The sequence below is a fragment of the Delphinus delphis genome, chromosome 12 (genome assembly GCF_949987515.2).
Source record: "Delphinus delphis chromosome 12, mDelDel1.2, whole genome shotgun sequence".
NCBI classification, from domain to species: domain Eukaryota; kingdom Metazoa; phylum Chordata; class Mammalia; order Artiodactyla; family Delphinidae; genus Delphinus; species Delphinus delphis.
In genome coordinates this window covers 34,104,027-34,176,115 of record NC_082694.2, presented here as the reverse complement: position 1 = coordinate 34,176,115, position 72,089 = coordinate 34,104,027, and the positions used below count along the sequence as shown (strand labels likewise).

General features: G+C 39.6%; 1 long non-coding RNA gene across 2 annotated transcripts; it reads left to right on the top strand.

Moving 5' to 3' along the window:
• The first annotated feature begins 39,773 nt into the window (after window positions 1–39,773).
• Window positions 39,774–71,738, top strand: LOC132435411 (uncharacterized). Of its 2 annotated transcripts, XR_009521532.1 has the most exons (7): window positions 39,774–39,878; window positions 51,771–51,823; window positions 57,319–57,571; window positions 57,674–57,735; window positions 63,544–63,629; window positions 68,305–68,463; window positions 71,488–71,738. It is a non-coding gene; the product is annotated as an uncharacterized lncRNA (long non-coding RNA). The 2 variants fall into 2 exon arrangements; XR_009521531.1 differs by lacking the exon at window positions 63,544–63,629.
• Window positions 71,739–72,089: the final 351 nt, after the last annotated feature.

The window sequence follows — 72,089 nt, the reverse complement described above, 5'->3', positions numbered from 1 at the left end:
TGCTTTCTTTGTATTTAATTTTTGACAGTTTGATTAATATGTGTCTTGGCCTATTTCTCCTTGGATTTATCCTGTATGGGACTCTCTGTGCTTCCTGGACTTGATTAACTATTTCCTTTCCCATATTAGGGAAGTTTTCAACTGTAATCTCTTCAAATATTTTCTCAGTCCCTTTCTTTTTCTCTTCTTCTTCTGGAACCCCTATAATTCGAATGTTGGTGCGTTTAATGTTGTCCCAGAGGTCTCTGAGACTGTCCTCAGTTCTTTTCATTCCCTTTTCTTTATTCTGCTCTGCATTAGTTATTTCCACTATTTTATCTTCCCGGTCACTTATCCGTTCTTCTGCCTCAGTTATTCTGCTATTGATCCCATCTAGAGTATTTTTCATTTCATTTATTGTGTTGTTCATCACTGTTTGTTTCATCTTTAGTTCTTCTAGGTCCTTGTTAAGTGTTTCTTGCATTTTGTCTATTCTATTTCCAAGTTTTTGGATCATCTTTACTATCATTATTCTGAATTCTTTTTCAGGTAGACTGCCTATTTCCTCTTCATTTGTTAGGTCTGGTGGGTTTTTATCTTGCTCCTTCATCTGCTGTGTATTTTTCTGTGTTTTCATTTTGCTTATCTTACTGTGTTTGGGGTCTCCTTTTTGCAGGCTGAAGGTTCGTAGTTCCTGTTGTTTTTAGTGTCTGTCTCCAGTGGCTAAGGTTGGTTCAGTGGGTTGTGTAGGCTTCCTGGTGGAGGGTACTAGTGCCTGTGTTCTGGTGGATGAGGCTGGATCTTGTCTTTCTGGTGGGCAGGTCCACGTCTGGTGGTGTGTTTTGGGGTGTCTGTAGACTTATTATGATTTTGGGCAGACTCTCTGCTAATGGGTGGGGTTGTGTTCCTGTCTTGCTGGTTGTTTGGCATAGGATGTCCAGCACAGTAGCTTGCTGCTCGTTGAGTGAAGCTGGGTGCTGGCGTTGAGATGGAGATCTCTGGGAGATCTCCAGTGCAGCTGGGAGGCCTCTTGTGGACCAGTGTCCTGAAGTTGGCTCTCCCACCTCAGAGGCACAGCACTGACTCCTGGCTGCAGCACCAAGATCCTTTCATCCACACGGCTCCTTAATTTGGGATGATTCGTTGTCTATTCATGTATTCCACAGATGCAGGGTACATCAAGTTGATTGTGGAGCTTTAATCCGCTGCTTCTGAGGCTACTGGGAGAGATTTCCCTTTCTCTTCTTTGTTCTCACAGCTCCCAGGGGCTCAGCTTTGGATTTGGCCCCGCCTGTGCGTGTAGGTCGCCGGACGGCGTCTGTTCTTTGCTCAAGCAGAACGGGGTTTAAAGGGGCCGCTGATTCGGAGGCTCTGGCTCACTCAGGCCGGGGGTGGGAGGGGCACGGAGTGCGGGGCGGGCCTGCGGCGGCAGAGGCCGGCGTGACGTTGCACCAGCCTGAGGCGCGCCGTGCGTTCTCCCGGAGGAGTTGACCCTGGCTCCAGTGACCCTGGCAGTGGCGGGCTGCACAGGCTCCCCGGAAGGTGGGTGTGCATAGTGACCTGTGCTCGCACACAGGCTTCTGGGTGGCGGCAGCAGCAGCCTTAGCGTCTCATGCCCGTCTCTGGGGTCCGCGCTTTTAGCCGCGGCTCGCGTCCGTCTCTGGAGCGCCTTTAAGCAGCGTTCTTAATCCCCTCTCCGCGCGCACCAGGAAGTAAAGAGGGAAGAAAAAGTCTCTTGCCTCTTCGGCAGGTCCAGACTTTTTCCCTGGACTCCCTCCCGGCTAGCCGTGGCGCACTAACCCCCCGCAGTCTGTGTTCACGCCGCCAACCCCGGTCCTCTCCCGCGCTCCGACTGAAGCCGGAGCGTCAGCTCCCAGCCCTGCCCGCCCCGGCAGGTGAGCAGACAAGCCTCTTGGCCTGGTGAGTGCCAGTCGGCCCTGATCCTCTGTGGTTGAATCTCTCCGCTTTGCCCTCCGCACGCCTGTTGCTGTGCTCTCCTCCGCGGCCCCGAAGCTCCCCCACTCCGCCACCCGCAGTCTCCGCCCGCGAAGGGGCTTCCTAGTGTGTGGACACTTTTTCTCCTTCACAGCTCCCTCCCGCTGGTGCAGGACCCGTCCCTATCCTTTTGTCTCTGTTTATTTTTTTTCTTTTGCCCTATCCAGGTACGTGGGGGGTTTCTTGCCTTTTGGGAGGTCAGAGGTCTTCTGCCAAAGTTCAGTAGGTGTTCTGTAGGAGTTGTTCCATGTGTAGATGTATTTCTGGTGTATCTGTGGGGAGGAAGGTGATCTCCGCGTCTTACTCTTCCGCCATCTTCCCCAGTCCCGTTACTTTAACATTACATCTTTTTTTTTTTTTTTACATCTTATTTTTGAACAAAGATACATCCCCAACTTGAACATCTACCTTACTCATTATATGTTATCTCCAGTTACTTTGGGAATGTCTCCAAAAATAAGCCAACCACCAAAGAATAACAAAGTGCCTTCCAAAAGTATAAAAACAAACAAAATACAGGAACAATAACAACAAAAGACCTATCACAGACTGGGAAATTTTTCAAAGTATGAAATCCAACCTCCTTTAAGCACTGATAGCATTGAAATTTGGCAGGAATAAATATTCATGGATATTTGGGAGTCTGTAAAAGACTGATTTTAAAGAATATATATATGTATATTTAAAATATGTATATGTGTATATTAAATATATATGTACACATATGTATACATACATGCATATGTATATTACCTACCCCCTCAAAATATACATATATTTTGACATATATATATAAAATCTACCCCCCAAAATTATATTTAGCTTGGAAATATGATTAATAACAAATCAGGTCAAAATAAAAGCAAAAGTCAGTCATCCTGATTTACTGAAGCATGAAGCAATGATACTGAGGATGAGTCTTGTATTTACCACCTTTGTGATGTATTATAGAAACTGTGCATTAAAGCAAACCAGCCAAATTTGTAATTTAGAGCTCTGGAGGTATTCAATTTTTGTGATTACATAGAGACATACTTTACCAAATGTATGGTACCCATATGCTTCCCTCTATCGAAGCCTGGACCCCACTGGAATTAAGTGCTGAGTCCAGCTCTCTGGCAGAGGTAGAAATTTTTGTTTAGGAAGAAAGTTATAAGCCACTAATATCAAAGAAGCTTTGAGACACTAACTTTTTGTTTGAGATTGATATAACCTATCCTCACAAACAACTCCACGTTTACATCATGATTCTTCAAAGAATTTTCAAAGGGTTTTCCAATTTAACCTTAAGACATTGAAGTCAAAGTCTTAAAGTACCAATAATAAGAGCACTTGTTTAATATATTCCAGGATAGCAGTAATATCCACCTTTCAAATAAGAAATACTCAGTTGTGAGGGAATGAAATGTCTTACTATACAGCAGTTGGAAAACTACAACCCAGGGGCCAAATCATGCAAACCAGCTACTTTTGTAAGAAAAGCATGATTGGAACACAGCCACGCCCATTTGTTTATGTTCTGTCTAGGGCTGCTACAAAGGCAGCGGGGAGTAGTTGCAACTGAGATCCTATGACCAGCAAAACCTGAAATATTTACCATCTGGCTCTTTCCAAAAATTTGCCAATGCCTGGACTAGAACATTAATTTTGTTTTCTGATAAAATAGTTCCTGTTGTCACTGTTCAATAACAGTGAATTCACAAATATTTTCCCATTCCATTGGCTAGAAAACTAAGTTAGACCCAATGGTGCAAGAAAAGCATTAATGACATCATGTTTCCCAACATAAAGACATTTGAGGCTGGTGATTTATCATCTCAGGCTAGCACTACACCTGCTTGGTCTGGATCCACGCATCTGTATCAGGAACACAGTATGCAATCCACATTTTCTGCCGTTATTATAAGAACGAAGTTTCAGTGTAAAGACTTAATCACATATAGTATTTCTAACGATATATCAGAATCATCAAGTGAATTACAAATAAGACATGATGAACTGGGGATTAGAATGGGAAGGACATTTCTCACCAGGTGCTAATAATTTGAGGTAGATTTGACTGCAGGCTTACATAAGTTGATAAAGCACTCCCTTAATCAAAGGATAGTTAAAAAGAATATGAAATGAGCTGACACATTTTGACATGATTGCCGATTGCAGAGCAGATACACGTGCACCGCACATTGGAAATGTATTGGAAAGAGTTTCATTCCCTTAAGTTATGGATTTTAAATCAGTTCCTGAGATGAACATTTCAAACATACACACTTACAGTTCTGAAACACTCACCCAAACCTGGAAAATGTGCATGAAAGTCTTTCCCATTCCTTCATATCCCCAATTTGAATTACAATATAAACTATAAAAGAACCAGAAGAAAATATAACTTTTGGTGTGTAGGGTAGGGAAGAATATCTTAACATAAAAGCAAAGGAAGAAACCATAAAGGAAAGTAGATAGATTTGACACAGAAAACTTTAAAATATCTGTATATCCAAAAGAGTTGTAAAAATGACAAGAGAAAAGAAAAATATATATACTACTAAAGGCTGTATCCTTAATATATTTCAAGTCTTTAACATTTATGAAAAATAAAAAAACAATATTCATTAAATTAACCATTTAACAAACTTTGAGTGAACTGCTGCCCTAATACTGCTTGGGCTCCAGTGGGTGACCTCACTGTTCCAGGACTGACATGTGGCCGGAGACTTGGGACTTGCAGTGCTGAAACCAAGATAGTTCAGGCACATTTGGAGTCAGATAGACTGGACTCAAGTTCTTCTTCCACCATTGAATGACCTTCAACATCGTACTCCACCTTCACAAGTCTGTTTCTTCATTTTAAAATGGGTGCTAACAAGGGTACTTAACTCTTAGACTTGCAAGTGAAGATTAAACAAGATGAAATGTACAAAGCTCACTGACCTGGCTTATAGCACATGCAGTAAATTTTATGATTATCACCATATTATCATCACTGTTTGTCAGTTGTGCAGGTCTGCTAGTTTTTTCTCAATACCTATTCTCTTTTTATTTAAATTGAAGTATAGTTACTTTACAGTGTTGTGTTAGTTTCAAGTGTACAGCAAGGTGATTCAGCATATATGTATATTCTTTTTCAGATTCTTTCCATTATAGGCTGTTACAAGATATTGAATATAGTTCCCTGTGCTATACAGCAGGTCCTTGTTTACCTATTTTATATATAGTAGTGTGTATATGTTAATCTCAAACTCCTAATTTATCCCTCGCCCCCTTTCCTCTTTAGTAACCATAAATTTGTTTTCTATGTCTGTGAGTCTATTTCTGTTTTGTAAATAAGTTCATTTGTATCATTTTTTTAGATTCTGCATATACGTGATATCATATGATATTTGTCTTTCTATTCTCTTATTCCTGTCTACAGAACCCCAGATTGGGGGAACATTAAACAAATACTGCTGAATTCCTTGATAGAAGTGATCATCTGACCTAGCTCTGGCCACTGGAAAAAAAAAAAAAAAGAGGAAGTTTTTGGTTGAGACTTCCAAGAAGGCTCCTTAAAATATGTGGATGTGTGAGCAGGGGGTGAGAACAGTCCTAACTGGTAAATACATTTTATCCTTTGCGTTTTCACTCCTTCCTGCCTCAAACAGAGATGCTGGAAGCAAAGCAGCCATCCTGGGACCCCAAGGGTGACAAGAACATGCTAAAGATGATTGGGTGGAAAGAGACAAGGAAGCCATTTCTCCACTGGCATCATGGAGCCACTGTACCCATCCTGGATTTCTGACGTCTGGACTCTTATTGGGTAAGTCTGTGACAAAACTTATTACATCATTATTATTATATAAATATAAACAAGACACCATGTTTAACTGTTATATTGATAATAAAGAGAATAATAGTTAAAACAGCATATTTAGCCATAAACAAAATGTAACAACTATTTTTTCTTTTCTTTTTTTTTTTTTTGGTTGCATTGGGTCTTCGTTGCTGTGCATGGGCTTTCTCTAGTTGCGGTGAGCCGGGGCTACTCTTCGTTGCGGTGCGTGGGCTTCTCATTGTGGTGGCTTCTTTTATTGCGGAGCACGGGCTCTAGAGCACAGGCTCAGTAGTTGTGGCTCACAGGCTCTAGAGCACAGGCTAAGTAGTTGTGGCTCACAGGCTCTAGAGCACAGGCTCAGTAGTTGTGGCTCACAGGCTCTAGAGCACAGGCTCAGTAGTTGTGGTGCATGGGCTTAGTTGCTCCACAGCATGTGGAATCATCCCGGACCAGGGCTCGAACCCGTGTCCCCTGCATTGGTAGGCGGACTCTCAACCACTGCGCCACCAGGGAAGCCCCCACATCATCATTTTTAATGGCTGCAAAGTATGCAATTGTTTTTATGTACTGTATGTTTCTCAGTAGCTTTTTACTGGTGTACATTTAGTTTGTTTCCATTTTTTTTTACATTTATAGATTATGCTGAAATCAACGCCCTGTACATCTCTTTCTTGTAAACTTGCCCAATTATTTCCTCAGGATAAACTTCTAAAGAAAGAGATAATATAAGCCTTTTAATTTATCTGTATTGCAAGATCAGATTCTTTGCCCAGGAATATAACAGTTTTTCATTAAAAATAGGATGAGGGTTTAGTTCAAGTGTGTACTCATAAAGGATGAACTAACGGGAGCAGAGAGGGCTATCAGAAATATGGTTTTTAAAATATTTGCAATTATTCACAAGACTAATATGCTTTTATAAAGGAGTAGTTATCAAAATGTTTTTTTTCAGTATGGAAACTGAGAGCTTCCCTCCTTAAAAAATAGAGTAAAAAAGCCAATTCCAAAAATGTTACTCTAATCAATCCCTGGTAGAGAATCAAAAAGCTTAGGAGGAACACTACCTTCTGAGTTTTAAGTGAACAAGAAGTACATTTTAAATTCAGGTGGGACTTCCCTGGTGGTCCAGTGCTAAAGAATCCGCCTCCCAATGCAGGGGACGCAGGTTCGATCCCTGTTCGGGGCACTAAAATCCCACATGCTGTGGGGCAACTAAGCCCGCACGCCTCAACTAGAGAGTCTGTGTGCCGCTAACTACAGAGCACACACACTCTGGAGACGGCGCACCACAACTACAGAGCCCACGTGCTCTGGAGCTCCCGGGCCACAGCTAGAGAGAAACCCATGCGCTGCAACAAAGAGCCAGTGCGCCACAACGGAAGAGCCCGCATGCTGCAACGAAGATCTCGAGTGTCGCAACTAAGACCCGACACAGCCAAAAAATAAAAATTAAATAAATAAATAAATAAATAAAATACCTTAAAATAAAATAAAATATACTTAAAAAAATAAATTCAGGCTAAGGTAGAGAAATAGATCCCTAGTGTTTCTATAAGTGATCTGCCTCTTCTTGTTAATTAAAACCTAAAATACTCTATCCGGTGTTTTATTAGAATTATGACTCCATGCTACCAAAGGTCCCATAAGATATTTCATTGAAGTTGACATAAACTGGGGTCTTATCCTGCTTAGAATAAAAATTTGGAAAGCAAATTTGGTCAGATTTTCTCTGAATATTGGAGTCTGCATTGAAGAAGCTTTTGAACAATTATATACAGGGCTGAGCAAAGGCTGTTGTTTGCTTATGTGGTAGACTGAGATCAAGAATGTTAATGTTATCTCCAAGAAGACTTTTAAATTTATATCAAAATTGTATAAACAGGGTCACCAGGGCTAAATGGGATGTCAATGACCTATGAAGATCAAAAGGTAAACAAAAGATCTTAAAATAAGCCTGTAACCTGAACACCTCGAGGGTTGTTGTATATTAAAAGGCGGTTGTTTACATAAAGAAAGGGAAAATTACTTAGTGCTAATTCTGTTTGTGACAAGCTCCTTCTTCCTCAATCCATCAGCAGAATGGTGGTGGATGAGGCTTTCACCCTGCCTGTTTTGAAGGGCTGTGAATAAAAACAACTTGAGCTGTCCACTCAGAAGCCTACCCATTTCCTTTATGGGGCTGGTTGCTTCAGGCTAAGTTCTTTCTTCAGGAGAGGTTTGTGGAGATAAGGGAGTAGCTGGGGGACCTGAGTAAGATGAAAGGAGTACAGTATGGTTGGCAGGAAGAGATGGGTAGATTCACTAAGGTACACGCTCAAGGATTTCTTTGAAGCCTAAACTTCCATCTTCAAAAGGAATTTCAGCCAGATGGGGAACAAACGGGAACATGTCTTTGGGTGGATAACCCACAGAGTTTGGGCTCAAGGGTGGAGGAATGATGAGTCCCCAAAAAATGTCATGAAAAAGTACAATGAATTAAGAAAAAGAAAGTCGATTTTTGTTATGGGTTAATAGACACATAATTAGGGATCTGAAAGGGAGGCAAAGTAAAAACTCACTGGAGTAAACAGTTTTCTTATAAGAAACAAAAGATGAATCAGCCCTCCAAGCCAACCAAGGTATGACTTCAGAGGCAGTAGAGTCTAGTGATTATGTACATGGCTCTGTGGTCACAATACCTAGAATTCGATCCAGGCTCTTCTAGTTACCTTGTGTGACCCAGGAGAAGTAATTTGACCTCTCTGTGCCGTTCCTTATCATTAACATGAGAGTAATAATGGGAACCCCCTGCCAGGTTTGTTGTGAAGGTTAAATGAGTTACTACATGCAAAGCATTCAAACAGTGCCTGACATGCTGTAAGCGCTCAGTGAACGTTAACCATAAATTATAATATTTGAAGATGCCCTAAGAAGGATAAGAATAGCCTAAAAGGTAATTATTCTGCTGCCTGCCATTCCACTTGAGAGCTTAATTTACGGGTTCTTAATGACTTTCTGACCTTTAAGAGTCACCTTTCAAAATGTAAATCATCCCCAGGGTCTTACCCAAAGCCATTCTCAATACTCGAGCAGGGATTCATTGACCGTGGATATTGCCCGGATAGGTCAACACTCCAGGAAAGAGGACGAGGAAGAGGTGCTGGGGCGGCGAGCAAACTTCTGAGACAAACTTAACTTGACTTTTATCATTCACACCAAACTTAACCCACCAATTACAATTTTGCCAATTGTGAGGAAATTTTTAAGCCTCCGGTGTTTCAGGACAAATCACTAGAGAAAGAATGTGCCCGTATTGTTCTGTGAGAAAACATAGATGGCTAGGATACATTTTCTCACTCCTTGCCTGGACCCTAGGAAGGAAAAAAAAGTGTCTCATTCAAAAGAAGTCATGGAAGGGGAGGGACTCAGGAAAGAATTGTTGAGGTGGTGACGAAGTCCAGGTGAAGGAATTCAGGAGCCTTTGCTTTGGATGAAGGCTCTGGAAGGTCAAGTTAGCCCATGGCTGAAGCTGGCTGGCTAAGCCTGTGCTTGAGGCATCGAAAGACAGGAGAGACAGGAAAGGAAGGACAGACAGACAGACAGACACACTCACACACACAATCGAAGGAGAGGCTAGTTTATAAACATACATCCTATTGAAACACCAAGTTATATTTTATGCCTTAGTTTTCTTTCCTAAGAGCCATCAATGTAATATATTCTGTTTCCACTAACTTAGTTAAATAGAACCATGTAATTAATCCTCTACAGATCCTCTAACCAAATACATTTAAATACTTACTATGTAGCCTAATGCATTTTTCTATTCCAACACAGTGGATTTCTCTTCTGATTAATGATACCCGGAGGATTCTGCACAAGTCTAGCTTTTTGAGCTTAGGCCAGTAAACATGGATCAAATGATCTCTAAGGTCCTTTTCAACTCTAAACCTCTTTGATTTAAAAAAAAAATTATACAAATTTTAAAGGTTACTTTCCATTTACACTTACTACAAAACATTGGCTCTATTCCACGTGTTGTACAGTACATCCATGAGCCTATCTTACACCTAATAGTTTGTACCTCCCACTCACCCCTCCCCATATTGCCCCCCCATTGGTAGCCATTAGTTTGTTCTCTATATCTGTGAGCCTGCTTCTTTTTGTTATATTCACTAGTTTGTTGTATTTTTTAGGTTCCACATATACATGATATCATAGAGTATCTCTGTCTGACTTACTTCATTTAGTGTAATGCCCTCCAAGTCCAAGTATTTTTGTTTCTGAAATACATATATCAGAGAAGGGCATTAGAATTTTCTCAGTGTTTGGTTTCTCCTGTGGTGTTGATCTGATCTGCACTGCAAGGTTTGTTCCGTGGACCAAGACATGCATCTTTCAAGTCGCACACTGCTTTTCAGAAGAGCAATGTCTTTATTTCAAAGAGAAAATGAAGATATACTTACTTGTACTCATATAAGAGAGACCAGGTCATTTTTCATTAACAAACTTCCCCCAATTTTTTAAAATAAATTTATTTATTTTATTTATTTATTTTTGGCTGTGTTGGGTCTTTGATGCTGCAGGTGGGCTTTCTCTAGTTGTGGCGAACGGGGGCTACTCTTTGTTGCAGTGCACGGGCTTCTCTTTGCAGTGGCTTCTCTAGTTGAGGAGCACAGGCTCTAGGCCTGCGGGCTTCAGTAGTTGTGGTGTGAGGGCTTCAGTAACTGTGGCACGCAGGCTCAGTAGTTGTGGCTCACGGGCTTAGTTGCTCCTCAGCATGTGAGATCTTCCTGGATCAGGGATTGAACCCATGTCCCCTGTATTGGCAGGCAGATTCTTAACCACTGCGCCACCAGGGAAGTCCAACAAACTTCCCAAATTTTAAAGGTTTATAATAATGAGTTTATTTTTTGCTCTTATGACATGGCCATCGTGGGCTGGCTGCGGGTTCCACTCCACCCGCAACTTCTCATGTCAGGATCTGGGCTGATGGAGTAGCCACGCTCTCAAACATTGCTGGGTTTCATGGCAGAAGGAAAGCGCTCTGGCAGATCTTGCACCAGCAATTAAATGTTCCAGCCTGGAAGCGACACAAGCCATTTTTGCTTACAATTCATTAGACAGAATCAATCATGCAGTGTCACCCAATCACAAGTGGTCCTGGTGTGTGTAATTCCTCCATGGGCTCCCAAGACAAGGAACTTCAACTATGCTATGCAGAGATTAATGGGTTAGATTACTATAAAAAATTCAAATAATAGAAAAGTATGTCACTCAGTAATATCCAAGAGATAACTACTATTAACAAGTTGTCGGTGTGTATTTTCTAGTGTCTTATAGAAATATACATACGTGCACACACATATGCACGTGATTTAATTTAGAAGTATCCCATTAGAAACACCATTTCTATAATCTGCTTCCCTTCCACCCTTAGCCATATAGCAAGGTCATATTTCTCCATGTCAAGACATTTAAGCCTACCTCATCTCTTTTAACTGATGCATACTATTCCACCTTACAGATGGACCATGTCTTGTTTAATTAACTCCCTATAATGAACGGTTAGGTTCTTTCTAATTTTTGATATTATTAAACGTTTTGCAATCAATATTCTTAAACCTACCTCTTAGCCAGAAATAAATGTTTGTGACTGAATGAAGTTGACAAAAAAATGGAGAAGGATAACCAATCACCAGTGATTTAAGATTCCAAACACATGGCGAGTGAAGAAGAAAATATTCAAATCCTTTTCACCTGATTCAGAATATTTCAATGGCAATAAAGGTGTAGGAATTCCTAACTATGTTAATGTAGCAGGTCATTCATATGAGCATCTCTAGAACTCCTTTAAACTCTTGGATTCCTGTTCAAGTAAAACATTTTCTTGATTATAAAATTTAACATCCCCACTCCGAGCCTTTGGAAATAAGGTATATCACAGTATTATTGCACTGAGAAGTCTGAATCTCCTGAAAAGTGAACATGATGGTACTATGACCCCTCATTTATTTTTATCTTCAGTTCCAATTCTTTCACCTTATATATAGAATGACTAGTGATTTAAGTGAGAAACCTGAATCTAAGATAGTCAGGGTTTTAGCAGTTTAAACCAGTCACGAGGACGTTAGCTTGAAAAGCTCTGTGACTCTGACCGTGGAGGTGTTTATAGTCTTAGGAGGAGACTGGCTTTGTCAGCTCTGAGTTTTGATGGGTTAAGTAGTTTGTTGTTGATTGTCCGGGTGTAGGGGGAGGTTACTGTGGAAGATAAATGAGTTCCTCAATGTCTGAACTTGCTCCCCGGGCTACTCAACTCATCTCAGCTCTTTCTGGGGTTCTCACCATGAGACAGTGAGCATCACAACTGGAGCCCTGCAGGAAAAATAAAAACCCGAACCAGCCAAAATATGGGGGAGGGCTTAAGTAGCTTTAGCAAATTCCAATCAGGGGAAAAAGTGGAGGGGGGAGTGTTAAAGATAGGCTGGTACATCCTTCTTCATATGAGCTTTAGAAGAACTCATGAAACACAACTGAAAGCAACCAGAAAAAATGTCTTCTTCTTCATGCTGATCTATTTCCTTTTCAATTCAAGCTGTATATAGTATGCATAGCATATTTTTAAAATCTACTTTATTTCAGCAATTTTATTTATGTAGTTGATTTCTTAGCTTCTGTGTGTGTGTTTGATATATATATATATATATAGAGAGAGAGAGAGAGAGAGAGAGAGATAGAATAAGGGGGAAGGTAAATGATATAATCAAGAATTATATCAAATTATTATTTCTGATTTTGGAGTATAGAGTAGGGGTGTATTAGCCCAGGATGCATAACAAAATACCATCGACTGGGTGGCTTAGACAATAGAAATTTATTTATCACAGCTCTGAAGGCTAGGAAGTCCAAGACCAAGGTGTCAGCAAGGTGAGTTTCATTCTAAGGCCTCTTCTCTTGGCTTGTAGGAGGCTGCCATCTTGCTCACATGACCTTTTTTTTTTGTAACAGAAAGAGAGAGAGAGGGCTCTCTCTAGTGTCACTTCTTGTAAGGCCACTAATCCCATCATGAAGACCCCACACTCATGACCTCATCTAACCCTAATAACCTCCCAAAGGTCCCATCTCCAGATACCAGCGCATTGGGGATTAGAGTGTCAACATAAGAATTTGGAAGGGACACAAACCTTCAGTTCATAATGAGGGGTGTTAAATTCTTCACTTGCTATTCAGTCCCCAAGAAGTTCCTAGAAAACTGAAGTTTTAAAAAAATGTCTATTTGGTTCATTTCTAATCTAAAAACCACCACTCTAAAAATGATGCACACGCAAACATTTATCACTGTCCCTTTTACCTCACACTGGGCAGAACTTCCTTGCCTCCATTCTTACCCTCATCCTTCACATAAAATCTTTGCAGATTTGTTGGGTTTTTTTCAATGCTGGATTCAGGTGAAGATTAAAGGAAGAAGTAATGAGAAGCAGTGAAAAGCACATTTGAGATGCTGTACCAACCCCTAGATACCCTTCTGTTTGTCAATTCCCCTACTACCTCTACTATCCAAATCTTTAGGTTGACTTCATTTTGTTATCTACCTGAAACCCCACAATTAAAGGACCATTTGGACTAATAAGAAGTAGCTTTTAAAATGCAAATATTTGTGTGTGTGTGTGTGTGTGTGTGTGTGTGTTTAGGAGAATGCCATGTTAACAGACTATTAATTATTCTGACGATGGCGGGGTACTGGTCAACCCAAGTCCTTTCCTTGCTGGCAGGCGGCTGAAGCTAACTCTACTGAGACCATACTTCTATGGTTTGTTTGAATGGGAGGAGATGGAACGTGGAGTAGTAGACGTGGGGAGAGGTCAGAATATGGTGCCAATGTGTTCTCGCCGGTACATGTGGCACCTTGAGAGGTGCTTGTTCCATTAATGGGCACTCTAAATATTTGTTGGATGAGTGACACGAAGAACGACTATTGAAGTATCCTTGTAGAGCCCACTAGAAGGTGGTTTTTGAGTCTTGTAAAAGTGTGCTGACATAGCATAACAACTTCCTCTCACCTTTGCCAAGATTTCCTGAGTAGGACTCCTTGTTTTTCTTCCTTTTCATCTTTGTCAGTCTTTGCTGGCCTTGATCTTGGAGGTTGTCTGATCTGTTGCTCTCACTGTAAGTAAACCGTTCACTCCCTGTAACTTGCACTTGCAAATGAAGAACGGCAGCCTCTTTCAGGAAAAGGATGGAATTTTAGGAATATAGGGAAGGCAACTACGGCTTGATTCCTGGAATCTTACATAGATCTCCATTCCTTAGCTCAAGGTTTCATCATATTTGGTAATACAGCAAAACAGCACTGGACACTTGGGCTCTAGCATTTGCTTTGTCCTAAATAACTAAGTGACATAGTGCCAAGTACTTCCTGTACCTTGCTTTTCTTAGAATTCTCCATTAGTCCCTTTAGAACTGAGCACAGTGCTTTCTGTACAAAGCAAATGTTCAGAACCTTGAATTATCTTTATGTAGAAAGGTTTCAAGTGATGTCATTCCACTAGATTTACTAGGAACATTAGTAACAATGTTATATTACTTATTTTGGAAGTAAGAGCTTCAAGGCAAATATGAGTAGCCTATTTCTACTGTGTCTCTCTTGAAGTTTGATGACCCATTTAATTAGAATGATTACAAGTATGCATGGAAAGGAAGTTAAGCTGCTGGAAGAACTAATGATTTTGGTCAAACAAGGAGTTGTTTGCAACCTTCCTCGAGAGACAGAAGCAGGATTGGGGAGTGTTCCATTCTTACCAGCAATGTCTCCACATTCTGATGATTTTGTGATGGAGAAAGTGATTCAACCTCTCAGGGTGCCAGTGTCCTCATCAGTAAATGACAGGTTTGGACTGGATGATCTCTAAAGCCAAATAGACAGTTAATCATTTTTTCTTTCCTTGAACTTATTCATTTATTCGGAAACAATTCATTGAGGCATACCATGTGCTCTGCATGTGGTACTGGGGATACGGCAGTGAGCAAAACGGACAAACATGCCTGCCCTGTGGAGTTTACATTCTAGATGGAGAAAGACACACAATAAACCAGTCAATTAATCAAAAATATAATTAAGTACACATATATGTATATTTCAGAGGGTGGGAAGTGCAGTAGAGGGAGAAATATGAAAAGAAGGGGAAAGGGAAATTCTAAGGCAGAGTGACCTTAAAATGATGTGGTCCAGAAAGCCATCTAGATGTGAATACTTCAGGGGGATGGAGTTGGACTTACCTAAGGAAATCCTGTGTAACTCTCTTGGAGACCATATTTTCCATGGAAAGTTTTTCTCAGCCAAACACATCTCTGACTTGATTTCATGTATCTATTTATCTTTCATGTACCATTTGAAAACTTGAATTATAATTTATCCACAATAAAAAATGCACAGCCTTAAAGGTCGGTTTGAGGAATACTGACAGTCACAGTTACCTGCATCATGACTAGAAAAAACAAGGTATAGAACATTCCTATCATTCCGAAAGTTCCATCATTCCTCCTTCCAGTCAACTACTCGCCCCCTCCCACCCACGTAAAGCAATTTCTGACATGTATAATCAAAGATAGTTTTGCCTGTCCTCAGACTTCATGTAAGTGGAAGCATAGAGTATATAGTTTTGCTTTCTCTCTTCTTTGTGTCTGCATGATTTTGAAGTTCACCCGTGATGCTTTGTGTAACAGTATTTTGTACCTTTTTATTGCTGAGTAGTATTCCATTGTGTAGATTTACTTGGTTTTTCAATAGGGGCTTTGCATGAATGAGAGCCTTTTTTCCGCAAATATGGATCAGAATCTGGCCACCGAAAGGGAAAATGTAAAACTAAAGGATGGAACGATCTGCATGGCAACCTCACAGCTGGATCACCCATCACATTTCTCCTGTTTTAACGATGTACCTTTAACTAGTGTCAGTGGGTTTCTCCCTCCCTCTGAGTGTCAACAGGAGGCTCCACCCTTGTCAGTGTCTTGGTCTTACCCTCCAGGCACCTGGCTATTTCAGGCTCTCACTCTTGGGGGCCAGACCCACCAGGTCTTTCCTATCACCGCCAATCCACTTTCTTAGACGTGTGATCCACCAGCCGCTTCCTTTGCCCAGGCACCTCTACATGCTGCAGGGTGGCGCTGCAGTCCCAGGTCCTTGGCCGTAGGTACCTGGCACCAAGGTACCAGAGAAGAGATTTCACCTGGGCGCCTCCTTTAGCTCATGGCTGTTTTCTCATCATCCCACTTGCTGCTTGGATTGTCAAGACAGGCAGAGTGGGATATCTGAGGCTAGCAGGGAGGGAAACTGCTCATCTTGGGGCTTGTCTTTGAGAAGCAGCTGATATTCCTTTTGATCAATTACTGAACACTGAACAGAGCAAGCCTGGGTGGCCTGAGGAAGTGTGTACCATGTGAAAAAGGCATGCTCTATGGGTGTCTGGAGGATACGTAACTTCAAATGCACAATTTTAACAAAGTGATAAAATAAAAGATTTTTCTAGAGAAACATACTGCATTCTGAAGGGTGACTTGGCATGGTCAAGTCCAGTTAGCTGCTGCATGGCCTCTTGCAGCTATTACTCTGCATTCCTGAGGCAGTGAAGAAGGCCATTACCGCCAGGGAGAGGCCTGGGATTAGCCAGGTGAACTTGGCTATCACCACCTGTCTTACGCTCCGTTCATTAGTTTCTTTAACAGTTTGCCTCAGCTATTTACACAGATAGGATTCCTGTCCAGCAGGGAGGAAAGTGTCAGGGTAAGCAAGCCATGGTCTGGAGCCGGAGGGTTAGTTTTATCCGACCATTCTTTTCTTCCCCATGATACAAAGGTTCTTTCTCCTCTTTTGAAAATCAGGCTTTCAATGGATGACTCCATTGTGGTACATTCCTATAGTAAAATAATATGTGACAATGAAAAGTGAGTAAACTAGAGCATGTATCAAAGTGAATATATCCCAAGAAGTATGCAGTTAAAAAAGCCCACAAATTATACATGTACAATAGGATACTACTTATGCAAAGTGTTAAATATGCAAAATGATCCTGTATATCGTCTAGGGAAATTTACATTTGTATAAGAGTATAAAAATATGCTCTAGGATGATAACCTCCAAATTCAGAAGCAGGGTTCCCTCTGGTGGGTGTTTGGACAGGAATGCATTTGGGAGGGGTACACAAGGAACTACAACTATGCTTGTACTAGTTAATTTTTTAAGCTCGGTGGTGACCCCCATATTCTATTAAACATAGAATAGAATTCAACATATTCTATATTGTTATTCATCCTTTTTTGTGTATTGAAACATTTTATAATAAATAAACAAAAATTAGTCATTACAATAAGATTATAATTAGTTTTTATTCTCTATATCATTAAACTTCTAATATTCATTCATTTTCACCAGTTGCCAAATTACAGATTTTGGCTGAGAAATGAAGTTTAGGGGGGTGTTTTTTGATTTCAAAACTTGTAAGTGTTGATGAATTTTTCTTAGAAAGCAGGTTTACTTTCTGAAACAAATACATGGTATTATGTCAACCTAATTAATGATGTGGAACACAGGATTTTGAATAAATGCCGCTATAACCCTTTTTTTCAAAAAATTCTATAATTTATATATTAATTGATGAAGTATTTATTAAGACTACCATGTTATTGCACTGGGGTAAGTATCATGGTGGGTGGAGATGGAAAAAAATTTACGTAACAAAATGTAGAACACAAAATGAAAAGTAGAAGAATTTTAGCCAGTTTCCAAAGAGGAAATGCATCAAAGTACGATGTGCGTAAACCCACTGGGAGCAGCTGTACTAGAATGAATGAATGTGGTTTGCTGAGCTATTTCAGCCCTGTCCCAGCCTGGAATGGGGTGGCAGGAGCTGGACTTGGGTCAGGGCCTTCAGTAGCTGAGATCAAACCTCTCAAACTCCATCCAGGCCCATGTGCATCCTTTCCTGGATTCCCAATGTTATGAATCCAGGATTCATAAGGATCCCCTCCCCCTCTCCCCAGCCTGTCCCAGAGCTGTGGGTAATGCTGACATCTGGCACGCATGAGAATGCAAGGGGCACCTTATGAAAATGGAGATGTAAAGCCAGAGGAAGAGAAATGATGCAATTTCTTTCCCAGCTAAGGAGAAGGATAGCAGGAATGAATGAGGTCTGGGAAGAAATTTATATTAGGGGATAAACAAATGAGTTTTGTGCCCACCCCTTTCAGTCTCCTCAATGCCATGTTCATTTCTCTTTTTTGATTACCAGGTAGTGCTGTCCTCAGTCTCTTGGGACATACTTCTTTCCGGATCTGGCACAAACTACCCCTCAGGGCTTAAAGACATGCAGATGACAGATGATCAAGGTATGCATGTCTTAATCAAGCTGCCGTATTCGCCCATCTAAAGAGCTGTTTAAAAAACACATCTAGCAGGTCTCAGCCTCCAATATTCACATCTTATTTACTACAACTTTCACTTTTGAAAAATCTAAAGACATTCTCATGCAGGCTGTGACCAAAGGAAAGGGCAAGCTAAAATTCCCTCTGCAAGGGAAGGACATTTCTTTATTTGAAATTTACTTGCTGATTTTATTAGCTGCTGTCCTGACCTTTCAGCCAACTTAAGGACTGCTTACATTAACACTGAAAATGTAAACTTGCATGGCCGGAGTGTTTTTCTAAATGATGCTCTTTAGATAGTTTTTCATTTGTTGGATGATAACGACTATTTTCTCTTTTGGCTTTAAAGCTGAAGGAAAGGACTATGGTACAGCTTCCTTCTCTGTTTACAGACCGAGCACCTGCCACATTGCCCAGCCCTGGGCTGGGTTCTTTCTACCCAATCCTATCCCTTTGCCCAGAGACCAAAGTCACATTTCAGAAATATTATTTCCACCTCGTACACTGTTGGTGGGAATGTAAATTGGTGCAGTCACTATGGAAAACCGTGTGAAGTTTTCTCAAAAAACTAAAAATAGAATTACCATATGACTCAGCAGCTCCATCCTGGGTATATATTTGAAAAAAAACAAAAACACTAATTCAAAAAGATACATGCACCCCAATTTTCCTAGAAGCATTATTTACAATTGCAAAGCTATGGAAGCAAACTATGTGTCCATCAATAGATGAATGGATAAAGATGATGTGATTGATATATATATATATATATATATATATATACACACACACACACACACACACACACACACAAAACGGAATACTACTCATAAAAAAGAATGAAAACTTGCCATTTGCAGCAACAGGGATGGACTTGGAGGGCATTATGCTAAGTGAAATAAGTCAGACAGAGAAAGACAAATACTGTATGATATGACTTAATGCAGAATCTAAAAAATACAACAAACTAGTGAATATAACAAAAAAGAAGCATACTCACAGATATAGAAAACAAACTAGTGGTTACCAGTGGGGAGGGGGGCAACATAGGGGTAGGGGAGTGGGAGTTACAAACTATTGGGTGTAAGATAGGCTATAAGGATGTATTGTACAACATGAGAAATATAGCCAATATTTTGTAATAACTGTAAACGAAGTTTAAATTTTAAAAGTTGTATAAAGATAAAAAAAAATTATTTCCACATGTCTACAGATAGAAGAGACCAGATATTAGAGAGTATCTCAGCACAAAACAAAGCAATTTTGACCCTGGTATTCTAGAAGATTCCACCTGTTTTACTTTTGCTGATATTCCTTCAGGAAAAGTAATTTCATAGTGAAATGCTACAGATATAGGATGGGACACCACAAGTAGAAGATGAACAAAAAGGCTTACCTAGTGAATTTCTAAGTAAGCCCCTCTAGAAGTGCTCTGGGTGGGGAACACTTCATGGAATTTCTCTGCCAAATTGACCCCCTCCCCTGGAAGTCACCGTGGGGGGTCCTTTCCCACGCTGGACTCCTGAGAAAAGCAAAGCAGCTGATCCTCTTAAACCAAAGTTTGGGAGCTCTCACTTAGAAAGAGGCACATGAAACAAAATGAAGTACGTATTTGACCATTACCTGCCGTTCTTTCCAGTTGGAAAATTCGGATCTTCCTTGAGCTATGATGAGATGCCATAGTAATAAGCCAGATTTCTACCTCACTTGGTGTTGTACATGATGTGCCTTATTAAATATTTCAAACTCACTAACACATGCACTGAACTATTCACTCAAGACCAGAGTGATCTGCTCAATGAAAAACCATTCATATCTTTGAAAAATAAAATGTACTGCTGTACTACAATTGATAATTCCCCTTTTCTGTGTACTTGATAAGTGTCAGGCCCTTCCAAGGTGTTTTTCATATATTATTCCTAATCATGATAAAAATCCAGAGAGGTGAGCATTATCATACCTATTTCATAGGCGAAGAAACTGAAGTTGAGAAACAGTAACTGACCTGCTCAAACTTATACAGACAGAAAGTGGCAGCACTGGGGTGGAAAGTCATTTCTTATCTGATGCTGGAGTGAGCCCTTTGTTCACTTTACCAAACCTCTCCCATGTTCAAGACCATCAACATGGTCAGTGCGTGCCTGGTTAAGTAAATATGGTACCAAATCCATTTGCCTTGTTTAGAACAACCAGGAGAGAGATGAATTTCATTGACTTGACAGAGGATGAGTGTATTACAATTAGACATGTTTCATGATTCATGGGCCTTATCTTTGGAGAGCATCTTTGACAGGGAATTTGCCTTTTTGATAATGCATAGGACGTGGGAGGGATTTTGCCAAAATAACATACTTTCTAGTACTTACCCTTTGCAGGGGGTTTTGATTGTTTCTCTTATCATTACATGAGATATTAACCTGGAGAGTTTACTCTCTTAGCTAATGAATGCTTAGACACAGTGAAATTTTAATTTTCAATCTTGTCAGAAATAAAAGTGTGGCAATGAGACACGTAAATATTACACTTAACACGGCAGTCCTTTCAGTGGCAGGAAAATTGCTTCTTTGTGGTACAAAAGAGACTTTCTATCTGCAACTTGTATAAAATAAGCCCTGATTTGGGGTTATTTTTGGAGGGCAAAGGGTGATGTTGCCTATCTGATTGCACTTAGTGTTACATTTTAATCTATGATTTTTACAACCTGACATTGACGTTCAGTTAGCTCAGATTACAAGCGAAGTAATTCACTCCTTAATGAAGTGTCCCCTGCATGACATATTGACCACGTGAGCTGACAATCATGGCTCTAAAACAGGCCTCGATTACATTTTCTTTTGTCATTGAAAGTAGGTTGTCAGTTAATAAACTTAAAACAAGGCATGCTGACCTGCCATTCTTCCAGAAGTATTTTATTGGAGCATCAGAGAAGCACATACTAACATCAACTATTGAAATGGAGGGAAAGAGTAAAAAATGCATATATTCAGTGTTCTTCAGATGAAGAGCCTTCCCCATGAATTTATACAAGTTCCCCGCCACATTTTTTTTTTTTTTTTTTCCCGGTACGCGGGCCTCTCACTGTTGCGGCCTCTCCCGTTGCGGAGCACAGGCTCCGGACGCGCAGGCTCAGCGGCCATGGCTCACGGTCCCAGCCGCTCCGCGGCATGTGGGATCTTCCCGGACTGGGGCACGAACCCGTGTCCCCTGCATCGGCAGGCAGACTCTCAACCACTGCGCCACCAGGGAAGCCCTCCCCTCCACTTTTAATTCTGAAAAAAACTTTCAAACCTATAGAAAAGAAAAGTAGAAAACAGAACACCATGAATATCTGTACACCTTTCACCTGCATTCAACTAACTGTTAACATTTTGTCACCATTGTGCGCTCTGTGTGTGTGTGTGTTTGTATTATTTTAGAGTAAATTCCAGACATCATGACACTTCACTCCTAAATACTTCAGCGTGTATCGCCTAATGATTAGATCATTCTCCCCTATAACTAAATAACCATTATCACACACCTAAGAAAATGAACAATTCAATAATATAGTCTAACATATAGTTTATATTCCAGTTTCCCCAGCTGTCCCCAAAATGTATTTTAAAGCTGTCTTTTTAAAATGCAGATGTGAATCAAAATTTATACCCTATATTTGGGTGTTAAGCATTTATACAGAATTTTACCAGTAAAAATGAAGGCAGCTTTGATCCACAGTGATCTGAAAGGGCTGGTGATAAAGTATTAGGAATGTTTTGTACCAGAGTATTTCTAATAGATTCTACTTGCAAAGTATGTATCCGTCTTAGTGGTCATTTTTTCCTAAAGTATTTCAATCAATTTCCCTCTTTATTATATTTAAATTGGTGGAATGGGGAAATATTATTACTGATTCATGATTTTAAAAATTTCAATCTCGGGGTTCCCTGGTGGCGCAGTGGTTGAGAGTCCGCCTGCCGATGCAGGGGACACGGGTTCGTGCCCCGGTCCGGGAAGGTCCCACATGCCGCGGAGCGGCTGGACCCGTGAGCCATGGCCGCTGAGCCTGCGCGTCCCGAGCCTGTGCTCCGCAACGGTAGAGGCCACAATAGTGACAGCCCCACATACCGCAAAAAAAAAAAAAAAAAAAAAAAAAAAAAAAAAAAAAATTTCAATCTCATAGAGCTATCATATGTTTTAGTCTAAGGTTTCAAATAGTTGTTGGATTAAAACCCCAATCTAGAGGATTCATTCCAGCCCTACACAAAAAGGGAAAAGAATCATGAACTTTCCTGCTTAAAGCAAAGTTTTTCAGCAATATGTTTAGAATGAATTATGTTTCAGATAATTGAGTTTTCTTCTAATTTAGACTTCTACTTCTTCTCTTGAAAGCAAAATGTGTTACAATTAAAAGTGGAAAGAAAAATTAATTTCAAAGAATATTCACTGGGGCAAATGATGGTTTTATTACTGCCATGGACATTCAAAGATCAAGTTTAAGGGAATGTGATTGAACTCAGTGTCACAAATGCACTTGTCATGGATAATTACATGTAGCTAAGGTTTTGTAAAGTGGCTGTATGATTGCTTTAGAGTTGTACTTAAAGGAAATACCGAGAAACTGCATTTTGTGAGTTCGTTTTTGTGGATCTTATGTACTCTATTTTATGTCATATTTTCATCAGCAGTGCAAAAACTATTGCAGAAAATAGAAGAGGGGAACTGTGACCTTTTAAGTTCACTTGGTAGAAGACAGTAACTTTGTTTTCCAAATAGCAAAACGATATTATCCTTTTTCATATTAACTCATAAAAAGGCTTATGTTCAATGCAGTATATTTAAAAACACACACCCCAAAACCCTTGTCCATTGGTGATTGCTATTGAATTTTAAAATTAGCTAGAATTTTTTTCCTCCAGAGTAGAAAAAAGATAGTAGAAAAAAGACATATTTCATCACATCTAAGACATTTTTCAGCTTTTAATATTTGAAATAAAGCTGTATCTTAAAAGAGAAAAATTTTAAATTAGGAGTATTTTTTCCTTCCTTAGTGATATTATATAAAGTTATTGTGCTTCTTATAGTTGATGGCTTCTTACTTTCCATGGAAAATAATGCTGAACAATACAATATTATGCTATACTGTATGTACCCACCTATGAGTAATCCATAACAAACAGACATAGTTTAGTTTTTTATGAGGGTTCTAGAACTGAGTATTTGTATGGTTGAGAAATTAGACATGTGGTCCCAAAGACCTTATCACACAAAGAATGGGTCATCTTTGCATAAATCAACAAACATGAAACTAGATTTACTCAGAAATATCAGTGGCTGATTTATCAAGTGCCGCTTTTTTTTTTTTAGAAGTTTAGTAATTTATTTATTTATTTTTGCTGTGTTGGGCCTTCATTTCTGTGAGAGGGCTTTCTTTAGTTGTGGCAAGCGGGGGCCACTCTTCATCGCGGTGCGCGGGCCACTCACTGTCACGGCCTCTCGTTGTGGAGCACAGGCTCCAGACGCGCAGGCTCAGTAGTTGTGGCTCACGGGCCTAGTTGCTCCGCGGCATGTGGGCTCCTCCCAGACCAGGACTCGAACCCGTGTTCCCTGCATTAGCAGGCAGATTCTCAACCACTGTGCCACCAGGGAAGCCCTATCAAGTGCCTTTGGAGGAACATAATTTAATGGTTTTAACCTAGTCAGCTCCTGCATTTCTATTTCTGGTTTTGGTCGGATTTATTTAAAGGGTATCAACTTTCCATTCAGAGCATCAACCAGTTCTTCTATCAGAAATGATGCTTTCAAAGTGCAGGCAATGTGGATGTCAGCCTGGTATCCACTCAGTCTGAGAGGAATGTTTCTATAGACAAACCATTTTGCTACTGAAAGCAATCTTAATACTGGAAGAAAGAATTCCCAGATTATTCTGAAGATACTAAATTTGTAGTTATAGTGTTTCCTTGTTTTATGAATGTGAAAACTAGCTGAATATTTCTATTGGAAACTGTCTGGTGGCCCAAGGAAAACAACTGTTTCAGCATTGTGGGAGATTTTGGACATTGGGATGACTTAATGCTGTTACAGAGGATGAGCGTTGTCATGAGGGCTCCCTGTTCTGGTCCGTGGAGCCTTCCAAATACATGCACAGGTCCTGGTAACTATACACACTTTTCATGTAGTTTAAGGTTATTCTGACCTCTCAAGTAAAAATTCTGTGTTTAAGCTGCAGCTTCAAAGTGCTACATTGCTACAATCACTAACCAATGGTCAAAATTCACTCACGGCCCAAGCCAGCCTGGCTGAACAGGGCTGCAACTCTAGAATATCAACTCAGCATGTGCAAAGAACCTTAACTGATTCATGAAAAACCAGAGGCATCCACCCAATTTTCTATAATGAATCCAAGATCCTCTTAGACAAACATTTTGCCACAGACTCCTGGACACTAAGGCCTGTATGGCAGAGGCTTTGCTTTTTTTTTTTTTTTTTTGCGGTACGCGGGCCTCTCACTGTTGTGGCCTCTCCCGTTGAAGAGCACAGGCTCCGGACGCGCAGGCTCAGCAGTCATGGCTCACGGGCCCAGTCGCTCCACAGCATGTGGGACCTTCCCGGACCAGGGCTCGAACCCGCGTCCCCTGCATCGGCAGGCGGACTCTCAACCACTGCGCCACCAGGGAAGCCCAGGCTTTACTTTTTAATTTGCATTTTCAAGTACCTTTTCTTGAAATCTATCTATAAACAGAAAAATACATAAATTATAAGCCTAGTGAATTTTCACAAACTGAATGTACCTGCAGGAAGTATCCAGCTCTAAAAGCAAAACATTTCCAGCTGCCCTAACCCCCCGCCCCCAGTTGCCTCCCTCGTGCCCCTTCAATTCAACTACCCCAAGGGGAATTTTTGTACCTTACGGATTTTGATCTCCATGAATGAGCTTGTTCCACATTTTGCCCAGTCCCATTAATTAAATGGACACAAACTCTTCTTTATTTTTAGTAACATCCTAAATACAGAAAGCCTGTCTCTTCAGGCCTGGATTTCTCAAAGCTGTCCTCAAGGAGTTGGTAGATATGAGGGGAAAGTGATGCCTTAGTTTTTTCACAGAAAATTCTCAAAGGATGTAGATGTGATCTTTCACCTCCATGCTTGCAGGGAAAAGGCTGCTTCATACTCTAGTTTCAGAAGGAAGCCGTCGAGAAGAAATAAAATAGGATGTCGGGGGCATCTCCCAAAAGAGTTATAATAGAGGCAGAAGGGGTGGTCTTGAGGCAAGTACACAGTCACGTTGATATAAGTACCTTAGTTATGGCAGAGGGAAAGCTGGGGTTTTCTGAGTCAGATAAGCAGAGTATCTAAATGCCTTTAAATGCTGGGGAAACCAAGGGCTAGGAGGAAATCTTGGAAAGTTAACTTTTTTGAATGTGGAAATGTAATGGGGACCACCTTCCATATCTTCCAGTTTTATTGCCTACATGAGCTCCCAAATGTGATTAGTGCTAGGACCAGAAAAAAAAAAAAAAAACTATTTTGTGAAATAGTTCCTTGTTATTAATGGGACAGCAAGAGGAGTGGGGAGCTCAGTTAGTCTCAGCTCCCTGTGCTGGGGGCTGCTGTGGAAGGAAATGGACTGGAGCCATCAACTCCTTTCCATGATTGTTGGTACAGACTTTATGAAAAGAATTCTAGGGCTTCCCTGGTGGCGCAGTGGGTAAGATCCACCTGCCAATGCAGGGGACATGGGTTCGAGCCCTGGTCTGGGAAGATCCCCCATGCCGTGGAGCAACTGAGCCCATGAGCCACAACTACTGAGCCCATGTGCCACAACTGCTGAAGCCCACGTGCCTAGAGCCCATGCTCCACAACAGGAGAAGCTACCACAATGAGAAGCCCACGCACCGCAATGAAGAGTAGCCCCTGCTCGCCACAACTAGAGAAAGCCTGCGCGCAGCAACAAAGACACAACACAGCCAAAAATAAATAAATTTAAAAAAAGAAAAAAAGAATTCTAGAGATGTTAATATTTGACTCTAAGGCTTTTAATTGTGTATGGCTTGGCAGTGGGGCAGGGTTGGACATGTCACTGAAATTTGCAAGTGATGCATGCCCACCATTCTGAGAACTATATCCCCTGCCTGTATGATTTAGCATGACAACCAGATTACATTTATACAATTAATTAATGTTTGCTTGACCACTTTTATCCAATTTCTTTCCATAGCATATAAAAGAGAACCTGACATAAATTTCTCTTTCAAAACAATTGACTTAGCAACTGCTGACCTTCTGTTCTGTCATTCTAAGGATTGATTGGATATTGTTGAATTGTTTCATTCTACAGTAATTAAACATAAAATTAATTATGCTAGTAACCCATTATTTCTCTGAACCAAGGACTAAGTCATTTGTTTTCGCTTGGTTACTCTGAGAATCTGCCATTAGAAGAGCAAGAGAAAAAAATCACACTGTTGCAAACAGAAACTAAATATTTTAAGGCACATTTTAATGGCTAAAATATAATCTGAAAGCTCCTAATTTCCATATGCATAACATATTGAATTTGTTTAATGTCATTTAGGCTATAAATTTTTTACCTTATGATTCGGTCATTTAAATATTTTCTCAGGTGGCTAATCATTTAGAAAACATGTCAAAGAAGAATATATGTTAAGAAAGAGAGATGGATGGATAAGACCAGAAGCGACACTAAAGTCATCATGAATCTCTTAGTTCTTGATCTGGTTTGCTGCTCAGCCAAAATGAAATTTAGTTCACAAGTCATTTTCTTTGTTGGTTTTGTGTAGAAAATGCTTAAAATTACCCTGATATTATGAACATTAAGTCTGGTGCTGAGAGGCACACAAGGCTGACAGGACTAAATTGTCAAAATGTGTGTGCTGAGAGAAGCCAAAATAGGTTTTTGTGGTTTTCATTAGTGCAGGTCATATTAATATAATTAACATGATTGAAGATAATACCACTGGATGAGGCAGCAGATACCTAGCCTTGACCTATTACTCACCCGTAGGCTATAAAATGATGCACCTGACAAATGGGTATGCAATCTTACATATTTAATATTTGGAATCAGCCTTTTGCTATGGGTTTCCCTATGGCTTTGAGGTATGCTCTGAACTTCAGTAGAGGAAATTCTTGGTGCTTTTCAAAATTCACAACTATGATCAGCATTTTCAGTATTGAGCAAATTTTTGTATTATGGTTAGACTTCCTGCAATTTGGATTCTCATAGTATCTGTTGTTTCCTTTGCTGTGTACCCCGTCCTTTCATCTGGCAACTGTAGCTCTTCCTTATGCTGGAATCTTCTCCTAACCTGCCTGTGGTTCTAGTTGGGGCTGTGAATTGTGATCTCCCACTATTCTGGTCATGGAGTGGGCGTGGGACCCAAGAGAGCCATTTCATGACCCTTTTCAGGATTTGTCTAGTTGGAAATAAGAGGAATGTCCTGTGGCAAACAAACTGCCTACCAATATCTATTGTCCCCTTTTTCCTGATGAACAAAGTCCCACTTTTTTTTTGTTTTTTAGCGCGGGTATGTTCCCAGTTGAAAATACCCATCTCCTCACACTGTCCTGGAACCACAGATGCTCATTTGCAGCCCATGTGGTATAAATGAAAGTCTGCTGTGTGGGGCTTCTGGAACATTATTGTCCGATGAAAGGGGTCACTCTCAGCTGGCAAGTGAATTTTGCCCTTACTTCTCTCCCCTCTGCTGGAAACTTGTGCATGATGACGTCTTCAGGCTGCTAAGAACAATGGAGTAGGACTTGGGAGGACCTTGAGTCATTGAGAACATCTCAAGTAGCTGCATCAGCCTCAGTCTGCTCACCTTTGTAAATCTTACTATGTCAGAAAACCTCTATTTAGTTATGATACTGTGTGTGAGTTGCTGTTACATTCAGAAGGACATGGTCCTAACGGGTATGGCCCTTTCCCTACGTTGGGACTGCATATAGAGAAGGTAAGTCTGAGAAAATGAAGACCATCTATAGAAAAAAGAGTCAAGAGACCAATAACAAGTCCAGATTTTTAAGTCTCTTGTGTCTAAATTTCTCTGCAGCCTGAGGCTGTGTTATATGAACCAATGGAATCCTGTTCTGCTGAAGTTTCTTAAAGTTTGGTTTCTGTCACTCACAAATAACAATTCCTGGAGATATGAAAATAAAAGCACACTCTCCATGCAAGAAATATCCCAAACCTATTAGTACTTCCCTTAGCTCCCTAGCTGCTGGGATGAGAAGAAAGAATTTGAGTTCTTGATTTGATGGTGCTTGTTTAGGGGCTTTGGAATATCACCTTACATTTCCTCATCTTCAAAAAAACGAGAGTGGATTAGATGACCCCCTAAGATACTTTCGGTTCTAAATGATTATGATCCCATGCTAATTTTCCACAGTATGGGCTAGGAAAGTAAGTATGGAATACATAAATCAATAGAAAAGAAATGTATTTAGAGATTTTCCATAAAAACCCACTTCTACAAATTAATAAAAAAGAAAGAAGTTAGGGCACAAGTAAAATTTGCTGTGGATGTGGTCATGCAGGTCCTAAGTGTTCTTTGTCTACGAAGGTGGTATTCACAGAGTGAAGGAATGAGACAGGCTTTCCTGAGGATTAAATGACTTCTAAGCATCAAATTTTAGATCTGAAGAGGACTTCATCACATACTTAAAACCATCATAATAACAATAATTATAGCTAACTATGTACTATGAACTCTGCTAGGTATTTTGCACCAATTATCCCATTTCATCATCATAATGATGCTTTAAGCTATATGATCATATTCCCGTTTTATAGCTATTTGTTTTATTGTTTTACTTATAATCTGAATAAGTCCTGTTTTGAAAATAGTCGGAGCTTAGTATTTGGTTTTCTTAATAAAGCGAAGAAATCTGAATACCAATGTTAAATCCAAAGCTATTTCTCCATTTCCTCATTGCATATTAAAGGAAATAACGGGTTCCAATGGAAATGCTGATTTGGAGTTAATGGTATAATTGCATCCAAAACAATTTAGTTTATTAATATACTGGTGCAAGAGAGGCTTTTTCCACTACATGGTCAGCGGAAATTCAGAGGCACTCATTGAAGCAAAGTTGCACTGACCTGGGAGAAAATATGGATGAACAAAAATCTGTAGACAAAATTGACTTGGTAGGGCTTCCCTGGTGGCGAAGTGGTTAAGAATCCGCCTGCCAATTCAGGGGACATGGGTTCGAGCCCTGGTCCGGGAAGATCCCACATGCCGCGGAGCAGCTAAGCCCGCGTGCCACAACTACTGAGCCTGCGCTTTTGAGCCCGTGAGCCACAACTACTGAAGCCCATGTGCCACAACTACTGAAGCCTGCGTGCCTAGAGCCTGTGCTCCGCAACAAGAGAAGCCACCGCAATGAGAAGCCCTCGCACCGCAACGAAGAGTAGCCCCCGCTCGCTGCATCTAGAGAAAGCCCGCGCGCAGCAACGGAAGACCCAACGCAGCCAATTAAAAAAAAAAAAATTGGCTTGGTAACAAATGTTGAATTAGACTTAAGAGCCATCAAATGGCTTCTGTCCAGACCATTTTTGCCTCTGGGACTAGGTTTTTTTTTTTTTTTTTTTTTTTTTGCGGTACGTGGGCCTCTCACTGTTGTGGCCTCTCCCGTTGCGGAGCACAGGCTCCAGACACGCAGACTCAGCGGCCATGGCTCACGGGCCAGCCGCTCCGCGGCATGTGGGACCTTCCCGGACCCGTGTCCCCTGCATCGGCAGGCGGACTCTCAACCACTGCACCACCAGGGAAGGCCCCAGGGACTAGGTTTTGAAGGGAGACACAGCTAACATTTGTGAGGCAGGCATTGGGCTAAGATTCTCTCCACACTGCATCTCATTAAATCGCCAAGGCAGCCCAGGGAGACAGGTAGAATTGATTCCATTTTACAGAGGAGAAACGCAGAGATTAAATGACTTGCTCATGGTCACACAGGCAGGGAATGGTGGATGGGGCTCTGAATCCAGCTGTCTCACCCACCAGAGTCCAAGCTCTCATAGCCGGTGGGAATGTGGTATGTCAGTTTCCCAAGTTCCATGATGAGAAAAGTCCAGATGTCTAGTGAATGAAGGCAAGTGTCAGCTGTTGACTGTGACTGGTTTTGTACTCTGAGATAGCAAAGAGCTGAGAATGAAGAGTTTAACCTAAGGAAAATTAGTTGAGTGGGCTATATAACTGAATTTGTTTTCATTCTCCAAAGATTTTCTCTGGAAGCTCCCAGCCTATGTTGAAAGCAGCCTTTTGTAAGTTTTACTGAGTTGACGTCTGGGCTTTTTCTTCCAAGGAGATAGATGTAAACCTCTTGATTTGGTGTTTTCCCAGCACGGGAGAAAGAAAATCAGAAAAGCATCTTGTCCTGGTTGATCTGTTCTTATGTCTCAAGGAAAGGGTATAAATTGAACTGTTTCATGTTCCATGAATCTGAAACACTCTCCTTGAAGTGAGAAAAAACAGAACATTTTTATATCGCTCGGTTTGGGGAGCGGAAGAAGAGAAAGTATTTAGTTATCCCTGTTCACCAAAAGGTAGTGGAATGGGTTTGGGTCTCCCTGAAAATAACTGGTGCCACTTATGTCCTCTCTTTTGTCTTCCTCACCATTCAAGTAAGGTCTGTAAGTTATTAAAAACCTCTAGGGAGGCAGATAACAAACACTTCCTCTTAGTAACCCTCTGAGCCCGTCTCAGTGCTTAATAATCCGTATGGAGGGACATTTCCCCTCTAAGTAAACCTAAATTATTATCGTGCAGGTTAATTCCATTTCCTCTCTTCTCTCCAGTGTGGAGGAAGAACAGCTGTTTACCATCGTCCTCAGAGTAGAATTGAACACACCCGAACACAGAGGCATCCACTCCTCCTTAGACTTCCATCATTCAAGCAGAATAGCCTTGATATGTCAGTTGTTCTCAGTGGTTCTCTGACCAGAAGCACCAGCATCTCCTGCGAACCTGCTAGACATGCAGATTCTCAGGCTCCACCCCCAGACCTGCTTAATGAGAACCTAAGGGTGGGCCCAGCCGTTGGGGTTTTGAGAAGCCTTGCAGGGGATTTTCATACCCCTTAAAACCTGAGAATGACTGATATGGTAGTTCTGATCAGATGTGGGTAATTATTACTAATAATAATCCTAACGATTCATAATTTTTTTAAGTTTGTGTGAATCTCTGCATATAACAATGCATACATTTATGCATTTATTTATGTGAAACACTGGCAGCTGTACCTAGGTTTCCGTGTAATCGGAATTTAACAGATGGAAATGGTGCTCTCTGTTCAGGCACAAACATGCAGAGCTGACATTTCAGTTGTGGCCACCTGGGTTTTACATCATAAGTGTACAGCTCATACAAATAAGAGAAAATACAGGTGGGAAAAGAGAAAACAGTGAGAAAGGAAAATGCTCCGAACAGATAATCATTATTCTCTTTAATTTTGTTTTCTCTCAGATTTTGCTTCCTATACACAACAGAGAAAAAATTCTCCCAAGTGAAATAATACTATGCACACGGTCTTCTTCTTCTTTGTTTTTACCCATTTTATCAACATATTTTATTTGACTCAACCTCCTCAAAATATTATTATTTCAACATATAATCAGTATAAGATTATTAATGAGATATTTTATGCATACAGTTTTCTAATCTGCATTTTAACTTAAGAATATGCCATGAGTGCCAGCAAGACAACACACACACACACACACACACACACACACACACACACGCGCGCACACACACACGGTCATTTTTAATAGTTCCATAGCCCATGGCTAATTACCTATTGATGGACCATTAGGTTATTTTCAGTTTTCCCCCTTCCTTCTCTCCCTCCCTCCCTTCCTTCCTTCTTTTTTCCTTCCTTTCCTTCATTCTTTCCGATTTTAGAAAACTAAAGTTCCATTAAGCAATGAATAAAGAGGTGAGATAAACGACAAAATCCTCAGACTTGTGTGGCTAAGACCTCACTGTTCTCTACCAGTTTTATGAAAACTAGAAAACCAGTGTTAGCTGGCTTTCTGTTTATTATACATCCTCCAGTTTTTGAGGAGTTTCAGGTATTCTTTGGGCTTATAATTAGACATGATTGGGAAGACTTTTTGGGGGAATACTAATGTGTGGTACATTCTACACGTAGCCTTGCTATTCTTAAGAAATCTATTTTGAAAGTTTGATCAATTTATATTGATGTTGATTCACTGGTACCTTTCCCCTGATTTGCTGTGACTGCAAACATATGTTTTTAGAAAGATGATTCAGGTTTAGGAGCAGTTTATACCTGTGAGATATGGTAAAATTAACTAGAGGGCCTGAGAATGGCACCCTTGGCTTTGGCTTCACGAGCTCACAGTGGAGCAAGCCTTTAAGAATTCCAGTGGTAGTACATCCTGTACAGAAGAACTGTAGCCTGAGGAATGTTTTGAGTTTCTCCCAAATGTTTTAAATGATGTTGCTGTAGTCCTTATGCAATTTGTAGCATCTCTTGCTTTGGACTTTATCCTTTACAGAAATTTTGTTATGATAAAACTAACTAGGCAAAAACCTTCTCCCACCATTTTATTTCTTTTCCTCCCATGCTGTCACATTAGGATGTAAAAAGTGTTTTCCTTGAATAGAGTAGAAAAAGAAAGATCTTATTTTCAAATTAACTTGGAAAGGTGTAAATTTTTTAAAAATCAAACATTCCTATAGCAGACAGTTTTGTATTTTAGAAATAGTAACTCATTTAATGTTTATGTGAGTTGGGTATGACTATTATTCTCATTTTGCAGGGGAAAATGAGGCACAGATTAACTTTCTCAAGGCCACACAGCTAGGAAATAGAAGAACTGGGATTCAAACATAGATAGGTTGGCTAGAGTCCATGCTTTTACCCATGTATTATGTAATGTACTATGAAGCTTTTCTGGGATTATTGCTCTAGTTAAGTCATTCAAGGTCATTGCCTCTAACCTTGGGTTTAGGGTAGAAAGGTTCATGTTTGAGGATTTATGGATTAGGAGCTGCAGCAATGGTCCAGATTTTCTCTTTTCCTCCTATTCAAAGTGATGAGATTAAAAATCTGACATTTGTAAAGGACAATCATTCCTGAATTGGGAGGGGGTATTGTTTCTACTATTTAAGTAGGGTTTTTTTGTTTTTTTTTTTTTTTTGCGGTACAAGGGCCTCTTACTGTCGTGGCCTCTCCCGTTGCGGAGCACAGGCTCCGGACGCGCAGGCTCAGCGGCCATGGCTCACGGGCCCAGCCGCTCCGCGGCACATGGGATCTTCCCGGACCGGGGCACGAACCCGTGTCCCCTGCATCGGCAGGCGGACTCTCAACCACTGCGCCACCAGGGAAGCCCTAAGTAGGGGTTTTATAGGAATGGTTGAATTTATTGAGAAAAATGTGCTGTTTTGTATCTGGATTCCAATACTATATATTTTTTTCTAATAGAGGTTAACTTCTCAAAAGGACAGTTGGCGAAGAAAGCTTGAACTAGAACTAGGCTGTTGGCATACACCTCCCATCTTCTCCTTTTGCTCTTTCCCTTAACCCAACCTTGCAGAAAGTAAAAATGCCAGGAAGAAAAATGGAGAAAGTGATACTATTAAATATAGAACAGGTGCTATTTTCATAGATGTTTGTGGTGTTGGGAAGTTTTCGCTCTCTTATTTTTTATTTTCTCTATAAAGCTTTATTACCATTTTTCAGAGACATACATACTGCAACAGACTCCAAGATTACTAGGGAAAGGGCTTTTATTCACTTGTGTTAGGGAGGAGGATTTTGTGAAAGAGAAGGGAGAAGGTGTGAGAGCCTACTAGATCAGGATCTATCTTAACTTGGTGCTCAATTGAATAAAATGTTTGGAGTGAAGGAGTAGAGTTTTCTGATTTTATTTATCTTTTATGGTGAATCTTGTTCAACCTTCTTACAGAAAAATACAAACAAAGATAACTGCCATGAATCCCAGCTTCCCTAAAACCAGAACTTAATTTAGCAGCTGCTCCAAAAAATCCCCCCAAGAAAAAACTACCAATTCTGTTTTCAACTAAAATTGGTAAGAAAAGATAGCACAAATAAAGTGTTGAAATCATAAGGCTTTTTTTTTTTTTTTAACAGAAATTAAGGTTTTATGTACTTCAACTTGCAGACTTCAACACTTTGCAAATTAAGGTGGCAAAAGGTTGGAGCCTTTCCACTCTAGTCAACAGATAAAGTCTTGATCGTTAATATTCAGTGAATGTATGCACATAATGGAAAATATTTTCTAATTGCTAATTCTTTTGCCAAGTGTTAACAAAGATTGTTTCACAGTGTCCAACCAGTCGTAGAAGTTAGTTTCGCTTCCTTCTCTTACCTTAGTTAAAAATATTCTAAATTGGTATGTAAGATCCCCATATCTTTTTGACTTCTCACTGAGAGTTGACACATATTGCAAACAAGCAGTTAAGCCCTGTCATTAAAACTTATGACAATACTATTTGTGTACATATAACCTTCAAGGTTATGTGAAGGTGGTTAATTCATCTCTCTGTGATGATCTTTATTTTTTTTTTTCCCTTTACTTTTGAAAATGAAGTGAATAAGGAATAAAAATGCCTAGAGCCAGCACGAAGATCTTGGACCAAGTGACCTGGGTTTCAAATGTGATAATATTCCACTGAAGAATCGCGTTTGGGGGGAGTTGAATGTACATGTGAATGGTTGTGCCGAGGAGGAGGTGGTCAGGAATGGGGAAGATGGGGGTGGGTGGAGTGGAGAGTAGCACAAAAAGAGACCGCAGTTTTCTACCAGGCGCTGCTGGTGTTTTCAGATTAAGATGGGGGATTAAGGAATTTTACTCAGCAATTTGAGATGCTTTGTTAGGGGCTGAGGAGATTTGAGCTGCTTTGTTCTCAAACCACATGTTAGTGAAAAAAGCAAACAGGCACTTAATCCTGACAGACAGCAGAACTTGACATCAATTTGCCCCTTGGGAGGTGACCAGGAGTTCTCTGTGACGGGCTAAAATGGCCAGGCCTTGTTTTCCTGAAGCCTAATGCCAACATTCCATTCTAACCTGTGTTTCTCAGCCGTGTGGCCATGACTTGGATGGTTGGACTGACCAAGAGTTTCTTGATAATGGAGATTCTTACCCTTTTTTCTAAAAACTAACAAAAAAACCCTTTTAAAGGCAAACAACCTACAAGGTGCCAGATACTTAAATAGATTTCAAACAGGTCTAATATATTGGCCACTTAGTTTTGAAATGAAATATAGAAAAGCTGAGATTCTTTCCTTTTGAAAATAATGGATTCTTTCTTTTGGCAATAGAGTCGCAGGACAACATATCCATTTTTGAGCCTATATATGATTATGAAATAAACATCAATTCTTTTTTTTTAAGCATCTTTATTGGAGTATAATTGCTTTACAATAGTCTGTTAGTTTCTGCCTTATAACAAAGTGAATCAGCTATACATATACATATATCCCCAATCTCCTCCCTCTTGCGGCTCTCTCCCACCCTCCCTATCCCACCCCTCTAGGTGGTCACGAAGGACCGAGCTGATCTCCTTGTGCTATGCGGCTGCTTCCCACTAGCTATCTAGCTTACTTTTGGTAGTGTATATATGTCCATGCCACTCTCTCACTTGGTCCCAGCTTCCCCGTCCCCCTTCTATGTGTCCTCAACTCCATTTTCTACGTCTGTGTCTTTATTCCTGTCCTGCCCCTAGATTCTTCAGAACCATTGTTGTTTTCTTTTTCTTTAGATTCCATATATATATATATGTGTCAGCAAACGGTATTTTTTTCTCTTTCTAATTTACTTCACTCTGTATGACAGACTCTAGGTCCATCCTCTTCACTACAAATAACTCAGTTTCGTTTCTTTTTATGGCTAAGGAATATTCCATTGTATATATGTGCCACATCTTCTTTATCCATTCATCTGTCGATGGACACTTAGGTTGCTTCCATGTCCTGGCTATTGTAAATAGAGCTGCAATGAACATTTTGGTACATGACTCTTTTTGAATTATGGTTTTCTCAGGGTATATGCCCAGTAGTGGGATTTCTGGGTCATATTGTAGTTCTATTTTTAGTTTTTTAAGGAACCTCCATACTGTTCTCCATAGTGGCTGTATCGATTTACATTCCCACCAGCAGTGCAAGAGGGTTCCCTTTTCTCCACACCCTCGCCAGCATTTGTTGTTTACAGATTTTTTGATGATGGCCATTCTGACTGGTGTGTGGTGATACCTCATTGTAGTTTTGATTTGCATTTCTCTAATGATTAGTGATGTTGAACATTCTTTCACGTGTTTGTTGGCAATCTGTATATCTTCTTTGGAGAAATGTCTATTTAGGTCTTCTGCCCATTTTTGGATTAGGTTTTTTTGATATTGAGCTGCATGAGCTGCTTGTAAATTTTGGAGATAAATCCTTTGTCAGTTGCTTCATTTGCAAATATTTTCTCCCATTCTGAGGGTTGTTTTCTCATCTTGTTTATATTTTCCTTTGCTGTGCAAAAGCTTTTAAGGTTCATTAGGTCCCATTTGTTTATTTTTGTTTTTATTTCCATTTCTCTAGGAGGTGGATCAAAAAGAATCTTGCTGTGATCTATGTCATAGAGTGTTCTGCCTATGTTTTCTTCTAAGAGTTTTACAGTGTCTGACGTTACATTTAGGTGTTTAATCCATTTTGAGTTTATTTTTGTGTATGGTGTTAGGGAGTGTTCTAATTTCATTCTTTTACATGTAGCTGTCCAGTTTTCCCACCACCACTTATTGAAGAGGATGTCTTTTCTCCATTGTATATTCCTGCCTTCTTTTTCAAAAATAAAGTGACCATATGAGTGTGGGTTTATCTCTGGGCTTTCTGTACTGTTCCATTGTTCTATATTTCTGTTTTTATGCCAGTACCGTACTGTTTTGATTTCTGTAGCTATGTAGTATAGTCCAAAGTCCGGGACTTATCTCTTATAACATTCTTTATTTTGATATCTATTTTATCTGCTATAAGTATTGCTACTCCAGCTTTCTTTTGATTTCCATTTGCATGGAATATCTTTTTCCATCCCCTCACTTTCAGTCTGTATGTGTCCCTAGGTGTGAAGTGGGTCTCTTGTAGACAGCATATATGTGGGTCTTGTTTTTGTATCCACTCAGCCAGTCTATGTCTTTTGATTGGAGCATTTAATCCATTTATATTTAAGGTAGTTATCGATATGTATGTTGCCATTTCTTTCTGTTACCATTTTCTTAATTGTTTTGGGTTTATTATTGTAGGTCTTTTCCTTCTCTTGTGTTTCCTGCCTAGAGAAGTTCCTTTAGCATTTGTTGTAAAGCTGGTTTGGTGGTGCTGAATTCTCTTAGTTTTTGCTTGTCTGTCAAGGTTTTAATTTCTCCATCAAATCTGAATGAGATCCTTGCTGGGTAGAGTAATCTTGGTTGTAGGTTTTTCCCTTTCATCACTTTAATGTCCTGCCACTCCCTTCTGGCTTTCAGAGTTTCTGCTGAAAGATCAGCTATTAACCTTAAGGAGGTCCCCTTGTATGTTATTTGTTGCTTTTCCCTTGCTGCTTTTAATATTTTTTCTTGTATTTAATTTTTGATAGTGTGATTAATATGTTTCTTGGCATGGTTCTCCTTGGATTTCTCCTTTATGGGACTCTCTGTGCTTCCTGGACTTGATTGACTATTTCCTTTCCCACATTAGGGAAGTTTTCAACTATAGTCTCACCAAATATTTTCTCAGTTCCTTTCTTTTTCTCTTCTTCTTCTGGGACCCCTATAATTCAAATGTTGGTGTGTTTAATGTTGTCCCAGAGGTCTCTGAGACTGTCCTCAATTCTTTTCATTCTGTTTTCTTTATTCTGCTCTGCAGTAGTTATTTCCACTATTTTATCTTCCAGGTCACTTATCCGTTCTTCTGCCTCAGTTATTCTGCTCTTGAGTCCTTCTAGAGAATATTAAATTTCATTTATTGTGTTGTTCATCTTTGTTTGTTTGCTCTTTAGTTCTTCTAGGTCCTTGTTAAATGTTTCTTGTATTTCCTCCATTCTATTTCCAAGATTTGGGATCATCTTTACTATCATTACTCTGATTTGTTTTTTGAGGTAGACTTCCTATTTCCTCTTCATTTGTTTGGTCTGGTTGGTTTTTACCTTGCTCCTTCATCTGCTGTGTGTTTCTCTGTCTTCTCATTTTGCTTAACTTACTGTGTTTGGGGTCTCCTTTTCGTAGGCTGCAGGTTTGTAGTTCCCGTTGTTTTTGGTGTCTGTCCCCAGTGGCTAAGGTTGGTTCAGTTGGTTGTGTAGGCTTCCTGGTGGAGGGAACTAGTGCCTGTGTTCTGGTGGATGAGGCTGGATCTTGTCTTTCTGGTGGGCAGGACTGCATCCGGTGCTGTGTTTTGGGGTGTCTGTGACGTTATAATGATTTTAGGCAGCCTCTCTGTTAATGGGTGGGGTTGTGTTCCTTTCTTGCTAGTTGTTTGGTGTATGGTGTCCAGCACTGTAACTTGCTGGTCGTTGAGTGGAGTTGGGTCTTAGCATTGAGATGGAGATCTCTGGGAGAGCTTTTGTCATTTGATATTACTTGGAGCTGGGAGGTCTCTGGTGGACCAGTGTCCTGAACTTGGCTCTCCCACCTCAGAGGCACAGGCCTGACACCCGGCCGGTACACCAAGACCCTGTCAGCCACATGGCTCAGAAGAAATGGGAGAAAAAAGAAAGAAATAAAAAAATAAAGTTATTTAAAAATTTTTTTTAAATTATTAAAAATTTTAAAAATTAAAAAAGAAAGAAAAAAAGAAAGAAGAGAGCAGCCAAACCGAAAAGCTAATCCACCAATGATAACAAAAACTAAAAAGTATACTAAAGAAACCCACAAAAAACAGACAGACAGAACCCTAGGACAAATGGTAAAAGCAAAGCTATACAGACAAAATCACGCAAATCCACCGCCTCAATTTTGAGATGATTCAGTGTCGATTCAGTATTCCACAGATGCAGATGCAGATCAAGTTGACTGTGGAGATTTAATCCGCTGCTTCTGAGGCTGCTGGGAGAAGTTTCGCTTTCTCTTCTTTGTTTGCACAGCTCCTGGGGTTCAGCTTTGGATTGGCCCCGCCTCTGTGTGTAGGTCGCCTGAGGGCATCTGTTTCTGCCCAGACAGGATGGGGTTAAAGGAGCGGCTGATTAGGGGGCTCTGGCTCACTCAGGCCAGGGGCAGGGAGGGGTACTGAGTGCGGGGCGAGCCTGCGGCAGCAGAGGCTGACATGACATTGCAACAGCCTGAGGTGTGCCGTGTTTTCTCCCGGGGAAGTTGTCCTTGGATCACGGTACCCTGGCAGTGGCGGGCTGCACAGGCTCCCGGGAGGGCAGGTGTGGATATTGACTTGTGCTCGCACACAGGCTTCTTGGTGGCTGCACCAGCAGCCTTAGCGTCTCTTGCCCGTCTCTGGGGTCTGTGCTGATAGCCGCAGCTCACAGCCATCTCCGGAGCTACTTTAGGCTGTGCTCTCTCTTGCCTCTTAGGCAGGTCCAGACTTTATCCTGGACTCCCTTCCGGCTAGCTGTGGCGCACTAGTCCCTTCAGGCTGTGTCCACGCAGCCAACCCCAGTCCTCTCCCTGGAATCCGACTTCCGAAGCTGGAGCCTCAGCTCCCAGCCCCCGCCCGCCCCGGCGGGTGAGCAGACAAGCCTCTCAGGCTGGTGAGTGCTGGTCGGCAGTGATCCTCTGTGCGGGAATCTCTCCGCTTTGCCCTCTGCACCCCTGTTGCTGTGCTCTCCTCCGTGGCTCCGAAGCTTCACCCCGACCCCCCACCCCACATCTCCGCCCATGAAGGGCTTCCTAGTGTGTGGAACCTTTTCCTCCTTCACAGCTCCCTCTCAGAGGTGCAGGTTCCGTCCCCATTCTTTCGTCTCCGTTTTTTATTTTGCCCTACCCAGGTACGTGGGGAGTTTCTTGCCTTTTGGGAAGTCTGAGGTCTTCTGCCAGCGTTCAGTAGGTGTTCTGTAGGAATTGTTCCACAGCTAGATGTATTTCTGATGTATTTGTGGGGAGGAAGGTGATCTCCACGTTTTACTCCTCCACCATCTTGAAGGTCATCAATTCTTATGTAGAGCTTTGTGGGAGGTTCTACTGACTCACCAGTTACACTAAAGTCATGTCCTTCAAAGTCACTGAAGTAGGACAAAAGCAAACAAAATGAACAGAAAAGAAACGAATGACTTCTTGAATTGGTTTGGATCCATTACTAAATTTAAATGTACACAGTTATATAGTCTGGCACATAATCTGAAATTGTGGTATAAAGGCTAATTTTTGCCAACTTGAGTTTGTGCCACCCTTAATCCATTGACCTCAAATGCACTTTTAGTAGGCTATTGATTTATGAAACTTTGGCATGGGTAGGAAAACCATTTTAAAAATCAGAACTGAAGCAGAAAAGTTATAAAGCATATTTCAAAACAAATTTTATTACATTATAAAGATTTTCTGGATGAATATTCAGCTAAGCAGTAACTCTTGTACTCTGGTAGGATGTGAAAATCTGTTACATCTTAATAACTAAAAAACAAAATTTGTCACTAGTGCAAGGTTGTTACATTTTTGCAATGTTTACACACACAGCTTTGAGCTCAACTTTGAGCTTTGCTCCCCTAGCTCCTTCCCCCACCCACATGAGCTCAGGAAAATATACCTCTTTATTAACTAACTGCTAACTACTGCACTTCCCTCTACACTAATATTATAGGTGATTTTCTCCATTCTGCTATGAACTCAAAATTTTCTTTTAAATAACCAGAGTCATTATTCAAATAATCATTTTTTTTTCAGGATTGGTGGGACCCTCTTTATGTTTAAATAGCATCAAACTCATTTTCAAATGAGTGGGAGCATCTTGTGTAAGAAAATTGGTATCACTTCAGATTACCAAAAAGAGAACCATATTCAAGTTTGAAGGTTTAATTTGAAGGAAATTTACCTTTGCCTTGGCCAATGGAATAAACACATAAAGGACTTGTATGTTTAGTTGCCAATTCTGAAGACCAGAGACTATTTCCAGTATTTTGTATGTCCTTAATTGTTTTTATAAACACCAGTGGGAGAGAAATCTGAAATTTAAAATACTTCAAAGGGACACCCATTCATTTGCTTATTTTAAGACAGTATATGCTAGCCTTAAATGGCCATTAAGTTGTGTTGTCGTTCTCTGTTTTTGTGAAGGTTTACCAGGCATATTATAAGGATCAAATACAGGATGAACTACAATCAGAAACACAATATTCATTCATTTAACTCTGGTACAGTAGAGCAAATTCAGGGTGACTCGAGGGACACAATGTCTTGTAAAACATATGTACTTAATATAAGGGTCATAAAACTTATTAAATTAAAACCTAGGTTAAAAATAGGAAGAAAATTTATGCTGCTGTCTAAAATAGCAATAATTTCCCTTTGGCCTTTCCCTTTCCAAGTAATATGGATTCTTTTCAGGAGGAAAAAAAAAGCCAACTTATGAATTCTTCATTTTGTAGGGCCAAATGCAAATCTCTTTTAACTGTACCATGCATTTTAATGGGCAAGTGATATGACAGAAAATAGAGGAACAAGAAGATAGGATGTTAAACCTTGAAAAGTGTACCTGTGTCTAGGTTTCAAGGAGGCTTTGTTCCTGAGCCTGAACAACAAGCCCCCTTAGTGTTAGCTGGTGTCTAGGGAAAGGAGCTTAAGGGATATGAAGACAATAGAAACAATGTCTTTTAAATAGTTGATCTGGCTATGGGGCAGCAGTGCCGTGAAAAGGGGGGCACAGGACATAGAATTGCTGTTCATTCAGGGCACAGCAAAATGTCTCTGGACAAAACCTATTTTTGTTCAAGCAAAGTTTGGGGTGTACAAAATCCATGGAAACCAGAGAATTTGAAGTCAAGATTTTTTTAAATTGAAGTGTAGTTCATTTACAATATCATGTTAGTTTCAGATGTACAGCAGTGGTTCAGTTATATATATATATATATATATATATTTATATACATAAATTCTTTTTCAGATTCTTTTCCCTTATAGGTTATTACAAAATACTGAATACAGTTCCCTGTGCTATACAGTAGGTCCTTGCTGGTTATCTGTTTTATATATAGGAGTGTGTATATATTAATCCAAACCTCCTAATTTATCCCTCCCCTCCCCCTTTCCCCTTTGGTAACTGTAAGTTTGTTTTCTATGTCTGTGAATCTCTTTCTGTTTTGGGAGTAAGTTCATTTGTATATTTTTTTTTACATTTTTTTGATTCCACCTATAAGCGATATCATATGATATTGGTCTTTTTCTGACTTACACTTAGTATCTTAGTATGATAATCTCTAGGTCCATGCATGTTGCTGCAAATGGCATTCTTTTTTATGGCTGAGTAATAGTCCATTGTATATACGTACCACATCTTCTTTAACCATTCATCTGTCGATGGACATTTAGGTTGCTTGCATGTTGAAGTCAAGATTGACCTCTATTTGTGCCTCACTCTGCTGCCCATGGGCCACGCTGGGGTAGAAATTGATACATTACCCTGACAAACAACTTCAAGGGTTTGGGACTGAGGGTGGTCTCAACTTTTTAAGCACTTGTACCCCTTTTTAATCCAGCCAGTGAAACTATGCTTGAGTTTATCTTTAACATGACAGCCATTTTCCTAGCTGGTGCTCCTTGGTATAGATAGCATTTTAGGAATTTGAAACCAAAATAAATATCAATTTCCTTCTACTATACTCACACAGGGATCTGCTGAGAATTTTATCTTCATACAAAAGTCTTAAGGCTGTTGAGAAGGAGCTATGCTTGGTCATTTACCTGTTCACTCTTAAACCCATTCCTGCCCTTTCCTTGCTATTTTGTATTTTAGGGGGCTTAGCCCTGCAAAGCACATTGCCATCTGCAATCTCCCTTCTACAGAGGGAGATTCTGAGCAAGGAGGAGGGGAGACTGGGAAATCCCAACCCCTCAACCTTCAGCCTGCTTTGGAGGTGGTTCTGGCAATGGCAGCATCTCCTCTGAGGTCCCAGAGCCCGCCCCCTTCCCTTGGTCCTGTAGATCTAGGGGTGGCAGTGGCTTCCTGCTACTGCCAAACTCTTGGTGGTCTCCAGGTAGCCTTTCAGTTCTTCCAATGCTTTTGTAACTAGGTCCCTAGTTTATATCCCTCTGTTGAAGTACCTGGTGGTGATTCTATTTTCCTGACTCAACCACAGCCAATGGCTTTTTCATTTGTAGTTATTGGTTCAAAAGATAAGAGATTCTCTTTGAAGTCTTCAGGCCCTTTTTTGGCCAGTGGGTGGGCTGCTGGGTCACAGTAGTCATTTTGGCAACTGGCACTCTCTTTGGTAGAAGTGGAACAAACACGTTCAAAGGCAAAGTGAGGAAGTAAGAACCATGTAAGGGCCTTATAGGAAGTATATTTTAGGGGTATAAGAGAAGGCACATTGAAGAGGCCACGTGGACATGCTGTTGACCTTGGCTAACTCCCCGTAGCTGGATAGCACTGAAAACGGAGGCTTCCTATGGCCCTTGAAAAAAACTCTCCTAAAACCCCATAATACATTTTTCTTTTGTCCTTGAAGTCTTTTTTTTTTTTCAAATTTTGCAAGTAACTACAGTGCTAGTGTAAAAATAGCCTTGTTTGAACTAAGATGAACAATACATACATGTACACTCAGAGGTCCAACTAACTCCAATCAGTAGAGGAACCCTCAAAATCATATACCAGTTTCTCTCTCTTTTTCCCCTCTTTCTCTATGTGATCACATTCCCTAACAAAATTAAAAATTGGTTTCCATGATACAACTTCATAGGCTGTTGTCTGGAATGAGTTTGCCCAAAAGAGTTCTAAATATTGGGGGGATAAAAATACCCAAACTCCAAACAAAACAGCTTTGCCATTCAAAATTCCATCTTGCAGTCTGACATTTGCAGAGACCTTGGGAATATAGCATGTGGGGACTTTGATCCTGTTTCTCCAGTGGCAGCTGGGCCTGGTCCAAGCAGCCCTGCTGCTAACATTGTCATTGGGTGAGATGAGTGGAGCTGGAGGGGACATTATTTTTGCTTTTAGCCTCAGAGGCTTTGGGCATCCATTCACCATTCAAGAAATTCATACTGGCTTCAGCCATATTTTCATCAGGCTCTTAGTAAGGCTTGGGAAAGCTTGAAAACAGAATGCTCATTTTTTTGGAAGTCTTTCTTTAAACCCACTAGTTTTATGAAATTTAAGCACATTATTCATTGTGTAATTATAGATGAAATATTAGAGAAGTGGACTAATTATACACAGTGCACTCAAGCCCAATTAAACTAGCCTCTGTGGTGAACGTAAGGGTATTCTCTCTTTCACTAATAAGAAATACTTTCTGAACAACAGAGAATAAAATCGTTAAATTGGATATGCTGTAGAGATTATAAATATCCAATTAGCATATAAAATGAAGATTAACCTTATTTAGTCACTGCACACCAGATCATCAAAAGTCATATTGAACTCTGGTAATGTTGCTGTATCCATTCTGCAAAATAATAATAAAAACCCACTATTAATAAAAATAGCTCACTAGATGCTATTCTCATATGCTAAATTAAACTGTTGGAGAAACTCAAGTATTCTCGTAACTGCTTAACAAAATAGCAAAACTACTTTTACCTATTCGTTGTTATATGATGGCTGATTCAGATTTATGTCATCCTAGTGGCTGGGAAAAGTGTGTCTCCCTGGCCGGGCAAATGAGCCTACTGCAAAATAAGTAAAATATACAATTCATTCCAGCTAGCACCACAAGTGACCTTTTGAAAATGTAAATTAAGTGATTGCACACACCAGGGGTGTGTTGAAAATGAAAATGTACGTGCTTGAGACATAGTGCCACCACCGCTTCGGGTATTAATTGGCAGGCTCTGAATCCAGGAATATCTGTGTTTTAATCGGAGTCACAGGAAATTCCACTTGAAGATACTCACGAGCCTTGTTTTTGTGATAAATCATCAGGGCTGGGCAGAGCAACCTCTGGAGTTTAGCAAGAACAAGGGGTTATTCAAATTCAAGTTATAATGTTAAAAATATTGGTTATGAGAAGCAACAAGAAATCAGCAAAGGTGAAGGAAGCAAATTCATGTATCACTTTCATGGACTGTGACCTTTCACAGCTGAAGGACAGAAGTCAGCGAAGAGGGGTAGGTGGCTAATGAACAGACCTTTGCTGGGATTGAGGGAAGGGGCTGAAGCCAATCTCTCTTCCTCTTTCTTCCCTCCTCCCTCCCTTCCTTTCTTCTTTCCTTCCAGTTCTTGTTTATAGTCCTTCTAAGATTTGATAGCTGTTTTTCTTTCATTGCAAAAATCTTCAGGAAACTGGAATATGAACACATTTATAAACATTGAGAATGATTGTGGCCGTTACAACTTCATGTTCCTAATTAAACGCATTTATTTTTAAAACAATCAACATGTATACCTTCTCTTGGGTGGAACCCTTCCTCTTACTTTACTTAGGTGTCTTGCCCAAGAAAACAAGTTCAGTCCAAATTTCTATGAAAACTCAGATGGAAAGAAACGGAGAATAAACTGGAGGTAACAGGTCTGGAGGGGGCAAGGCAGTGCACGCTGTCCCAGACTTATGGAAATAAAATGTGATTTGATTGCATTATGTTTCAGGATGCTATTGCAAAGCAAGCGAAGTGTACGTGCAAGAGAATTATAGTAACTTCTTTTGCATCCTGGGACCAAAGCTAGCCAAGCCAATGAGCCTTTCTTTCAGTTTAATGCCATCCACTGTTTGGGTTTCTCTCCAGGTTTCTTTAAGGCCACTGGCACAATAAAAATATATATATATATTCAGAAAATCTTCTGTGGCTTTTTTATGCTATGGAGAGGGCAACATGAAGTGAATACAGTGTTAATAATAACGGCTATTTTTGCCCTTTTGGACAAACCAACAATCAAAGAGTTTCAGCTTTTATTTTTGTTCTCCTTAAACCCAATTAAAAGTTACTTTGCCCTGTAGGGCCATTTCTACAATTTATTTGAAGTGCTGGGCAACTAAAGAAAATCCTATTTCTTCAGATTTTTGATGAGATTATGGATTTGCCATGCCAATATCACTTTAAGTAGACTTTTTTATTTTCCCCAGGTCTAGCTTGCATAGAGCAATTTAGCCTGGGCTCCGAATCGTTGTATTATGGGTAAATGGTTTGGTTGTGACACCGGATCATTCTGACTTCAGAAAAGCAGTAGACAGTGTCTAGAAGAAAAAAAAGGTCTTTATTGAGACGATCAAAAGGGACATAAAGGCAAAAACTGACTTTCACTGAAACAGGTCTGGGGACCAGGCCTCCAGTGTCCTTATTGTAATTCATTGCTTTTTTCTAGGCCCCGTGATAGAATTCTTCCATAACAGACAGAGGACTTTGTGAAATTGTAAATGAGTATGACTTCAAGCTCTCTGTGGAAATATATTCTCCCCCCTATAGCCCATACATTATTTCTGCTTAGTTATGGTGGCTCACATTTCCCGTAAGTATCAGAGAGAACTTAATTCAACTCACACCGCATCACTTTAAAACTGTGCAGCTCTCTTAATCAACCTTTGTATCAGACACAAATGTGCAGTATGACCTAATTTGAAAATGTCTCAAAGTGCTGACTCAAACTGTTAGTGAATAAAGGCTAGTCATTACCATTATGACACTAATGTGATGCAAAATAAAATTGAGTTGCATCAGCTGAACATTAGTTTGCAAAAATGTTAGTGATTGAAGCCATTTTCTGTTCATATTTTATTTATGCTTATATATATGTATATGTGTACATATATTTATTTATTTGAAACAGCCTTGTGACAAAATTTTTAAGCGCGGAAGAAGTTCCTTTTTTTTCTTTTTAACATCTTTATAGGAGTATAATTGCTTTACAATGGTGTGTTAGTTTCTACTTTATAAAAAAGTGAATCAGCTATACATATACATATATCCCCGTATCTCCTCTTTCTTGCGTCTCCCTCCCAAGTTCCATTTTTAACACTGACAAAGCCACAAGATTAAAAGTAGATCATATGTACATCATGGTCCCCCTGCTATAAGATGAAAACATATTGTTGCTGAATTCTTATTAGAATATTTATACACATCTAAGCAATAACATGAAAATTCTCACCTTCCCCTGTACTTTGGTGGCAGTTTCCAAGATTTTTCAACAGCTCTTGTACTACTTACTATTTTATATCACTCACAAATTCTCTGGCCTTTGTCTTTTTGAATAAGAAGGATTTGGAATTTCTTTCTTTCCTTACTTGACAAAAAAAATTTTTTTTGACATAGAAATATGTACTCAATATACGTTGGTGATATTACATTTGAACAAAAGAAAGTAGGATATGGGACTAGATATTATTTAGTCTCACCCCTACTGATAATACTTTATAGAATGAAGCATAAATTATCTTTTACTTATACAGTTTAGATGATTTTGAAAAAAAATGCATGTGGTTATTTAATTCTTATACATCCTAGAGCTAGTATTGGTTTCAATCAATAAACTGATAATTAATAATTGAAAATAAATCAGCATGAACCAATCTTTCCTAAATTAGGGAAATTGTCCCAATCGTCAGTCAAAAATTCTGCCCTGTATCCCATTTGGGATCTCCTGAATCCTGAAAATTCTGAACATAAAATGTATACATTAGTGATCAAATACTTCTGATTTTACTTATTTAACAGGGAGAACAAGCCAAGCACATAAATACCCAGGAGATAGACTGTTCTTTAAAAATTTCAAGGACGAGAAGTTTTGGCTATCAATAAATTATTTAATGTGCTTCAGGTTGAGAGAGTATATATCTTCATATCGTATCACTATAAACAATCGGTGGAAAATACAGCTAAATTAAAATGCTGGCAAGCTTCATTCATTCACTTTTTAGAAAAACAAGTAAAACCTTCAAGCAAGATGTGTAGAAATTTGCTGCTATGCGATGACTTCAGTATTTCAGTCCATTTTATATTCTGTAACATGTGGCTTGGACTGTTTTTATGACCTATGTTTTATTTCCACATTAAGATCATCCAGATTTTAACAAAAGTAAGTTTGAAAAATCTCAAGTGGACTTTGCCAAAACCAGCGCTCAGAAGCATGATGCTTCCACGCACACGCACACAGGCACACTCCCACGTGATCCTCTAAAAAAGAGGATCATGGTTTTTCGCTAAAATCCAATTGTTCTTATTTTTAGGTTACAGGAGGGAAAAAGGTATGTGGGTGTGATGGCCGCAAATGTATTGCCAGCATCTTAACAGTTCATCATTCTTAAATGATAGAAGTGTAGCAGCACCCTTCTGAGAAAAATCTTTCCTGTGGATTTTACTTTGTCCGTGCCAGGACAAATTGCGTGCTAAGTTGGAATAATTCTGAGATGGAAGACACCTCCATGACTGTCCTTGGAATACTGAGGAGCTGCCATTCCTCTTCGGAAGATGAGGGGAGACTATCCCCTACCCTCTTAATTGATGATTTACTGTGCTCTCCCCTGGGACCACAACCGATGATCTGTAAGCTTGTTGAATTTCGAAGCAAATACTAAATATAATCAATATATAAAAATAAAAAAAAGAGAGAGGAAAAAATGCAATGAAAATTTATGACCTTAACATTCCTTCAGGGTCAAGCAATTTATCAAATTCTCTCACTTTCTGGTTTCAATTACACAGCCATTGTGGAAGGAACTTATTTTAGCAGGTTCATTTGCCTCAGTGGGGAATACAGGACTTTGGCCTAATGCTTCACCTTTAGTGCAGGCCATTTGAGCCTTAGAACAAATACCAATCATCACTCTTTGGAAAAAAGAATCTGCATCGGCGTGGCCTATTGGAATGGGGTTTCTGTCAAGGTAAACGGTTGTCGGCAATGACTGTGGTAGAGTGGCGATAAATCCCATTTTATTGCTGAAAAATTCCAGCTTCACTCCATGCCTGACAGCTCCCACATTCTCATACCCATTTGGGCAATTTCTGCACTCTGTCCATCTGGTTCTCATTACCTCTCAACCTGCCTGCGTCTGATCCAGAAAAAGTGCAGGTCAGAAACAGGGGAAAAGAAACTGAGGTGATGGACAAAACAGAAAGCAGGGGGGTGGCCCTTGGAGGTCGGGGTAGAGGTGAGGGAACAACAGGAAAGGGGAGATCCCAGCTTAGGCTCGGACCAGTCGCTGGAAGGGGCTGCTTAGATATATTAGAGAAAGGTAATGACAGAACCTGAGCTGGGAGACCAGAGGAAACTGTATCTTACATTCAGGCCTTTCAAAGGCACCTGCTTTGGGGTGGACGAGAGTGAAAGAATGTGGTAGGTACGGGTGGATGGGGACAGACTAAGGGACAGTCCATCCCATCCCATCTGTCAAGGCACTGTGTCACAGAGCAGAGGGCCTGGTCTAGAAGAGCGTCAAGTTCAGCAACAAACAACATGGGGCCTGGAGCCCCATGTACACAGCTGGTGTGCTTCCAAATATGGGGATAAAACTCTGCTGGAGATTCAGTTTTGGTTGAAGAATATAATTTTTTTAGAAGAAGAAAACTCTAGGGCCACCGACAGCATTGTCTCCCTTCATTCTTCTAAGAAAATTAATATTTAAAAACGAATGTGTCCTAATAGGCACATTTATGGGATGGTTTATTCATGGAATGACAGGACTAGCAAGTGAGTTGCCTGGGTATTCATAACCCCAATGACATATATGGTCATTTTTTGGAGTTGCTGTGCATTTATGCCTTTGGAAAGTTAGCCTCATTCTCTGAAGCTGAAATCCTTTTGACCATAATTGCTTCTGACCTAAAATTACCCACCGTCACCATAAGATGCCTCTTGGGGACAAAGAAATAAATACAGTAAATATCTGATAATAGATATAAATAATAAGCCCACTTAGACATTATCCTAAATTAGACTAGGATGAAACTGTATAACTATATGTGTAAAAATATAAATTTTTCTTCTCATTTTGATGGGGTCATTATAGTTAATACTAAAATAAAATTTGGAACGTATATCGAAGTACAAGGGATGAATAAATAAAAATATTTTTATTCAATAAAAATATTAGAATCAGGTGAATGGTTAGATAGATGGTGGTTATTTCACCACTTGTTCTGAAGGCAATTTTGCAGTTTTGTCTTAAAACCAGGTATGATTGTGTATTCTTAAATATGTTGGAGAGCAGAGTCATTGCTACGATTTGCAGGCAGAACCTCTTATACTAGATATGTTTATACAGACAGTATGTCTTAGCGCTTTCTGGATCCCAGGGGTACAGAGAGCATTCCAGGACCGCAAAATTCACTTTTTCACAGCCAGACCCCTAACTACTGCCATGCATATCTCAGTTTTATTGGTTGAATTCTAATATCAAGATGATGTGAAATTTTAGTTACTGAGCCAGATCTTGCAGATAAGAAATGCTGGCTTCCAATATTTAAGATTTAATTTCAAAATTTTCAAGTCATGCATGTGCAAGAGAATTTCTATAAAATGTAATTACCTGAAATTGTAAGTGAACTCCGCATGAGATATTTGAGTGGAAAAGGAGATCGTTTATAAAAATTTTAAGTTAAAATGACTAGACAATTTGGAGTGAAGTAAATTACAGATGATCAAAAACGGAAGTTTATTACTTGGCAACTTTAAAGTGAATACTTTTAGTCAACAAATACAGCTCTGAAACAGACGTTTTCTTGTATGCGTATTAAAAGGCATAAATTTTTGGCTACTATTACATATCCATTAAAATAACCATAATATATGACATCTCTAATTTGGAAAGGAATTGCAGGTTTTTAGCCAAAAAAGAATCTCATTTGAAGTTTACTTTTCTGGGCTGTACATATGTCAGAAAGATGCGATCATTGAAACTCCAAAGAATGTTTGTTTCTTTAATAGCATAGCAGAAAATTAATGGCATGGGGGAGGGTGAAGTGACAATTTAACGTGATGCTTGATAGCTGTTTACTTATCACTTTGTGCCCAGATTTCAGTGTCCTGTAAAAGAAAGGGGGAAATAAAGAAGCCACAGCATTCATACGGCTTTTAGGGCACTTAAGACACATGGAGGAAAGTGCCTAGAAGGCTATTGAAATATTTGCAAAACAAATCATTTACATTTACCTTTTGTGTCTGTAAAACCCAGAGTGCCTACAAAGACAGAACCAACTTTAGCTGTAAGAAATATTTCAGCATCAAAATGGTTAATAGTATTATAGCTTCAAAAGAGCCTATTGGCTCACCCTCAAGGATGCCCTGCAGTTGTTGTTAAAGTCATCAGATGAAGCTAGCCTTCTCAGCTAGCTTTTAGATTTGTCTGCTAACAGTAAAAATACTATAATAAATCGGTAACATATGTTGCCAGGCAAGGAAAAGTGATATAAATAAAGAGACTAGGAGACCCAAACCAAGTACAATGTGAAAAGAATTTAACTTTCAACCTATTCGTTGGCTAATTAACATTTGAAAAGCAATTTGAAAGTGTAACTGTTATTTGCTTATATTCTTCCTCATTTTTTTTTTTTTCTCTCTTCAGATTGCATTCTTACCCAAATACTCCTTCGTGATTGCCTGTTTTGCGGCTTTGGGGTAAGTCCCAGTTTTCCACAACCTTAAGAAAAAAAAAAAATGCATAACAGAAAAGATGCCAAAAAGACTTATGTGTCCTGATGCATGGGTTTTGTGAAACATACATGGGTTTGTTGTTTGGGGGGGGCGGCTAATGAAATAAAGAGAAGGGGTTTGTTTCTGCAAGGATCCAAGAGTGTGTGAAAGTGTGCATTGCAAACGAGTCTCCCATCAGGAAAGCCACCTCTGGAATGGAAAGGACAAAGCTTGGAACACACACAATCAATTATTTTCACTAGCATTTAAAATATAGAAAACAAAATCTGCTTTGGGAATTGACTGAATATTTTATTTAGCTTTTTTATTGAGACATCCTTTGAAAAATGGCATAATATAAATAGTTTTACAAAGCAACAATATAATCAATCTCTAAACTAGAATATAAATCAAGGATTTCATTAACTGCTGGTAGCCAGTTTGAATTGTAGTCGTGTCCATAATGCCTATCTATCTATGTATGTCCGAGTTATATTAAAAAGCTTTAAATGGCTTTGTAATATCAGCTACATCTAGCTATTATAATAATTAATGGTACTGTTTTATAAATCAATACATGTATTCTTGATAAATTCATATCCAGTTAATGGTGTAATTTAAATAAAAAATTAATGTAATAAAGGACATACAAAAACAGGCAGGAAATCTTTAAAGGTTAAGAGACAAATTTGTCTAAATTCATTTTTAACCTGTTTTGAAAAAGTTTGTTTAAAATCGGTGGAGATTTACCTTGTTTTTGTGAAACTAATCCTGTCATGTCTATTGGTATCTAGTATTGAATTTGTAAGATGTTTTCTTTTCTAACTGCTAAGCTTTAATTACATACTTATGATACTGTGGGATGTTTTACTACCATTGTACTCGTTTTTTTCAATAATTGAGTATTCTTTAGAAAAATAGAATAAAACAAACTAAAATCCTCAAACCATTCATTTATTTTCAATACATGAATGAAATGTAAATGCTTTATGTTTTTTTGATATCACTAAATGAACTGTGCTGAAAATCTCCAAAGTCATATACAAATTTTATTTAGGGGGGGAAAAAGGACTGATTAGTTCAATGAATTTACATGTGTAAGAGCCAGAGTTTTTACTGCTTTCACTGAATGAACATCCTAGGAATTTTAGAAAGAAAAGAAAAATGCATTGACGAGTTCACAATGTATTTTAACGCTGCACATGGGTGGAGAAACATTCTACAAAGAGTGTATTATTGTTCTAATTTTAAAAATACACACCAAAGGCATATTAAGGAATAATGAGATTTAGAAAAAGAACTGAATGTTGTAGGTGATCAAATACAATCTTAAATCTTTCCAAATAAAATTTCATTTCGTTTATAGAGGAAGCATTTTACACAAAATATCTTTCAGAATTATGCAGACCAGTCTGCCCTGCCATTCTCGGTGACATGGTGCAGAATGTTACTTTAATCCACTGAGCTTTTTCTGACATTTTTCTTAACATTGCTGAGCCTTATTTAGAGCAGCAAAGGAGATGTGTGCAGTTTCATTTGACACTGATGGGTGTTTCAAAATGTTACAGGAGAGAGAGAGAGAGAGAGGAGAAAAGATTTGCTGCTAGTCATTTCATCAATAGAGCTACAGGAGCAATTACTATTTGTTAAAAGTTTCTATTTCAAATGAAGCTAAATTTTAAAGAAGTCTCATCCCTTTAGAAGAGCTGACGCTTGGAAGAGGAGGGGAGAGAATGCACATTAGTGATTACATGTTAAAGTGCGCTCAAGTACTGGAATCATTTAAAATGTATTGTGTTTTTAGATGAAACCTACAGCAAAACCACTCCTAAGAGGCTTAATTTAGGTTTTATAGGAAGAACATAAAAAAGACCAAGTTACAGCCACACACTGAAATATGGGGTACATTTAAAATATCTTCATTTAAAAACGTATGTTTATTTTCCCTCCTGGGATCACTAACGTGTGTCTCGACAGAGAAAACGAGGACATGCTACATTCTTAAAAATTATCTGTTAAAGGGATCACATTCTAAGACAGGTTTGAGCATTTTTATGACTACAGATAACCTCTTAATTATGTCGCTGCCTTCCACTTGTTAATCAGGGGCATTCAACACTCGTTAACCAGCGAGTGGTTGCCTTTAGAAACTACACTATTTTTAAGAATTAGAAACACTTTATTCCCATCATCATATTATCGCATGTATGATTTTAGCACTGCTAGAAACTTACCTGCTGGAAATACCAAACGCCAAAGACAAGGTCTAGATGCCTGTAACGATGTTGTTAATTACTTCAAATTGTGCAGCTCATGAAAAGCTTTAAGAGATAGATAATTTTACTTTTCTTGTCCCCCCACCCCCGTGCCTCCCCTACCTCTCACACAATTCCTATTTGAACCAATTTTAGGTGTCTTCTGCCACCACCAGCGTGTGAGATACTCAGAGACACTTTCAGAGAGCAAGGTATAAGTGGAGTAAATAAAATCATTTCACTATTGCTTTATCAACCCTCCTAGGTAGTTTTCCTGCCAGCCAACCTGCACTGTTAAAACCCATAAAATTATGCAATAGTGACTTCTTTGGAGGTTCTTTAATCAGATAATGGCCAGTGTTAGGAGGGAAGGGCCCAGGGCCATGTTGCTGGCACTTAACACTGGGCTTGGTCATTACGTGTCTGGTAGAGACCAATAAACAGCTGATTACTACCCTATAAGGAGCCAATATTTTTACATTTATCCTAGTTCTTTTTTCTTTTCTTTGCAACTTCTCATAATGGCAAGGATTTGTCAAGAAGACCTACGAGCAGTAACCTCACAGGCCCCTTAAAAATAAGAATCTTCCTAGCGTAAAATGATGCCTTTGGTGAAATGGTGAGAATGATTTTGGCTTTTACAAGAGCAGAGGTTTGATTACTTTAAAGCCCATTTCTTTCAGATGGGGAGACCCCCAGACACCATCCCTCACTCTCCTGTCCCCTTCTCTCTTCTGTGACAGGTTCACAGGCTGCAACCAAGGGGTTTTAAAATGCAAATATTTATATTTGAACTCTGGCAATAACAGAGTCATTTTGCTTCCTCCGTTAGCCTGTGAAAATTGATGCTGCGTACCTGGAACTACGTTTCATTTCTCTCTTTACACGTGAAGATATTATATAAATAAAAGATAATTTATGGAAAGGAAACAGCCATTTGAAATAATAATCCTAAATTTGACTGGGTAATCTTTTAAGGCTTTAAGAGTCAGAGATGCAGATTTCCACACTTTTAAAGAAAACTTGATCGCAACCGGGAAATATGTGCTTTTGAACACCTACTGAATTTGAATGCCGGCGTGGGTCAAAAAAGAAAAAAAGAGGGATAGAAGGAAGGCAGGAGAGAAAAAGGTGTGAATTTTACACATGCTTTAAACTAAGGTATTCAACCACATGTTTAGACTTCTTGTTACAATTTTATTGACTCTCTTTATACCTGAATATAATTTTTTCATAACCTATGTAAATTGCAAAACAGTGAGTCTTAGAAAATGCCTCTCTTGCCTGGGATCCTCATCTTAGTATGAACAGCACGATACCCAGAAGAAATGGACCCTAATTTCAGAACCTCATACAAAGCCAGGCAATTCTTGAGCCAAACAAACAAAGGGGGTGTAAGCGATTTCATTTATTTTGATAATCCTCCCCCTGCACGGGAGCATTTTGCTGTCTTTGTCAAAGTGAATGACAACAATTTGGCCAACTCTCTCTGAGCTGCACTCAACAGTGACAGGCAAATTATCAGAGGCCCTGCACTTCTTATTATCAGAGGAGAAGCCATCAGGGGGACGCATGGAGGATACCTCTCCCTTGTCACTATTTGTCAGTGGGACAAGGGCCACTGCTATGGGTAGCTGACAGGTAATTTCAACAATAACAATTACTCCTATTACTGGTGTCATAAACAATTCGCCCAAGGCGTGACAATAGCAAAGCTTTATAATTCCATGCCATATAAATAAACGCCAGCAGGTAACAAGTAATTTAGCTCCAATCAAGCTTTCACCCTGGCATTAATATTGTTATTGCAAGAAAATGGAAAATTGAAAAAATTCAATATGTTAATGAATTAAGAGAGGTTCAAGGGCTAGACAAGAGGGGTTGAAAAAGGGAAACCAAAATTATTATTGTATCATATTTGGTGCCATGCTGAGGGCCAAACAGCAGTATAATTACTTTAAGATTAAGAAGGGGATCAAAAGTACTGTTTGCCTTAGACTTCAGACCTGGGGAAAACATGACACGGCCTTTCAAAATCCTCCTGTCTCTGATTTCTGAAGAACATAAGTAGAAATATAAGAATGTGTGTATAATGTAGCATCTCGCTAGCTTTTTTTTCCACCTGAAATCTTTCATCGGAAACAGAGGCATGAGTACCAGAGGAACATTTCCATCTGTTTAAGGAAATCGCATCAGCACCTGCTTCCTTTACATTAAGTCTCATACTGAAACTATTTTAATAAGCCTATTTTTATCTGTGCTGAAGGTAAAGCTGAGAACCCCTCTTTGCTCTCCAGCTGTCCACAGTTTGGAAGTGGGCTCGAGGATACAGTCCAATCTTCCTCCGTAAAACTTCCTGATCAAATGAATGTACAATTTCACTATTTGTCCGGCAAGACGATGTGCCATCACAGTGACAGCAATAAAAGAATTTGAAAATCTCTAATTAGGGGAGCTGCAGAGCAATTAACGCATGTCAAATTTTACTTCATTAAGTGCCACTCTAATTTTCCCTCTAAAAATTAATGGATTTTTTTTTCCTTTTGGTATGTGTGTGTGTGTCCCCTTAAGGCAATGTTGATTCAAATCTGCTCAAGATGCAGTGTTGCACAGCTAAGCATCTTCTTGATTACAATCCGCCACACTTCTAACTGCGCTCATTCTCACTGCCACGGATACTTTGTCAACAGTCAAATTACACCACGCTGATAACAATGCATAATGGTCTTCCTCCTCCGAGGCCGCTGGCAGGAGATGGGGTTCATAAAAATGTGATGTTTTCTTCTCAACTGTTTCTTAAGGAAGTTTGTATGACCAGGTCACTAGTCAGGCGTTAATTTTTTGAAATGAATTCGTTAATTTCAAGAAAAAGAGTGAAATGATGGCGTACCAAAATACCTCATTGAAAAAAAGAATCAGGAGACGAATAAGGAATTGAAAATATCTAGAGCCAAAGTTTTGCTTAAACACTTTGTTCAGAGACATTTTCAAGAGCACTATTCTTGGTTAAATACCAGGGTTTTTTTTCCTTTACTTATGGGCTATAAACATTGGAAGCCTCTCTCGAACAGACAGTATTTAGATTATGAGAGAAGTTTGTTTAACTGACATATTTGCCAGAATCCTCAAAACATCACAGGACATGGAAGACAGATGACTTTTTTTTAGGTCAAGACTGTATATTCCAGATAAATGTTGATTCATTTTAACTATTTTTTATCCTAGTTGCTTGTTGCAGATCTGTGTGTCTGAGTCATCAGCCCATGAGAGGAATATTTCTCACTGAAAAATGAAAGAGACACAGCGATTAGATGATCTTACAGTCTTTTTAGAGATCATTCACATTTTATATGTCTAAAACATGATCAGATCCAGAACAAAAAGGGGGAAATTAAACAAAATGCTCAGTGTATCTGTTTGCAGATTCTTCAGGGAGTAGAGAACATTCACATGGATGACATCCCAGTTTTCTCATCATGTAAGTATATTTTTGGTTATATGTTTTCTTTAAACATATTTATTCAGTAAAAAATTAAATTCATGGAATATACACTTCTTTTTTTTTTTTTTTAATTCACAGGTTGAGTCCAGATTTTCATTCACTGACAACTAACTCAAAAATCTAAAATTTGATATTTTGAGGTTTGTATTTCCTAATATCAAAAATTCCTTCCTTCTCGTAAGGCATGTTCTTAAGTGGTCTATTTCAAACAAAAGAAAATGACATTCCCCTTTCAGCTAGCAAATGTTAGATTCTCTCAAAGTCGATTGGGGGCTCACTTGGAAGTTTTGCCATTAGAGACACACAAATCGAATTATTTTCATCTCTCCCAAATATCATTCTTCGAACTTTATAAATATAGCAATACTAGGTTTAGCATTTCGTGAGGCTTGTTTACAGATAAAGGTATCTCGATAAAAAAACCAAGCTCTGTGTACTTTGAAAAGACCAAAACCTGGAACAATCTCATATTAAAACATTACCAAAGGATTGTAAAGGGAAATTTAAAGGGAGAAAACTTGATTATATAATGCAATCCAGCAGTAATCAATTTTACCTTCAATATCTTGCTTTTGTTTTCCAAATGCTAAATAAACAATACATAATGCATCCCTCATCAGCCAAACCATGGAGGCTCTGTGCTCAAATAACAGGAAACATATTCAATTTTCCTAACAGAAGACAGTTCATTAAGCTGTGCCACATCAAATAAAACTTTAATTTCTCCGGCATCAGAGTCGCAATGAAAGCAATTGAAGAAGATGAGCCATATGGTACTTCTATCAGCAAACACATATTGCTCATTCCCCCAAAGTTTTCTAATTCTGCTCCCCAGACCTGCGTAATATAGATAATGTGCTCCGAGAGCAGCAACCATGAGCTATCTAGTGTACACTTCTAATACTGTATTTAATGGGAAATAATGAATCATAAAAGCCTAGAGAAGACGTCTTTTGCTAACCTAAATCTCAGCTGTAATTTCATTGTTCTGTGCCTAAGATGCTGTTTGCCCTTTCCAAACAACAGCAGTTGAGCATAATTATGCTGCTTCAAACCTGGGCTGGCAAAAGCATCCCTAATAGAACCAAGTTTCTATTAACTCCTGAATTTCTGAATTTGATGATGCACTGATGCAGACATGGAGATAACCAAGCATGTGTCATTTTAAAACCCAAAGAAGCGTTTTCTCCTTCTGCTCTTTAGTCAGACTGCTCAATGCTTTTATATTCACTCCCTCCTCCCCATCCCCTCTCACCCCTACCCATGCAACAGGAGTGGCATGATTAAAAATGAGGAGATTTTCTTGTTATTAGCAAATTTGACATTTGTCTGATGAAATGCACATAAAATGTGAAAGCTACACAGTGCTCAGAAGAAATGTCTCCGCTCCAATCCAGGCTACCAAGATGAAATAATTTAGGTAAAGCAAATGTAAAGATCCTCGTACATCTTTACTCAGAATGCTAGGATTGGATTATAAATGAAAGAACCAAATATTGCTGAGCTTTTAGAGCGATGGTATTTTGACACACGGGAAGCGTCTAGTGTTTCATCTCTCACCTTAACTGCCTTGATTATTAACCTAAACATCATACATATGCTCAAATGCAGCAATTTCTCTGTCCTGGGTCCAGCCTGTCTTCTGGCAAGAGATTGGGGTTGGGACTTAATTCCTTTTTAGAGAAAAAAAAAAATTCTTTTCCCTCCAAATAGCTTAATGATTTTAGCTTTTCCATTTTTAAAGCTCATCAAATCAATATTTTCCCAACACAATGCTCATTTAAAACACCATCAAATAACACTGCGGATACATATTGAAAACGTATTTTAATGGTTTTGTTTGTTTTGGCAGCAAACTAACCAAGGACGATTAAATTAAAAAGAGACTTTTAAAAGTTAGAGATTGCCTTTTTAACGCTTATTAAAATCAGCATGTTACATGCCTGTCTTTGAATTAGCGCTACACACTTGATTGCCATCATTAAAACTAGTTGTTTGGGTGCTGGTCTGTGATGGCTCAAACCCTTCCTCAAAGCCGATTCTTACTAGTTATTAACTTGACGTCTCTTTTCATTGAAATTAAAAAGAAAAAAATCATTCTGGCCCGTGGAAGAAACAGTCACCAAAACGTGAAATAGCTCAGTGAGACAGCAGTATGAAACTATGAAAAGACCAACAGGTAAAAGAACTACAGTCACATCTAAAACATATTCAGGAAAAAAAAATCACAACGACAACACAGAAGCAGTCCATTGATTATATTTCATGAATGCCTTAAAACAAATGTTTAAACAGTTTTCTGAAACAGTGCAGAAAACCCCTGCATGCTCCACTGGCTTGCAATGACAATGGCCTATTGCAATGTAAAACACGCTGGAGAATAAAAAGGTGCTTTTTGTTACCATTTTATCAAAGCTGTTCATCTTGGAGCTGCAGGCAGCATTTTGCTGGAATTGCAGATATTTCTCTGTCCAGGCTCTTTTGTTTGTGCATCTCATTTGCATATATTTATCTCCAGCTGAGGGTGCTTTCTGCTCATTAAGGCCTCCCTTCCCATTATTTCATAAGCCAGCTGCTAAGAGGGATTTCACCTGTGGTGACTGAGAAAAGAGGGGTGAAAAACTAAATTCTTCATAAAAAGGAAATCTTCTGAGTCTCTTCCCCTATAAATGGGCACCATTTGTGTTAAACAGCCTCTTGTCATGATAGATGCCTCCGGAGGTCAGGGGTTAAAGTTGATTGGAAGGTCAGCAGTAAAACAACAGACAAACCAGACGCCAAACTGGTTCCTTAGCTGTCGGTGGGAGCTGTGGTGCAAACAGGTCTTGAACCTTTTTCAACCTCTAATAAAACAGGGGATGAATCTGAAGTGGATCAACCAGGCCCCTGAGGCAGCAGCACAGAAAAACACAAATAATATCGATATCAGGCAGCCACAGGAAACAATGGGGCATTTCTCCGTGCTACGTGCATACTGCTATTGTTTCAAGGGCTGGGGAATTAATTCCACTTATTTATTTAAGGCGTGTCAACTCACTGCCTAAACCTGTTTCAGTGTCAAGATGAATAAAACTTTTATGGCTCATAAAATAGAGCCATTCATCTCAATGCTCTTTGTGGTGCGGGTTTTTTTTTTTTTTTTTTTTTTTTTCTGGCACACTGAGCTAGGCCTCTGCTCCTAGATGGTTACATCTGAACTGTTGCTATGATCCACACCATATTAGAGAACAAAATGATTTCACCGGCAAATGGATCTCAAAAGAAATGACACAGGATGGCATTTTAGCTGCGATATAATAGTCCCCAAATTCCTCTGAAATCCTCATCATGCACTTGTATCTGTTTTGAGCATGCGTTATTGACAAAGCAGAAGTTTTGTTATTTTAGAGGAAAGTTAAAAATGCTAACAAGAAAAAGTTAGTTTTCTGGAATATCATGCATTTCATTTGACTTTAGAAATGCAACCTGGTTAGGGTACCTGTTTCCCATTCAGCACCTTTAGCCCAAGTTTTCACTGCTGTGTACTCAGTTTGCCCTGACGGAATAATTCAGATGCCTTCTTTAGCTCCACAGCTTTGAATTTTTTGTTTGATTTTGAACAGAAAATGCCAAATATAAATGGAAAAGAGGATGCATTTCAGCGCATTTTTGCATTATACATTTTTCAAAGTTCAGCTGTAGAATCAATTTTACTTTGGATTTCCTACTGATGACTTTAATAATAATATAATACTAATAAACAAGTTAACATTTATGAAGTGCCACACACAGTGCTGAGCACACACATGTTCTCATGCAGTTGTTAGTGATAATTCAATCCAAGCCACAGAAACCCATTTAGAATAATAATGATACTCTTCAGTACCCAGACCATACCTTAGAAAACAAAAAAAATTCCAATCAAACAATATCATTCTAGCAGATGCTTTAACAGGGAACATCATGGGAACCAGATTGCTTTATATTAAGATGAGCAAGAAGAAACAACTCCATGGCATTTCACAAATTCTCCAATCACGGGTCAAATCTCACACATCACAGCTCTTTGCTCTGTTGCAATGTAAATTGATTTGTGGGTGATTCACTTACTCTGTTGTCCCAGGTGCTTTGCTTTTGAGATCTCCAGTGAATATTGTAGCCTTTACTTATGATGCCGGGTTATTTCTAATTTAGTCAGTCGGCAGGTCAGTTTTTCCACGTGAATTCAAGTTTTTCCAGCAAGTAGATTATTTGAGGATAGCCCAAACAGAAGTTGTGCTTTCACATTTTGCTCATGGGTGAAGATGTGGCCCTGGGGAAAGAGGGGTTCGGTTTCTGGGTGCCAAGCACTGCTTAAGATTCAGCTGCTCTTTCTTTCCCATTTGAACTGGTGCGTGTACCAGAGCTCTGCATAGGGGTGGTCCCTTTACCAAGCAGACCTGTTTGAAAGTGGAATTGCTTTCAAGTGGCCACCAGACCCTGAGAAAAATATTTCAACTCAAAATTGATTAGGTTTTGGTAATCTATGGCAATGTGTTCTCATTTAAGCACGGAACAGGAGATTTTTCTTCTATAACCCATTACAGTTTAAAAAACGCAAGAAGTCTTGCTACACACAAGACGTTCAACTTGTGGTCGGAGAAATTTTCCAACTTATTAAATGTTGTTTATATCCTCCTCTTTGTACACCGTCTGCCTTCCCAGAGCTCCCTCTGTATCCGAGTTACCAACTTTCTTTCGGACCTTTCACATTAAATTTAACCCCACTCCCATCTGGCAACCTAGACCCTCCAAGTGACTACAGCAAAAATACACAGTTTACTCCCCCCCAAGTCTGCACTCTCGTCCCTCGTTTTTCTTTTGCTCTAATCTAATCACTAATTCTTAAGCTTGGCCAAATAGTTAAAAATGTTAAGTGCTAGCAAGGCCTTCTACCTCCCCCTCATATCTGTCTCTGTTTATGGAATGGGCTCAGTTTCCTCCTCTTCTCCTTCGGCCTGGGGTCTTCGGGTCAGAACACTGTAAATACACACAGCTCTGGCTCGACCCATAAATCTGAGCAAAGGGCAGGCTTATATATTCAGATAAGCACGGGTTGGGGCGGGAACATGGAAGGAGAGCGAACCAGCAGAATCTGACGCTCTGCAGCAATGTTCAGAAAAGAGAAGTGAAAAGGCCAGGAATCTTTAGTGGGGAGGGAAAAAGATTTTTATCTCGAAACATCTCTCCTTATTTCTAAAGGATGAGGTTGGCACTGCTTCCTCTTCTTCTTTTTTTTTTTCTTCAATTTTGTACTTTTTCCACATTGCTTATACTCACATCCTTACTGAACATATTATCTTAGAGGCAATCAAATTAAACAATAAATTTCATTTATTTCCAATGTCCTTTTTCCTTTTTAAGTGTATTGGCTTGTGTTTTGAACTTTGTATATGTGGGGTGTGTGTGTGTGTGTGTAATGTGAATTAGAGTCATTTTCCCAGAAATTCTCTTCTTCTGGAATTTTTCAAACCTAAGGTCTTTGCCTAAATAACCATGTTGTTAGTCACCACATTGAATCCCAAAATAAAACGCGGCTGAAGGAGCTGGGAATGACAAAGTGATACATAAATGCTTACATAGCCTTCGGTCTTTAAAGCTTCTACTTGATTTCCAAATTCAAGTCTTTTCTGTTGGGTTTTCAGATCTCAAGATTTTCTGTGACTCCTGAAATACCGCCCTTCTTGGGAGATGTGCCCCTTGTGGACATAGATATTGTCGCAATGGAAAATCTTGAGCCAGGTGACCATGGCTGAAAGCGTACTTTCTACCATTCATCTGCCCTGACTCTGCCTTAGGGGCCATGAGCCACCCCATGAATTTGCCTCAGTCACTTAAGAATCTAGGAAATGTGACACTTGCTTTGTTTTCAATCCAGGTTTTATATTTTATCATACACATATATACAATTTTTAATCTCATTTCTCTAGGTTATTCTTTTGGCAAATAGAGAACTCATATTCCTCAAAAGGACCTTCTTTTCTTGGGTTGAGATATTCGTGACAATTCCATGTAGGTAAGAGAATTTTATGGGAAAAACTGCCAAGAGAGTAACGGCGCTGGCTGCCCAGACCGTTTTCTATGTTCTAGCCTCACCTTCGACAAATAGAAATGATAATAATAATGATCACCATTTACTGAACACTTACTTTTGGAAAGCAATGTGCCAGGTGCTTTATATGCATATTAATTTAAATCCTTATAACAGTGTGACACATGAAGTATTATAGTCTCCATTAATGAATGAAAAACTCTGGTTGGAAAAGTGAAGAAACGTCTCCCAGAACGTACATTTAAGCTTAGCATTTGAACGTGAGTCTGGCTCTAGAGCTCTGTCTTCTGAACTGCCTCTCAGGGCCTCAGGTTCTGCGTCTTCAGGATGTGGGTCTTGGGTGGAACGGAGTCTATTTAGCAGGGTATTCCATGTCTGGGTTGACTTTCTCTGCCCACACCTCTCCTGAAGCTTAGTCCTGGCATTTTCAACAGCCCTCTGGTGTCATGGCCTGGCTCTCACAGACCTCCTGCACTCATGTCTGAAATGGAATTCATCGATTCCTCACCCAACCTGCTTCTTCTCTGTGATCCACGTAGTGTCCTCTGGGAGCACCGTCCAGTCTGCTCTGTAGTTCAAGCTCAAGGCTCTGCCAGCTAGCTCTCTCCCTTCTCACCTGCCATGATCATCAGCCGACCTGGCAGAGCAGAGACACGTGCAGGAGACATTACTGTCCCACTACCTGGGTTTGAATTTGGCTCCCCTATTTACCAGCTATGCAGCATTGGACAAGGTGTTATATTCCTCTGTGCCTTGATTTTCTCATCTGTAAAATGGGGTCCAAAATACTACTTGTTTCATAAGGTTCAGTCTCCTGGTATCGTTTGACTGAATTGTTAAAATAACCTTCAGACTCGCTTCACCAGAGTTATCATTATAAAATAATAGCCATGATACCCTCCTGCTCAAAAAAAATTTTACTTCCCTGTTGCCTCCAGGCCTAACTATGGAGTCAGGCAAAGGCCTTCATAATCTCCTGCCACTGGCCTTTCCAGGATCATTTTCCACCATGTCCCCCTAAGCAATTTGTGCCCTGGCAGCAAAAAATTATACACGTGGTACGCTTTTGTGCCTCCACACTTTTGACTGTGCTGTGCCCTCTACCAGAAATGCCCTTCCTTTCCGTTTCTGCCTAGTGATGGGCACTTATCTTGTATGGCTCAGTTCAAAAGTCACCTATTTTTTAGGGCAGCGTAAATTGAGTCAGTCACTTGTAGAGTGTATTCCTCTGTTTTAGAACCTAACACGTTGAATGGTAATTATATGCACTGTCATTATATGCACTGTAACCAGTAGGCTGGGGACTCCTGTGGGCAGAGACTGTGTGTTTTCCAACTTGATATGTTTTGTTCTAGAACCTCATATATAGTGGGAGCCTCCAAATTTTGATTAATATATAAAATGTTATTCCTCACTCTAAAAAATTACTTAAAGTAAATAAATGTGTATCAAATGCCTGTAATGTGTTGACTCGTTGAATTAAATCTTGTTAGCTTGAGATGAGAAAGACAGTGAACTTGTAACAAAATTAAATTAAAAACTCAAGAGCATTTAGGAGTTTGGGATTAACAGATTCACACTATGATATATAAAATAGATAAACCACAAGATATAGCACAGGGAACTATATTCAATATCTTATAATAACCTATAAGGGGAAAGAATCTGAAAAAGTTTATATATATATACACATATACATATATATATAAATAAAACTGAATCACTTTGCTGTAAATCTGAAACTAATACAATATTGTAAATCAACTATACTTCAATTAAAAAAACCTCAAACACCACTGAATTGTTCTTACTGTCTCCAAGATGAAGCCATCATATTTTTTCCTAGTACACATGTTAAATGTTACATTTTTTGACACCTTAGGAAACTCTGATAATGGAAATTCTTTAGAATATCAGTGAAGTCTCTATATTTTATATATTTCATTAGAAAAAGAGCCAGTTTTTTCCTTATGTGCCTTTACTCTAAGCATAATACTTCATGGGAGGCAGTATATGAGTGATTACGACCATAGGCTTGGAAGCTAGAATGCCTGGGTTTAAGTCCCGGCACTGCCACCTACAAGCTGTGTAATTGTTGGGAACAGTTTTCTCAAAGCCTGTTCTCTTACCTGTAAAATAGGCATCATAGTAACATCTACCACAGAGGGTGTTTTGAGCATCCAATGAGTTAGTGCATCTAAACACTTAGATGAATGCCTGACTTACAGTAAATGCTCAATAAATATGCCCTGTTATCCAGTTGGTGTTTACAGGAGAGTCGCCTGGAATCCTAGTAGAAAGGCGAGGTCTATTTCATTGTCAGGGCACAGTGCAGAGAGGCGGGAGAACCTGGAGAGATGGTGAATTGGCCCATTCACCCGTGCAAGGACTAGGTATCCATTCAGACATCATTTCAACACATAAGCAATTTAATGTTTCATTTTGTCATTGACACATGGAGCTAAATCTAGGAACAAACCCAGATTTTAAGTTAGCAATTAGGACAGTTGGCTGTAGAATCATTCTGCCTGGGTTCAAATCCTAGCTCTATGACATACTGGTTGTGTGAACTTGGGAAAATGTTTTTATTTCTATAAGTTTAAGCTTTCTCATCTGGAAAAGGAGGAAAAAAAGACTAATTTTAACCTTCTACCTGTTGTGAGGAGTAAATGAAAACAAAACAACTTGACATGCTTATCGCAGTGCCTGTTGCATAGTGAGTGCATCATTTCTGTTAACCACCGTTTTCTTATTGAAAGTATCATTGTAATCTTTTTACTATACGATGTGCTTTTTTTTTTTTTTTTTTTTGCGGTACGCGGGCCTCTCACTGTTGTGGCCTCTCCCGTTGCAGAGCACAGGCTCCAGACGCGCAGGCTCAGTGGCCATGGCTCACGGGCCCAGCCGCTCCGCGGCATGTGAGATCTTCCCGGACCGGGGCACGAACCCGTGTCCCCTGCATCGGCAGGCGGACTCTCAACCACTGCGCCACCAGGGAAGCCCCTACGATGTGCTTTTTAAATTTACTTTACTGTGAAATATATCATACCCGTGTCTTGCTTTTTTCATTCAATGGTTGCAACAGGACTGATGTGGGTAGTTCTTATTCCATCAGTTTTACTGCTGTATAGCATTTTATTATACCAACACCCCACAATTAATTGTGTTATTTTATTCTATTGATGGGCATCTGGACTGTTATTAATTGATTTCTACTACAGACACTACTGCATAGAACATTCTTATATGTGCCCTGGTGCACATGTGAAAGACTGAAAGACGTTCTTTAGGAAGTTAAACCTAGAGTTGAGATTGTAGGACCGGTGAATACTCAAACTTACTAGGTAGTGGTAAACTGTCTTCTAAGTAGCAGCTCATGAAGGATTTTTTGACAGGAGATCATTACAAACGTATTTTGGGTCCTCATAAAGATTACTGTATGTTATAGTCAGTCTCTAAGATTTTATGGTTTCAAAATAAAATCCAAATGAGCCTCTTCTTTTGGTATTCACACCCTCGTGTGGTGCTCTCCCACACCGTACCAAGGTTGGTCTTTGTGACCAACAGAGTATGGTAAAAGTGATGGTACGTGTTACAAAAAACTGTAGCTTCTGTTTGTGGCATCCTTTCTCTTTCTGTCTCTTTTGAATCTTTCACTCTGGGGAAAACAGCTGCCGTATTGTGCAGCTCTATGGAGAAGCCCATAAGGTAAGGAACAGAGACTCCAGCCAACAGCCAGTTAGGAACTATAGTCTACCAAAAACCATATGAGTAAGCTTAGAAGTGGATTTTCCAGCCGCTCAGGGCTTGCGATGACTGTAGGTTGGTAGCTTGACTAGAATCTCATAGGAGACCCTGAATCAGAATTGCCCAGCTAGGCTGCACCTGGGTATTTGATGCACAGAAATTGTGTGAGATTGTAAATATTTGTTGTCTTAGGCTAAGTTCTGGGGTAATTTATTATTCAGAAAAGATAACTATACATATTGCATTAAAAGGCAAAAACTTCCAAGTTCCATTAAAGAATTTTTGAAATAAAGCAGGATATTAAAACAAATTTGAAAACAGATAATGAAAAGGTTGGTGCACTAACAAATGTAGATGTTTTTAAGTTGGTTGGTCATGTAAAAAAGCACCTTGAGGGTGGGAAAGCAAGGATAATTTATGATTTATAACCTGCAGAAACATGTTTACATGTCTTCAAATTTTTAATTTGATCTGTATTATTAATTATTAGAGTCTTTTAGATGTGTGTATAATGCAAAATATTCATTATAACATAATAGCAAAATAATAGGCATCATCTAAACATACATAAATAAGAGAATCATTAAGTAAGTAGTATATCCATTCAATAGAGTATTAGAAAGCCGTGAAAAGAAATATATATAAAGTAATGACATACTCCCAACGTAAGTTAAGTGAAAAGGGCAGAATATACCCTACAATCAGTATAAAACCAACTCTACAGGGATTTAAAGGTGAAAGTGGGCATCTCTCAGTTGGATTGTGGGGTTTTGTTTTCTTCAATAAACTTTTTCTGGGCTCTGTAAGTTCTTTCTAACAAACTTGTGTTATGACTTTATTATTAGGAAAACGCATTTACCACCTGAGGAAATTATTCTTGGTTTACTTTTAGCATTACAAAGAAATGAGGACCACAGACTTCTACCTTCAAATTGGAAATAGCAACCTTATCAAACAGATACCGACAGCAGAGCATCTGTAAAGTTTCTGGATGCTGCTTCACGTTGACTGGCTTCCTTCTAAATCATCTTGGTCTTTGGACATAATCAAGGTCTTTTATCTTGTTATAATTGATGATCTTGTTGATTTCACTTATATAAACAAATGTAATTTATGTGTTGTTTTGTTGACATCAGAGCTTCTGAAAGAGAATCTGAGGATAAATTCATGGAATAGTCTAAACTTTCATGTGATTACAGTTTGTATTCTTCAGCATCTGTTCATGAAATTGAGAGGAGGAAGAATGAGGTAGATGAGATTTCATGGAGAGGCAATGTGGTGGTGAGGGCTGCCTAAGACCTTTCAAAATGGGAAGTGTGTTTGTCTAAGGCAGCCAATGGTGGCATAATTGAAGGAAGGGCTTTGTTAGGTTGAATGGGGTCTAGAGTCACTGTCTGAAAAATGGTGCTTCATAACAGAATAAATATGAATCTTTTTTTTTTTTTTTTTTTTTTGCGGTACGCGGGCCTCTCACCTTTGTGGCCTCTCCCGTTGCGGAGCACAGGCTCCGGACGCGCAGGCTCAGCGGCCATGGCCCACGGGCCCAGCCGCTCCGCGGCATGTAGGATCTTCCCAGACCGGGGCACGAACCTGTGTCCCCGGCATCGGCAGGCGGACTCTCAACCACTGCGCCACCAGGGAAGCCTTGAAAATTTATTTTTGATAATAGTAAAAGAAAATCTTAAAACTTAAGTATTTAACTAGACTAAAAATATATTTTGTTCTTAAAATTCCCTTTATAAAAATATCTTTGCCCATTAAATTAAACTTGGAAAGACCTTGAAATACGGTACTAAATTTGAAAGCGTTAACTAAAGTCCCACCACTTAAGGAGAACTGCTTCAACATTTTAGTGTATTTATTCTGATATTTATATTCTCTACGCATCTCCATTGCATACTGTGCTTCTACCGTCATGCTTTATTGTTACTGTATCTTCCCTTCTAGACCATCAGGTCTGTGAGGACAGTGGCTATGTCATTCTAACTTACCATCCTTTCCTCAGTCCTTAGAGCAGAGTAGGTACTTAATAAACACTTGTGGAATGGCTAAACTGTTTGGACTACACAAGGAAAAGAGAACAGCCAGGAACAAGTGAATAAGTTAAAGCAAAGCTCTATGCCAATTGAGACTATTGGCAATTTGGAATGCTGTTCTCAGTACCAGGTGTCACTGAGGACAGACACCAGGTGCCACCTGAGTGTGCCAGGGCCTGTGCCAGGTGAACGTTCAGGGAAGCTTTCTGTGAGGGTGTTCAGTCATTGCCAAGGAAAGAGTAGTTTTCTGAACTCCAATGGGGCAACCAAGAAGATGGGGCTTGTAACTGAACCTTCAGAATTAGGAGTAAATCATCATGGCTTCTAGGTTTATTTGAACCATCTAATACCGAACCACATTTGCTTCTCAAAACAAAGAACTGTTTTGTTTTATCATGTACAGAATACTGATCACAAATATTTCAGGCTATAAGAAAAAATATTACCAGTTATGGCAAGCACTGGAAATTTATAATTTGGTTACTTCATACAGATCTGATCATTCTAACATCATGTTTCCAAGCATTATTTTATTAAGCACTCCATTTATAGGGAATCATGTAGCCAGAATTTATTGTTTGTTTAGATTTTTCCAATGCCCTCATCACTGAGGTCCCTGGTTGCATGTGTAGAAGATTAAGAGATACAATAAACTAAAAAGAATAGACCAAGCAACACATACTAGATCTGGGTCAAACTAAATAAATATGTCTACTTCTAAGTCCCGGAGTTCAACAAGAACAAAAACAAACTCCTACATATAAAATAAGGAAAATTTTCATAAGAAAGAGATTCAGCCTTAATTTGATCTGTTTGCCCAGGTTCAGCAGTTGTTTAATCTAGAAGCCAGTATCCATAATTATTTTATATTTTCCAATTATACTTTTGAAAATAATATGGGCCTCAAGGAAGCACAACCAAGAAATTAAAATTCCCCCAGGTGTGAATTAAAGCCAAGGCATGTGTTTTCAACTCAGAACAAATGATCTTAAAATCCTGTTTGCATCTGCTATTAATAAAATCGACAAGAACAAAATACAGCTGAATGCAACTCTTCCTAGTGTCAGGTTAAAAGCCAAATTCCCTAGGTTTAATTTCTCTTTGTGTGAGGGTGGACAAATTGCTCAATCTCTTTGCAACTTGGTTTTCTCTCCTGTAAAGTGGGGGCAATAATAGTATCCATCTCCTTGGGTTACTGTGAGACTCCCATGAGTTAATGCATGTGCTGGGCACAGGATAAGAACTATATAAAAACTAGCTGTAATTATTACTAAACAGTGAAACAAAGCACCTGCCTACTGTTACGTATGGTGTCATCTTCTTTTGTCTTGACAACAGAACACCCTAGTCCATCTCTGCAGCTTTAGTCTTTCACATTCATTCTTAGCTTAGATTGTTCCCTTCCTCCTTCCCTCCAAGAATGTTTCCCTTGCTCTTCTCTTGGCCAGATCTGACCCATTTTGACTTACCCTATAAAGTATCAATAATAGGCTAGGGCCAGAAAATGGCTCAAGGCTCATGTCTCTGGAAATTAGTGTTTTTGTATTTCCTGACATTCTCGAATTAGCAAGGGTACCTCAGAAGACCTGATGCACTTTAGAAATCTATAAGGTAGTAAGAGCAATCTCTGCAAATGCTTCTCTTCTTAAAATAAACCTCTTCAAAAATTTTTGTCCCAGAGCACAGGTGATGGAGTGTCCCATTTGGCTATTATTTTTCAAAAAGGGGAATAAACGGGGCTTCCCTGGTGGAGCAGTGGTTGAAAGTCCGCCTGCAGATGCAGGAGACACGGGTTCGTGCCCCGGTCTGGGAGGATCCCACATGCCGCGGAGCAGCTGGGCCCGTGAGCCATGGCCGCTGGGCCTGCGCGTCCGGAGCCTGTGCTCCACAACGGGAGAGGCCACAACAGTGAGAGGCCCGCGTAACCGCAAAAAAAAAAAAAAAAAAAAAGGGGAATACACGGAAAATTCTCTGCGTGAGGATCGTCACTGCCATGACTGTGCATCAAGAAACTGAATACAGTTGTTCATTCCTGGCAGATCTGAAGGCAGAAGCCAGTTTCCCATTCTGTGTCCTCTCCACTCGCCGTATCGTCATGGCAAGGGCCTGCAGTGGAGAGAGGTCCAGGCATAGCAGCAGCCGACATCTCGGCCTTCCACCCGTGACTGCAGGTTCTATCACGTGGACCAGTCACTTCGATTCCCAAGCCTCAGCTGTCTTGGCACCATTATGCCAGCTGAAACACCATGGCTGCATCAAAGCAGGGACGTGGTCCAGGTGGCCTTGTGATGTCCCACCCAACTCAATTCTATGACTCCCTTTACTTGTTTTACTGTGAGAACATTGTAACTTCTCCTCCCAAGCGTAATGCCTTTAAAATCTAGACCTCAAATAAAGAAAAGTCTGCCACAGACTTTCTTCTGGATTTCTTTGCCTTCAGCTGTGGCACTGAAAAGCTTCTTGAAGAGAAACTTTTCTCTCCTCCCATACAAGGCTATAGTAATCTTCCTAAATGCCATTTGGATCACTTTACTTCCGTGTGTAAAATCCTTCAATTGCTCTTCTTTGTGTGGGGGGTGATAGAGCAGTATGTGGCATTCCTACCCTTCACGTGGGCCCCTGGGGTCCACTGCTCCACGGG